The 72,089-nt window shown below is 46.3% G+C and overlaps 1 protein-coding gene and 1 pseudogene across 2 annotated transcripts; one reads left to right on the plus strand and one right to left on the minus strand.

Moving 5' to 3' along the window:
• The first annotated feature begins 14,705 nt into the window (after nucleotides 1-14,705).
• On the plus strand, nucleotides 14,706-60,104 carry LOC126530441 (cytochrome P450 3A12-like). Of its 2 annotated transcripts, none has more exons than XM_055070597.2 (6): nucleotides 14,706-14,948; nucleotides 15,439-15,628; nucleotides 22,828-23,040; nucleotides 37,581-37,869; nucleotides 53,552-53,855; nucleotides 59,414-60,104. In XM_055070597.2, the coding sequence occupies exons 1-6, from the start codon at nucleotides 14,778-14,780 to the stop codon at nucleotides 59,759-59,761; spliced, it is 1,515 nt and encodes a 504-aa protein (XP_054926572.2). In that variant the 5' UTR covers nucleotides 14,706-14,777; the 3' UTR covers nucleotides 59,762-60,104. The 2 variants fall into 2 exon arrangements, with proteins under 2 accessions (XP_054926572.2, XP_054926571.2); XM_055070596.2 differs by having other exon boundaries at nucleotides 22,828-23,036; nucleotides 37,577-37,869.
• LOC129384944 (uncharacterized) lies at nucleotides 25,315-26,901 on the minus strand (annotated as a pseudogene).
• Nucleotides 60,105-72,089: the final 11,985 nt, after the last annotated feature.

The raw sequence follows: 72,089 nt of genomic DNA on the forward strand, positions 1-72,089 counted from the left end.
AGGATGCTTTTACGCTCATTAAACAGTTAGAGTAAAAAAGCGCCCGTGTTGCCTTCTTTCTTGTGTTTGTGGCCTTGGGGCGAAATTCGTTTATTATGTGGCATCATGCTTCATAATAATCTTCCACAATTACCTGCCGTGGTAGTGCAGTCGTTATGGCGTTGTGCGGCCGAATTTGAGGTCGCGGGCTCGATGACCACCGAGGCGCCCGCATTCCGACGGAAAACTGAATGCGAACTGCTCATTTAGTTAGTGACCACCGGGGTCACGCAATAGAAACGCAGGTGCTCAAAATTATTCTGGCGTTAACCCTTACGGCACGCCTCATTACCTTATCGTAGTTGTGGCACGTAAAACAGGAGAGTTCAATTCTAAAGCTCCGCAATACTTTCAGTTCTATGTGCTATAATTACAGGTTACTGTTCTTGGATCCATTGTAAGCACACTACTGTCCAAAATAATTGGCGCTAAATTGTAATCTCATGTCTCCTGGGAAAATTACAAAATCAAACAGTCCGCAGTTTTACGCGGAGTCAAGCAGACCAACGAGTCAACTATGCGTGATTTAACAAGCTACATTATGGGAATCCTCAGTAATCAGTGTTAATAAGTTCAGTTAATTGCAGGTCATACATAAGCAAAAGTTCGTCTATCATAAAATAACCTGTATGTGGCAAGTCACTTCTGCAATATCCCGCAAACTAGAGGAAGTGCCATGAAAGGGAAAAGGTCAAGAACAAGGAAAAGGACGATTTTTGCTTCTACCGCGAAGATTTATTTCTCAGAAGTCGGTATAGGTTTCCTTTGTAGCTTCGTGCTATATTTGGACGGGTGGCAATTTTCCCTTTCATGAAACAACTTCCTCCTATCCTTACTGCGGACTAATTATCGAACGCAATGCCACCTGACGTCAAGACTTAACCATCATTTCGACTCTCGAAACGCAAATTAGGGACTACTCTCCCACCTTCCATTCATATCGTCTAGCCGCCTTCTAACTTCCAGCTGTGTTACTTGCTCTAAAGCTACTTCTTGTGCGAAATTGTTTTGCAGCATATTTTGACTAAATGCATGCACATTTCGTAGTTTTATTTGATGATCAACATAAGAGACGGCGGGGAGGGAGGGAAGGGTAGTATTCCACTGCATAACTACTGGTGTATGGTAATTTCTTGATAATCGTTTCCATAGCTTGATGCTCTTGATCAAGATTATGTAAGTGTACCAAAGAGACTCATCAAAGTGTACTGAATATTTTTAATGCGTATCCACCTATCCTATTCTCTTCAAGTGTTCGTGTCGCGTTACCATAGTCGTTATTGTCTCATTGACTATATAATCGCTGCCCACACTAATATGCCTCCTGTACGTACCGTGCGGATCACCATTATAGTGCTTCCACTATGAAACGTATTCCTGTGTTTATGCTTATGTAGTGCAACAACTGACCATACCTGACCATAAACTTGATCAGCACAGCGCATAACAGTGCATAACGTAGCTCACACTCGAGTGTGCGTTGGTGATGCGGATCACAGTTCCTTCCGCCTCGCCAAATCGAAACCGTCACGTACTGTAGCCGGTCACGCCTCGCGTTTTCTTCAACGGAGTCTTCGACACATCCGTCGCGTCATAGCGCTACCACGTCTAGGTGTGACTGCGCGACGAGTGTCATGCTTGCTTTCACTCTCCGTATTTCTCCTTACTCAATGTGGCCCAACTTTTTCTCTTGCGGTTAATGTTACCGTCCGGTAACATTAAGAGCAAGGTAATACACAACCTACGCTATATTACCGGCGACGTAGCGCTGGATTTGAAAAGGATTTCATTCTATTGTGGATTCCACCTTGCGAAATGTTAATTGATTTACTTATTTATTCATACATGCGGCATCCTAACTGCATTGTAGTATAATATTGAAAATAAAAAGTGGGCGAGTAAACACAGATAACAGTATACAAGGGCTGCTTTATTGCTATATTACCCTAAATACGAGCAATGAACAGAGGAAAATAGATTTCCTAATGCAAGCATGGAAAGAAAGTATGACAAGATGACCCATCTTGTCATACTTTCTTTCCATGCTTGAGAGAGAACCAACAACTGGGCATCTCGAATGGGATCTGCGAACTTAGGCATAGACAATGAACGAATAACACCAGGGATAAAGAGTCCCAATAACAACTTGAGCATGGAGAATATACATTAGAATACTTCAATCCTCCAAGAAACTCTCATGAAAGGTACCCACGCCACAATTGAGAAAATCGTCCAGCAAGCAATAACGAATTTCGCAGCAAGTATAGCCAATAAGGTTACCACGCTAGACGCCAAGGTTGATGGACTTGCAGCGCAATAAAACAACTTCATAGCCCACATCAAGACCTACGTAACAAAACAGCACCTCAACACGTCACTAAAAGACATTCAGCCCGACAGAAAGCGGCCGCGAGCAAACTGCCGAAGTGCCTCTCGTTCAGATTCACCTACCCGCGAGCGCCGGCAGGGAACAGAAACTACCGAAGATGGCGGTCCCTGATCACAGGACTACAAATATGCTCTCGACTCCGCGTATGGCAGGGGAACTGTCGTTCCTATCGACCGCGGCTTGCTACCTTACAAGAATTTGTCAAACAAGACCCACCCGACCTCATAGCACTACAAGAAACAAATGCACAAAACGTCCGGCTACAAGGGTATAACGCCCACATACAAACAAAACGCACGGCAATTCTCACTAAGAAGTATCTCACTGTACAGGAATTGGAACCCGTCAATACACCGATCGAACACACCTTAATGAAAATCATACCGGAGAGGAAATCGCTCAAGAGCGTATTCGTAGTGAGTGCGTACTGCCCTCCCGGAGACCGCCTTTCAGACTTCGACCAGCTTGTCCGAGAAATTAAGAAACGCATCGATGGTTATCAAGTCGTTATAGTAGGGGACTTCAACGCCCCACGCACGGCCTGGGGATACCAGACCACCACGAAGAAAGGAGCCAGAGTGCACGACACTGCACAACACCACAGACTCACCGTGTGGAATGACCCACTCCAAGCAACGAGGATAGGCAATAGTGTCTACAGAGACACCAACCCGGATCTCACCTTCAAGCTAAACGTGCCCTCATTATGCAAAAAAGAGGTGAGGCGTGCAGACAGGACACAAGAGTAGAGAAGGGGGCAACAGGAACGCCAACTGTCAACTGAAGGGAGCACTGAGGCGAAAAAAGAAAGACACAAAACTCATCTGCGCAAGCTCAGGAATGGTATTACCACGTGTCAGTCGGGTACACGTGCCGGTCTACGTGAGAGATAACTGTTAAGGCATTTAATCACTTCCTTATGTAAAGTAATAGAAGGCTAATGGAACATAAAAGGTCGTTAACTGGTGGATCGCCTTCTAACCATTCCCTACATTGCCAAGATTGTAACTGCACGCCAGAGTTAGATGACTGCGCGATATTGTACAGGCATAAGAATGAAGATACGCGTCTCATGGTAGAGGCGTGGCATATCTATAAAGGTGGACGTGCGTGCGTGAGTCAGCCTTCGATTACATTACATAACGAAGAGATTCAAGTGCCTTAACAGTTATGTCTCACGTATAGCGGCACGTGTACCCGACTGACACGTGGTGATACCATTCCTGAGCTTGCGCAGATGAGTTTTGTGTCTTCTTTAATTTTTCGCCTCAGTGCTCCCTTCAGTTGATAGTCGGCGTTCGTGTTGTCCACTTCTCTACTCTTGTGTCCGGTCTGCACGCCTCACCTCTTTTTTGCATAACGAAACGTGCCCTCGGCAGAATGGAGCCCACTCCCAGAAACCCTGGGTAGCGATCACCACATCCTCCATCTAACCGTGGCCCACACTCGCAAGCCCGATAGGCTTGGAACGGCCCGGGTAATGGAGTGGAAGTCATTCAGAGAAGTGCTAAATGTCGAGAGCACCATCGAGAGCATAGATGACTGGCTGAAGAAAGTCCTCGACACGGCAGAACGCCACACCAAAACAATACAGCTGAATGAAGTAGTGCCAGCCGTCGACACACACCTCCTCCACCTCTGGGAAGCCAGAAGAGCTCTCCTCTCTCCTCAAGAGGTGGAAGAGACAGAAGTTAAGCAAGAAATTAAAGAATCGAATTGCTCTCCTCACCGTGCAAGCACAGGCATACGCGGAGAGATTAGGAAGACAGAACTGGCACGCATTTTGGGACAAACTCCAGGGAACTCCAAGCACAAAGACGACGTGTCATCTCCTGCGCGCTCTTCTCGACAACAGCCCTATGAAGACTCAGCAGCGACAGCACCTCTGCAGGCTCGTGCACGACCACGCCGGAGCGGAAGAGAACCTTCTCCGAGAAATGCAGAAGAAGCTGTGCGGCGACCCACCCGTTAGTACGACGGCACATGACAAAGTCTACGGTGGGAAAGCAAACCCCAACCTTGACCGACCCTTTACGCGTGCTGAACTCTCTGCAGCACTATCGACGCCCACCAGAAACACCAGCCCGGGCAAAGATCGGATCACCAACAAGCATCTCCAGAACCTTCCGCAGCAGGCTACCGCAGCCCTGCTCCAGTACTTCAATGCATGCTGGGAGAAAGGAAAGCTACCGGTTGCCTGAAAGCACTCGGAGGTCGCCATGATGCCCAAACCAAATAAACAGCTCGGCATCGAGAACTTGCGTCCAATTTCCCTTACCTCCTGCGTAGGGAAATTTTTAGGGCATATGATACACAACCGGCTAACAACCTCATACCTCGAAGACAACGGATATTTTCCAAAGACTATGTTCGGTTTCAGGCAGAACCTTTCAACGCAAGATGTCTTCCTTCTACTCAAGGAAGACCTCATCGGCCACCTGAGCACCAGAAGCAAATCATCGATTTTAGCCATCGACGTAAAGGGAGCTTTTGACAACGTCAGTCACGAATCTATCCTCTCAACCTCGAATACCTGGGCTGCTGGTCTCGGACATATAACTATGTCAAGAATTGCCTCACGGGCCCCACGGCCACCGTTGGAATATACAACCTGCGCAGCGACAGCTTCCGACTACCGAGCAAAGGCACCCCGCAGGGTTCGGTCATATTGTTGTTGCTTTTCAACGTCACAATGATCAAACTACCCAGCCTCCTCGATGCGATACCACACGTAAGACACGATTGCTATGCAGATGATATCACGTTATGGACAAAGGCCTCAAACACTTGAACACAAGAAACACGCCTGCAGGAAGCAGTAGATACCATCGAGAGCTACTTGCAGAAATGCGGCCGCCGCTGTGCTCTCGAGAAGTCGGAACACCTCGTCCTCAAGTTAAGAACGAGAGGCAGACCACCCGGCTACAATGAACCCGATCCCAACGTCACCTTCAATGGAACGCCCATTCCAAAAGTGGAAACCCTACGAGTTCTAGGGCTATACATACACAAAGACGGGTCTGGGGCGGCCGAACACTATCCAGCTCACGCATCTCGCCAGGAGAGTTGCAAGCCATAGAAACGGGCTTAAAGAACAAGACGCGCTACGCGTGAAGCAAGCACTCCTCACCACTCGAATAACATAGGGAACGGCCTACGTCGCGCTGAAGAATGCAGAGGTAGAAAAAATTAACATTCAAATACGCAAAGCCATCAAAATCGCCCAGAGCCTTACCAACTACGGCTTCGACTACGAGACACGTCAAGATAGGCGTACACAACACCTGGCAAGAACTAGCTGAAGCTCATAAAGCCAGTCAGTTAGAACGACTGAAGCTCACGCCCACCGGAAGATCAGTGCTGCAACGGCTGAGCTACGATGAAACCTTTATAGCCACCACGGACCGGAAAGAAAGAATTCCTTCAAACCTGCGCGAATCCCTGTGCATAGCCCCATTTCCACGCAACATGCACCCCACGTACCACAAGGAAAGAAGACAAGCCCGAGTGGATGCTCTACGGCGAAGACACAGGCAAGATCCGGACGCCAGATACACCGACGCAGCCAAATACACGCAAAGAAACACTTACGCCCTGAGCGTCGTAGATTCTCAGGGCAGGGAGCTAGCGTCTGCCACAGTCCGTGCACAAAACCCCGAGACTGCAGAAGAGACTGCGATCGCCCTAGCAACTACCACGTGCATGGACGCAGCTGTCATCTCCAACTCCGAAGCAGCTGTCAGGAACTACGCTAAGGGTCGCGTGTCGACAGAATCACTGAAGTTATTGAAGCACCGCAGTACTCTGATCCCCTACAGCTGCGTGACATGGGTTCCTGGGCACGAGGGGTTCCTGGGCGCCTCACCCAAAGCTCAACAAAGAAAGCACTACACTCAGAAGACTGCAAAGTAATACATCCACGGAATCCTCATGCATAGGCTATACCCAACGCTACAAGGATACCACTGCCCAATGTGCTGCGTAGCGGACACCTCAGCGCACCTGATCCTCGAATGTCCATGCCATCCAGACTGTCGCAACGCCAGACAAGAAAGCAAATACCTCATAGGAACGTGGGAGGCCAAGCTCGTCTCCGAGGCCCTGGAACAACGACGCCTCGTCGCCAGGGCCAAGGAGGCAGTGAAGGCCAGAGGGTTCGTGGAATGAAGAGACCTCCCAACCTTAGTAGAACCGGGGCTTACCCTGGGATACTGTTTCAAAAATAAAAGTTTATTCCTTCTCCTTCTCAGTTCAATGATAAAGAAGGTAAGATTAAACGTAAAACAAATTCTCTGGCTGTGCGTGCCAAAACCGCGATATGATTATGAGGCACGCCGTGGTGGGGGTCTGCGGAATAATTTTTACTACCTGATGTTTTTTAACGAGCATTCAATGCGCAGTACACGGGCAATTTTGCATTTTTACCCTATCGAGATGCGGCCGTCGCAGTCTGGATTTGATCCCGCGCCCTTGGACATAACAGCGCAAAGCGAAATCGACTACGCCAGCCCGGCGGCTGAAAGTGTAGATGTTCCAAGGCACAACGTTATGGGTTCCGCTTTTCGTGAGCGAGCGTTTAAAGACTGCGTGTGAGATTGGCCAAAAATAGGGTGTAATTAGAGATAAATATAGTTCCACCCATATAAGTAATGATATTGCCGGCTTTGTCTCTTAACGCATCATTACTAATATGGATGAGATAGTTCAAGTTTCTGATGGGTTCTATAGAGATTTATACAGTACCAGTGGCACCCACGACGATAATGAAGAGAGAATAGTCTAGATGAAATCCCACAAGTAGCGCCGGAAGAAGTAAAGAAAGCCTTGGGAGCTATGCAAAGAGGGAAGGCAGCTGGGGAGGATCAGGTAACAGCAGATTGTTGAAAGATGGTGGGCAGATTGTTCTAGAAAAACTGGCCACCCTGTATACGCAATGCTTCATGACTTCGAGCGTACCGGAATCTTGGAAGAACGCTAACATAACCCTAATCCATAAGAAAGCGGATGCCAAAGACTTGAAAAATTATAGACCGATCAGCTTACTGTTCGTTGCCTACAAAGTATATACTAAGGTAATCGCAAATAGAATCAGGAACACAGACTTCTGTGAACCAAAGAACCAGGCAGGATTCCGTAAAGGCTACTCAACAATAGACCATATTCACAATATCAATCAGGTGATACAGAAATGTGCGGAATGTGATCACCCCTTATGTATAGCTTTCATTGATTACGAGATATTGTTTGATTCAGTCGAAACCTCAGCAGTCATGGAGGCATTATGGAATGAGGGTGTAGACGAGCCATATGTAAAAATACTGAAAGATATCTATAGCGGCTCCACAGCCACCGTAGTCCTCCATAAAGAAAGCAACAAAATCCCAATAAAAAAAGGCGTCAGGCAGGGAGATACGATCTCTCCAATGCTTATCACAGCGTGTTTACAGGAGGTATTCAGAGATCTGGATTGGAAGAATTGGTGATAAGAGTTAATGGAGAATACCTTAGTAACTTTCGATTCGCTGATGATATTGCCTTGCTTAGTAACTCAGGGGACCAATTGAAATGCATGCTCACTGACCTGGAGAGGCAAAGCCGAAGGGTGGGTCTAAACATTATTCTGCAGAAAACTAAAGTAATGTATAACAGTCTCGGAAGAGAACAGCAGTTTACGATAGGTAGCGAGGCACTGGAAGTGGCAAGGGAATACATCTACCTAGGACACGTAGTGACCGCCGATCCGGATCATGAGACGGAAATAATCAGAAGAATAAGAATGGGCTGGGGTGCGTTTGGCAGGCATTCTCAGATCATGAACAGCAGGTTGCCATTATCCCTCAAGATTAAAGTGTATAACAGCTGTGTCTTACCAGTACTCGCGTGTCGGGGCAGAAACCTGGTTGCTTACGAAAAGGGTTCTACTTAAACTGAGGACGACGCAACGAGCTATGGAAAGAAGAATGATGAGTGTAACGTTAAGAGATAAGAGCAGATTTGGGTGAGGGAACAAACGGTAGTTAATGACATCTTAGTTGAAATCAAGAAAAAGAAATGGGCATGGACAGAACATGTAAAGAGGAGGGAAGATAACCGATGGTCATTAAGAGTTACGGGCTGGATTCCAAGGGAAGGGAAGCGTAGCAGAGGGGAGCAGAAAGTTAGGTGGGCGGATGAGATTAAGAAGTTCGCAGGGACAACATGTACACAATTAGTACATGACCGGGGTAGTGGAGAAGTATGGGAGAGGCCTTTGCCCTGCAGCGGGCGTAACCAGGCTGCTGCTGCTGCTGCTGCTGCTGATGATAGTTACACCTGGAAAGCAAAATAAACATTTGCGGATACATCGAAGGAAAATTACACATTATATCGTTTTCCTTCAGTATCACTTTCACATATGACAGTGAAGAGCTGCCTATATCGCTCAACTTATTTCATCTTGTCGATGGTTTAGAACTACCTCGTGCTACTTGGCGCCGCAAGAGTGATGGGCGTGGGCTGTGAATACTGCACTTTGTCAAGACGAGAGAGCAAGGGGTCCACTATGCCGTAATTCGATGCGGTTGTGATTTTGACCGCGGTAAATGACGTACTGCACCATAGCACTTGCTATACTTAAAGATGGAGCGGCAACACGCGCTTTCGCGACATATTGTAGTATGTAGCTGAGTAAGTGGATGCATAGTTCTTAGTTTTATTTTATCATCTCTATAAGAGGTGGGGGAGAGGTTTCTGCTGCATAACTAATGTTGTATTGGGATTTATTGATTGTTCTTTGTAATGCTTTGATGCCCTTGTTCTATGGTATCTTTGGTGGACGTGCACCAAACGGACGCATTTATTGCGTGTGCTCGTCTTACAGCGCATGTTTGAGCAGAGCTAAAAAAAGCAAGAAATTAAGCAGACCCAACGCATTTATTGGGATCTATGTGAAGTAAAGCTTTAGTAAAGCGGTTAGTTAAATTCTTTGCAACTAACGAAGAGGCATACCAATGTGTTTACTTTTCTCGCATGTAGCGTGAACTCTCATGCACTGTTCGTGTTTATCCATCACAAAGGTGACAACTTTGTTCTCATCAAATTTTTACGTTTGTGCTATACGTTGCTCTCAAGCTAGTGCGACATTAAAAAAAAGACGGTTCAGGCGGATGCACAGTGCGGGACGTCCACCCAGTGATGTCACTGACATCAAGGCGATGTATGATGCTTTTCAAGCGAAGAATGGTGATGACAGGTGTACGCACAAAAAGAAGAAAAATACGATACGTACCAATAACATTAAGAGATTCTGTAACTCATGTGTCACTGTGGCACACGCCCATTCTGGAGGATTCAGCAAGAGCGGACACACACCCAATGACATGTATTGAATGGCTAAATCAAAGAAGATGATGTAAATGACGCTTGATTTCTTAAAAAGGCTGTGTTTTGCAATATGTATCCTCGTCGCTTGGTTTCGGTGCCCTCTGACATCATAATTTACGATTCCATTAACAGGTCAACGGGCTTTGTAGATGCCTGTGTTCTGATTTTATGCTGGACTTTTTTTTTTCCGTACGCAGAACACAGGTGCGTGTACTTGCACTTGATACTATAAGCCCGTTCGCTAGTGCTTTCATTGAGCGCACATACAACCGTTCTACATGTACCCACAAATATATCCGGCGAGCAACTGAGCGACCCAGCCAGCGTGCACGCTAAACCTGGGACGGGAGGGAAACAAAAAAATATACGCTTTAAAAGAAGAGTAAGAACAATAAATTTAAAGTAGACGAGCCAGCTTTAACACTGTACATTGTTCGTTGTGTTTGGCTGGTGTACATCATGCGCGCGTTAACATTTTAGTCGGCTGCTTGAGCCGCCGCTGTTGCTCAAAGTCTGTGGCGCTCGTCAGCCGAGCAGAGTGTCGCAGGTTCGATTGCCTTACGTGGCAGCCCCACTCCGACAAGGCGGAATGCGAAACCGCTCGTGTGCTTAGCTTTAGGTACATGATAAAAAATAAAAGCATGTGGTTGTCGGAATAATTCTGGAGCCCTTGTTTTAGTGTCTCTCATGACCACTGAGTTGCTTGCACGTTAAAACCTATTTTTCAACATTTGGTTCGTCGGCTAATTGATTGACTAAAAATGCAGAAATAGCTACCCGACGCTTGCCGTTAGCGCACGTGCTGCCATTGCGGAACTGTAGCCAGCGAATGCTTCTTAACGGGCCGATTTACATTAATTAGTACCACTATACCACCAGTTTCGAGGCATCCGCCATCAGTATTTGTTACGAAGGGCGTCCTTCTAAATCGGCCCCACAAGATCTTTGTGCACTCTGTGTGGGCACAGCTCTAGATGAGCGAGATGGAAGGAAGTATCGTGTATTTCTTATTCGGCTGTGAAATAAACGTCTCTCAACCCCAATTCTCCAATTTTCTCACTCAATATGTAGTGTTTGCTACAAGATGGCCGCCTAATGGCACTGTATTATGACTGAGACCCGAGTTGGCATGATTGCAAAATGTGAACAAACAGCGCAGACAAACAGGCACACGTATTAGAAGACCACAAACACTGGCACTGACTCGCGACTAAGTGCTTATCTTTTAAAACAACAAGTATAAGTATACAAGAAGGCTGCGACAACGCAGTACCATACAATGTTAAAGTCCTGCCTTCTTGCATGTACAAATCAGCAAGAGCGAAGATGGTTGTGAACAGGTAAAGAGGTACAATGATGTTTAGTCGCCTGCAAAAGCCAAAGAAATTACGAACATACGTCGCTACCTCTCGTGATAGAGTGATAGACGCTTGGCTTGCACAATACATTTAACTAATCAAAAGAAGGCTTCCATGATTTCCCTCCTATGGTGGGACGTTTCTCCATAACATAATTTCCGTTTTTTTCTTCTAAAATGTGCATACTATGACACACGCGACAATGAACGGAGATATGCGGCACTGTCCCATTTTTAACTTTGAACTCAGGCTCCTGAAGCCTGATATTCATACAACAAGCTGTCCGCCCATTGTAGACCTTTCCATGTGTATAGGGAATTTCGTAAATTACTACAACAGTTAACACGCTCGCTCATATGCGCACCTCTGCACCCGGTACGTCTCACTGATCTTAGGGCCAGTATTCACAAAAAAGTTCTTACGCAACAACTTTTTATAAAAGCAGATGCTAGCCAATCCTGAAGCTCGACATATCATTAACGAATGTGGCCGGCCAATGTGAAGCACTTACGAACAAAAAGCTCTGCGAATTCGACCCCAGATTGTTGAGTTTGTTATAAGTGGCCGGGCAAATCTGCCAGTTTTTCCTGGACGTTGCAAAAGACTTGTACATTATATCTACCCGCCAGACTGTTAATTCCGTGTGATAGGCTGCTGACGTAAAATAGCGCAACTTCATTTTTTTCTCATTGCAGAGCCATTGGCTTTCATTTTTCCCATTTCGACAAAACCTTTGTGGCACCGGGGTGTTAACCGCCCTCAGGAAGCTGTCCACCGAGCACAGTGTTGGTGGTCGTTGCAGTAGTGCTGCGAAGGCGGGAGAAGAAAAAAGGAATTTCTTTCAATTGAACTTTATTTCATAAGTTTGCACAGTGGCATAAATGCCTGAAAATTCTACATCTCGCACGTTCTATTCATTTGCGTCTTCAGTCGTTGACCTGCGTAGTTGTGGCGCTTACCCACAGTTGGGGATATGCCGTTAATGGGTGGTTAAATTAAGCGTTAAATACAAGGGAACTAACAATTTGAATATTGGAACTTGGAAAGTAAAATTTTTGTAACAGAAAAAAAGGAATCGTAAGAAAAGCATGAGTTAAAATAAAGAACATTAATAAATGAATGAATGAATGAATGAATGAATGAATGAATGAATGAATGAATGAATGAATGAATGAATGAATGAATGCAAGCGGCACTTATGCACTTTGGCAACAGCCTCCTCCTCGTCGTCACTTGAGTCGTCGTCCGATCGGTTCCTCGATGCATTTTCTCCAGAAGCTTGTCCGCGCATTGCTTGTTCGCATCGCCAAGTTTGTTTGTTTGCTTGTTTTCATAAAATGAGGAACAAGGCAACAAGACGAACTCTACCGAGATATCCAAACATTTCACTAGCTAGCCGAACTGAACCATTCTCTTCGAATGCGCCGCTTCGCGTAGAGCGCTCCAAACGCGCGTACCATGACACTTTATGCTTCGTAGACGTTCGTGACATATAAAAATTCTGACACTGAAAAACAGCCGGTTATGTGCGGGTGTGTGTTAATCTGACTTTGAGATACCCGCGTAATTCTTGGAAATATCAGCTGACAACTTTTAGGGCCGTACACAATGGCGAAAATGCATAAAGATAAAGAATGTAGCGTATCTGGCGATGCCGAACCTTGTGCTGCCATGTCGTATATGTGCCACATTAGTTTTAACATAATTCGCTATATGGCGCAGTAAACTTTACAGTTGCAAGCAGAATAGTAGTAGAACAAAATAATAGTGATTTTTTTTTTACTGGTACATTGAAATTGGCCGCTTCTATAACATGAATAGAGCAAAAATTCCGAGTTGGCAATGTATGCAATTGTATACATAGCGTCTGAAAAGGTAATACCCTTTACCCGTCCTTACAATGTACACTCCTGCGATTTATGTGCGTAAACATGAAAAATGCCGGGCTATCGGTAGACACAACGCAGTCTAGTCATAGCGTACGTGGGTGGCGCAAAAGCGAGCTTATAGTCGTTTGACATGCGTATATACGCTCCCTGCACACTTGCAGCCTGCTTGGCTTGTGGCCTGTAGCATGGTTCTCATCCATAACCCCGTTAAATCGCGACGGTAAGCTCATAACGTTTTCGCGAACAGACGCTGAAGCTGGGCTGCGACTGATGACCCGTGAATGTACTTTCCCTCTGTTGGACGTGAATGTACATTCCCTCTGTGTCGTTTGCGTTCGTTGTCTCTAGACATATGGATGCACCTACCGCCTGGATTACCACGGCGTGAACAGACCATGTTGTACCGTCAGTGGCTAGGCGTTGCATTTACGAACTCATATGCTTTCCTTATTGGAATGGCCGACAGCTCCACGGGCGCCACATGCAACATCGATGAGACGCTCGCACATATTATCTATGTCTGCCCGCGATATAGTGCCCAGAGAGAAGTGCTGTGCAGAGTACTGGACCGGTTGGACAATCGTCCACTATCAGAATGCTAAGCTTTAGGTCAGTACTCCCACAGAACATCCGCGCTGAAAGCCTTACTCGCGTCATTAAGGTTCCTGCGTTCTGCGGGGCTTCACGATAGACTTTAAGAACGCCGCCCCCTACCGCTCTATAGTGTAGGCGGTTTGTTCGTGTTCGTCTGTATTTCTCTCTATCTCGCCCTTCCGCTCTCCTTCTATTTTTATCCCCCTTCTCCTTTCCGCCCGTGCAGGGTAGCCAACCGGAACTGCCTCTGGTTAACCTCCCTGCCTTCTTATGCATCCTTTTCTCTCTCTCTCTCTCTTTCATAACGCGTTTTCAGTGTTAAAAATAAAATACTTTTAGGATGTGCTGCTTATGCAGCAGTCGCTATGTCTTCTTATGTTTCATTTTTTTGCCTACTGTTTCCTTCTACTTGCGTTCACTCGATTTATTTTAGAGCGCAGCTCGTAAGCGCCCGTTCCTTCGGCGAGCGTCAACGTGCCTCGGCGTCGTAGCTCGGCGTAACCGAGTGAACGAGCACAGTGAAAGAAGAGAGCGAATGCGGAGCGCAGGGGTGGATGAAATACGCGAGGAGGAAAGCGGTAGAGGGTATGGCGACAGCGTGAGAAGAAAAGCGTAGTGCGGCGACCATGGCTACGAGATGGCGCCACAATAGCGCGCGTCGTCTGAGAGGTCTGTCGGCGGCGGCGCCTATGAACCGCCGCCCATACGTCCCACACTTCGCTTCATTTGCAACGGCCCGCACGAAACAGATTGTCCGCGCCAGCCAGTATATCGCGAAATGATGCCACCTGCGAGCTGCGCTCGAATTTCGCAGTAGGGAGTATCGTAATCGTCGGTGAATATGTTTATTCCTCGTTTCCACTCATTTTATTCATAGCGTATTAGTGCTTCAATCCAAGGTATATCGCGTTTTGCATCCGCTCATCAGTGCGATTTTCGCGCTCATTCATAAATGAAGTAGCAGTAAGTAAGCCTTTCCAACCACTTCATCGTAATCATCTAACTGCCACCTACACGAACCGCAAATGTACTCGTGGTCTCGTTTGCCGGCGCTGAATTCAATCCAGCGATCCCTTCGTACTGGTGCAGGAAAAAAAAAAATAAACGTGGGAGAGAGACAGAAGCGGCTCCGCAGCGCTTGACAGCATGTGGGCCGAAGTGTTGCTGTCGCTGCTGCTGGTGGCAGCGTCCGCGTCGCTGTCGTGGTTCCTGCGGAGAAAGCGGAAGCTAGGCCTCTTCCGGCGTCATGGCATCCCGGGACCCGACCCGGACTTCTTCTGGGGAAACTTCTTGCAACTCAAGGAGGACCGCGTGCAAGTGAGTGCGCACAAGTAGATTTTAGCGATGGCGGGGAAGTATAGCAGAAACCAGTAGCGTATAGGCCAGGGCAAAAGAAGTCGCGTAAGGCATGCAATTATTGCCACCGTGGTTTCTCAGAAGCCCTACTCTGCTTTTATGAAAGGCTCCCATAGGACGATTTCCCGCTTACTGCAGCAGCGTGTAGGCCACTCAGTTTGAGTTGACGGGTGCTGCAGACTTGCAAGCGCTAGCCTGTTGACGTGATCCTCATCTCATCGTTTAATACGATGGGTCGTTAAGCTGGCGCACTGGTGCGCGTACTCTAGATGCGTATAAATAATGCTGCGTCAGCGCTTGCTTCTTGGCCGCGGGAGCTTACTTAGGGCAGCACAGGTAAAAGAAGCTTTAGGGACATTATAGAGGCACGAAAGGATTTATTTAAGATCATATCAGACGGCGGCTGCGTGAATGCGCGGCCTTCCCAATTTTCCCCTTCTTTCTGGCGCAGGTCATGGAACGGTGGATAGCTGAGTACGGCAAGGTGTTCGGATACTATAGCGGCGAGATGCCGTACATTGTGGTCTCGGACCTGGATGTAGTCAAGGAGTGCCTCGTCAAGGAGTTCCCCACCTTCCACGACCGGGCGCCGTTCGTGCTCAGCGTGGAACCTTTCGCCAGCTGCATGCTACAGCTGAAAGGCAGGCACTATTCCACAGGCTGTCGTGCCATATACTAGCAGGTAGAGGTGAAGGGTGCTCTGTTACGCAGCAGAGGTAGTGCAACACTAAAGTCGTGCAAGCATCGTTATCACTGCTGGTCGGTACGGTAATTCCTATCTGGTTCTCTCAGGTAATGCCCAAGGCTTGGAAGTTTGGACGTTCGTGATATCGCGTCTATTGTACCAGTTAGTCATATCTTTCTAAAAAGACGTGGAAGTGGCCACATGTCGTGAAGCCAAAGCTGTTGGTAGGAGTAGGTGTTTCAGTTTAGTTTATTATTCTTTAAATACAATGCATTGGAAAGATACAATCTACAGACGAGGGTCCCAAAGTCCAAGACTGCAACGGGACCCTCGGTAAATAGTAACAATGCAGAGATGTATTAAAGAACAAACTTACTAAAACAAACGAACACAATCGCGAAAATACAACAAATAATATAAATGAAAACAAATTGTATTTATATAAGCCTGTAGTGCACAAAAAAAAAAAACTGTCAGTACATACAAATGACAAATATAGTGTAACGAATGACGTAAACTTAGTTACTCATATAAAACAGCTTAAGAGCATGACTAAATCTATGAAAGGATCAAGATTTCATGCTAACGGGTAAACCATTCCACAGTTTTATAGCAGCGATTGATGATGTCATTTTTCCATAGTTAGAATGAACCATAGGTAGTAGAAAATTAGAGTTACGTGCAAACCTGGTATTATTGTTATTGATGAGGTGTCTAGAATCAATGAATTGGTATGAGAGCTGTTTAGTAAGTAATTTATAAAACATAATTATTAGATGATATTTGAACAAGTTCGTTACAACAAGAATGCTATGTTCACGAAGTAGAGGAGTAGCACTCGTGAGAAACCCACTGTTAGTGATAATGCGTATTGCTTGGTTTTGTAAGTGCTGAATAGATGAGATATGACAGTTATATGTGTTTCCCAAGGAAACAATGTCCTAATTAATGTGGGGGTGAACGACGGCAAAGTATAATGCTAATAATGCGTCTTTAGAGAAGTATGGTATTGATTTGATTAATGCTTTAATACCGAAAGTACACTTTTGCTTAATTAAGGCAATGTGTTGAGAAAACTTAAGGTTAGAATCTAATTTGATGCCCAAAAATGATACACAATCGGAGACGGGAATGTGATGACCATCTAGAGTTATCTCAGGTAAACCGGTTAGTATTCTTTGGCTAGATCGAAAAATCATGAATTGAATTTTTGAAAGATTGATAAGTAATTGATTGGACGAACACCAAGCAGCAATATGGTCAAGCTCATTGTTTAATTTAAGGATTAAGGTTGTTAAAGAACTGTTACGTAACGAGATAGTTGTATCGTCTGCGTATAGCACACAGTGTGCCGACTTAAGACAAGTGGGTAAATCACTAATATAAATAGAGAATAATAAGGGACCTAGTATGGAGCCTTGTGGTGTACCTTGGTTAATAACTTTAGTATCAGAATAAGCCCCTCCCCAAAAAAAAAACTGTTTGTTCTCTATCCAATACGTAACTTTTTAGGAGTTTTAGTACTGGACCGGTAATTCCCAGGGCTTCTAGCTTAGTAAAAAGAATGTTATGATTAATTGTATCAAAAGCTTTAATGAAGTCTAAAAATACCGAACCAACAATGTTGCCCGTATCAATCGAGTGACGAATGTAGTCGGTTAGGGATATTAAAGCCAAGTTAGTCGAACTGCCAGCGCGAAAACCAAATTGAGAAGATTGCAACAAATTAAATTTGTTGAAGTAATTATTTAGGCGCTTGCAAAATAACTTCTCAACAACTTTACTAATCGATGATAGAATAGAAATAGGACAATAGTTAAACACCTCCGTTTTATCACCTTTCTTGTGTATAGGAATAATCTTATCCCTTTTAAGCGAAGTGGGAAAAATACCACAGTTAAAAATATTATTAATTATAATACAAAGTGTATCACAAATAAGCGGTGCAACAAGTTTTAGATCAAATGCAGAAATATTATCTAAGCCAGGGCTAGAATTCATTAGAGCTAATACCATGGAACATACCTCATCCGCAGTTACGGGAAAGAGAAAAAAAAAAAAAGAATGATTGCGGCGAATAATGGGATAAGTAGTAGCCATAGAACGACTGCTGTATATATTGTAGAAGTAGTCACTGAAACTATTTGCTATGCTAGAAGAATCAGTATGAGTTTTATTGTTGTAGTTTATTTTATCAGCATTATTACCGGACTTAGGTAAGTTCATGAACGCAATAAGAAGTTGTCATTGTTTTTTGGGATTGCTCTTGTGTTTCGGAAATTCATTTTCGTAATACTGTCGTTTAGACTTCTTTGGCAAGTTATTCAGAATGTTCAATAATTTTTATAGCGTGCCGCTAAGCGTACATTAAAAGGTTTCTTCTTAGTCTTTTTGTATAGGTTTTCTTTTTTTCTCATACTAGTCAGTAGACCTCTCATTACCCAAGGGTTACCGGGAAACTTAAAATGTTTCTTGCATCGGACGGTAGCGGTGTTTGCGCAAAAGGCCTGTAGAAAGATAGAACAAAAATTTTCAAGAGCCCGATCGGGATCGTGCAGGGAGTTAATTGCAGACCAATCAGTATTTTTATAGTGTTAGCAAAACTGTCTCGGTCAAACTTGGAGGAAAAGTAGCAAGGCTCGGACTGAGGTATTTTGGCCTCAAAAGAGACGGATATTGGGAAATGGTCTGTGATCTGCGTATCTATGACCCTGCTGTCGGTTGAATTACGCACTTTAATCTGGCAATTTTCAGTCCATAAGAACGGCCGACTGTTCTTTCTTCAGTGCAAGGGCCTTGCTGAATAACGTATGTTGTCGATTGTGAGGTGTTCGTTAATGTAAATGGGATTATCATTACTACCAGAAAAGCCAATCTGGGAGCATATAGCAGACGAGTTTTTCGACCCTTGCGAAGAAATTCATTCTTTTTGTTACGTGAACAAAAACGAACAATGATTTTGCTGTCCGACATCTTGCTGGACACGCGATGAACTATACCAACGTCTCCAGAAGAAATTGGGCACTCAATTGCATCGGCAACCTTCTTCAAGATCGCAGAGCATTCCTCTCCTTGTGATCATGGAATGCCTTTAATTTCAATGTTATTCATTCTGCTATACTGTTCCATGTCTGCGATTATCTTGGTTAATGCTTGATTCTGAGAAGTTAATGCTTTGTTAGTAGTTACCACTTCACTGAACGTCGCTTTGAATGTGTCATACTGTTCGCTCATGAAGCGCACGCTTTCAGCTAGAGAAGCAAGGTTGCCAATTCCCTTCACGCCTCTTCCGAATCTTGGCAGCCAGACTGTCAAGTGCATCAAGCTTATCATTAAGCAGCGATTCGAGATGCTCAATTTTTTTCAGCGAGTTAAGTTTTGGTTGGCATCGCAGAAAATAGACCAAAAACAAGAGACACGCTTTTGAGCAGCAGCCGCAAGAGCTGCATAGGACGCAGTGAAAAGTAGAAAAAAAGCTAACCTGCAGTACACATATGGGAAGGTTAGGCTGCGTCCTGTTTTGTTGCAGCCGCTGCTCAACAGTGAAGCTGGTGCCAGGATGGTCCCCTATATATGGCTCTCCAGCCGATCAAGCGCAGGCGCCGTAGTTCCAAGTCCACGGAAGCCTCAGTGTCAGCCTGCTGAGTGTGCGCAGTATGCTCTGCTAGGCAGCTGGTAGGATCAGGCCGTCTGCTGCGTCAGAGGGGAGGCACGGTGATATGGACTGTAGACAGCGGGGAACACGAGCTGCAGTAAAAATATGGGAAGGTTAGGCTGCGTCCTGTTTTGTTGCAGCCGCTGCTCAACAGTCCACAAGAAAACCGATAACGAAACTAGATTCCTTCATCTGACAAATGACAACGCGACATCGGTCTTCTTGTGTGAAGCATGCAAGTGGCCACTTTAATAGATTCCCTTTCCCCTTCCCTCACACTTCCGCCTTTTAATTTTAAGAATTTTCGTGGTGGGCGGTGGTTAATTACCGCTTGAATCAAGCTTTATTTGACGCTTGGTGTCCATGAAATTCATATGGGATGACGGAGTTAACTGTAGTAGTGCCATTGAATATTCAAGGAAAATCAAGCAATGTGGTCTGATATTTCGAAGATTTTATCATTTGTATGCTGTTTTTAATCGACTTCAATAAATAGGAAATTCAGAACAACAGTGCCAATGAAAAAATTCTACACCATATTGAAAAATAGCCGATTGAGCTTTCTGTTGCTCAATACGCGTTACATAAAACAGTTTCCGAAGCCCGAAAGAAGCCCGCGAAAGCATGAAACAGCCCGTGAACAATTATTTATCTAAGGAATCTCGAGCTCATGTTGTACGACTACCTACACTTGTTCTTGAACGAATGAGATACGCAGACTAGTTTGGCAAAGCAAGTTCAGTGAAGAAGGTCCGACTCGACGAAAGCGCTGACGCTGCTAATGAGAAAGCTTCTACTTATTCACTAAGTGATGCTGAAGGTATTGTGTGTAATGGAGATCACACGACGTATAGGCACGTGACCTATAAGGAAAAGAAAGTTGAAAGAACCCGTGCAGCCTTTTGGGTCAACTAATATGAGTGCCAAAATCTGGAAAGTGAATACGAACATTGTCGCTGTTCAGGTAGTTGCGACATTCGACATTCGCCTGGATAAGTCCAGTTGTTATCGCAATAATAATACATGTCTCATACCAATTTCAAAATGATGCACGCTACAGTTTAGTCGAGGGTCCGCCCGAATGTCTAGAGACGCGTGGTTTGCAAATGGTTGTCGAAACTCCATTCTATGTTGCATAAATCTAAAGAGTGCAGTTAATTATTCCAGTATCGGTAAGCGATTGTATTAAGACATTATTACATGGGGGCGAAATGCGAAAACACCCGCGTACATAGATTCAGGTGCACGTTAAAGAACCCCAGGTGGTTCAAATTTCCAGAGTACCACACTACGGCGTGCCTCATAATAAGAAAGTGGTTTTGGCACGTAAAGCCACATAATTTAATTTTAGGACATATTATGCAGGCAGCATTATGTACTGCGTACACGAAGTGCTTTTATGCATTGGATGGACTCAACCTAAAGTGCTGTATGATCTTGCTCAGAAACTGATGACGTTGAATATTCATTGTTGTATTAGACTAATCATGCTCTGCACAGAAAGACCAAATTAAGTGATCAAATGCGTCCACTGGAGAGAATGCCATCTCACTAAAAAAAAATCGTGTCACATATAAAAAGTTAACATCGAAAGTGCGCCCTGAGCCCCTTAAAGGAAATCCTGGAAGCTCCAAGAATTTCAGGAAACTACAAGAGCGATGTAATATTTTCGTCACGAAATATATTTTACAGAAATACTCCTTTGCTCTAGTTTCTAGAATTGCCTGTCGCTCCGATCCACTCGGCAACATTGCGGTGGCATGTTCCCAGCACTAAATCTGCATGAGTAGCCTGTAATGAAACATTTTGTTCTCGTAAATACTTTTCTCATTGCTTTACTTCTTGCACTTGCATCAGTTTATAGCTGCTTCCCTTAGACTTATTGCACAGAGCCCTGCATCGAATTGCGCACGTTTGGATAGGTCACATGGAAGGGTACGTTTATAGTACATCCCTATTATATCCCGTCATTCTCTAGCATAGCGTTTCAAAAGACGTGGCACATAAGTAGTGAGGCTATCCGTACCAAACTTTATGACTACCAACTGGCGTTTATTACAAAAAGTCTTGAATAATCACGACCAGATATAGTTGTACAAGTTGAAATGCGCACCACAAACCAAGAGCACGCCAAGGCCTAAGGCGGCTCCCCGCGTGCAGATCCCAAGTAAGCAAATTCTTTATCTGTCAACGCTATGGAAGGCTTACTAACGCGATTGCCTCGTGCAATAGCCGCTGCCTCAATGACAAGTCTTGCGTTTTCGTGCGCATTTCTTGCCATTTCTTTCTCTTCTGCATTTCTGTTTTGTCAAAAAAGTGAACGACATTTGCATAGAGAGAAATGCATTCCGAGGGAACCCTCTCCCACTTTTTGCACTTTCTAATTATGCTCCTGCAACCTCACATTTAGGCACCTTCTCGTCTGTCCCACATAACGCAGCCCGCAGGAAAGAGGTATGCTATACACTACTTCTCTTGAACAGTCAACGATACCCTTTCTGTGTGCAATGTTGCATGAGATTGAGATACGGATAGCACACAGGCAGGTCTGTCCCAACACTCACCCATGAAACTGCTATACTGGCGTCTTTCGCAAATAGCGTCGAGCCATAAACTGAAGCGAGGTGTGAGACCGGGCTAGTTGGTATGCCATGATGACGTAATCAGCGCGAGGGTGGGCACAGAACACAGGAAAAATACGAAGCTCGGGAATTATTATCTCGGAACTGTTGTCACCCTGAGAAGTCGTTCCAAGTGGATTCACCTTGCAAGATCAGTGGCTATAATTTGTAAATTGCAATATAGGCCATAAAGGTAATTATTTAAAAAGCTAATTGCGAATTTTTGTTAATTAGTCACTTGTGTATTTCAATTTTTTGTGCAAGTAATATCCGCCTGTTCGAGTAGACGAGTTCATGAACTAGAATTGTGAAATCTGCCACAGGCAACCTTTAAAAAAAATTTGAAAGTGTACGCTGAAACACCCGGTATATGTGCATATACTACAAGCGTCTATGCCGTGTGTGTTCGAACGCTGCCGCGGATCAGGCTACGCTTCACGACTATGCATGTGTTGCTGTCCAGAACGGCGTCTCATTTTCATCGTAGCCCAAGCGGCTGCCGTCAGCAGGTTTTGCAGAGCGCCGAAACGTTCAGCTGCCACACCACCTGGCCAGTGCTCGGTGCCTATAAAATTGGCGCTGACATTTACATTGGCTTTACTGGCGAACAAATTTTGTTCTTGAAGGATTGTACAGCAGTTCTACAAATAGGCACTAGTATACAGCGAAACCAATCGGGAAGAGCGAGGACTGCGAGAACGAGCCGCCTCTCGGGACTGTGGCGCGGGAGTACAAAGGCACACGCGGCAGCTTCTGCAACGCTTGTGCCCGGCGACTCAGGCGCATTTTGCACAGCCCAGAAGGCGCCATGGTGACGTCCATGGAGTTCTCGTTGAAAATGTCCACACAATCCGACGGCGCCGCGCGATCGTTTTGCAGGCGCCGAGTGGAAGCGCGTGCGCAGCGTGCTCAACCCGACGTTCAGCTCGGTCAAGATGAAGCAGATGGCGCCGATCGTTCGCAGCTGCGTCGACTCGATGATGGAAGTGCTCGAGGAGCGTTGCCGCGCCCAGCAGACGGTCGACATGTTCAAAGTGGCCCAGGGGTTCTCTCTCGACGTCATCACCAAGTGTGCCTTCGCCTGGCAGGTCGGTACATATACTTTTTCGCTTGCAGTTCGTTTCAACGAGCTGGCTCTAGAGCTTCAGTAAAGAATACGAGAGGGAAGGATGACGCTATCTTCGGTGCGCGTCGCCAGTGTACAGTTCAGCTGATATGGGAATGACTTGGAAGTCAACGGGCTTGTTCAAACTCCGTTTTTCGGACTGTTTAACTTTGTTGCATCTCACTGACCATCACCGATTCGTAGTGCGGCAATGATTGCTCTGACTAAGCGTCTGGTTCCTTCCGTTCGACATTCTTCCATTCGACATTATACAAAACGGAAATATTGTTTTGAATATAGGGTGCGTTCATATAAAGATGGACTAAGGGAGTCCCGACTACTATTCTTTTTCAGCCAAATTTTTACGTGAGGTGTACAAAGGCCTCCGTAGCAAGGAATCAACATTTGTGGGCTGTTTTTGTCTGTGCCATGCTACGACCAAGTAAACTCAATTTACCATGATCCCGTGACAGAAGTCGCATAGATGTAGAGTACAATGTCTATTGCTTAGAAAACTTTATTCTCTAAACGACGCGCTTATGAAGTTGCGACATTTTGCAACTCGATAACAAGATTTTTGCACGTTGTCTCAGTTAAGGCTTTTTTGTGTGAAACAAAGACGTATGTTGGAAAAGTAGACTCGGTTTCATTGTGTGCAAGGGTTCTTGTGCCTAACATAAAATTTTTGTAAACATAAAACATATTCAGAAACCCTCTTGCGACTTATCTCAGGAACCCTTTACTGCATGAATCCTTTACTGCATGGAGTCATCCCGCTTTCCCACTGTAGGCTGGTGCATCGCTCATATACACCGGAAGCATTTGATACAGCAGGTGTAATTAGAGAGTAGTGTCAGAAGTAGTTTCCCCAGAGCAGCTTAAACACCTCGCTGTGCGCGCTCTCGCGTGCTTACTACCTCAACGTACCGTAGGGAAAATACGGCTACAGGAGCCTTGAAATCCCAAGCTCAACTCATTTCATGTCTCAGCAGAAGCAATATATATATATATATATATATATATATATATATATATATATATATATATGGGCATGTTCAGATAAGAACGGTAATCGAGGTCCCATGCCCATTTTTCGTTTTCAATGAAATTTGTATATCTGATGGGCAAATGTGTCCACACAAAGGAAGGAACCTTAGTTTTGCAAGAAACTTCGTAGTTTTCTCGTAAAAAAATCGTATGTCACAAGAGGTGGAGAACGTCGTTTTTGCCACTTCGCAAAGTTGCAAGTTTGGAGCCTCACTACATGCACAATAAATTTCTTCCGCACATAAGTATTTTTTAGTTACCTCTTCGCAACATGTACTATACGAACAAATAAAAAAACAATTTTTCGTTTTGTCAGTCTTCTAAATAAAAAATCGCAAACTTCGCTTCCAGAGCTATTCGGTGCAAAAAAGGCACTTCTCAGGGCAGCCTCAGGGCAAGATGCGTAAATATCTCCACACTTAATCTTTTTCTCAGTATTTTCCAGTTACATTTACTCACTTTAGGCAAGTTTTGTAGTTTTAAACTTCACAGATATTTTTAAATATGGCCTCAAATTTGGCCGAAGATCAAAAACGTCAAAAAAGTGACAACTCTGACTTCGATTAAAAAAAATACATCATCGTCGAATTTCATTAAAATTTGCCTGAATAATCCTCAATAATCGTTAGTTCTAAGGTACCTAAAAGGTGTTGCATTATATTGTTTTAAAGTATGAAAATGAATACAAAACTGAGTTCATGTTTTTGTTATCTAGAATTGCTTTTTGCTGCCTCTTAGAAATAGTAACTCTCAGAAATTTGTTTTAGCACTCACTGAACTTGGTTACATTTTATTTACCACAATATCCGAACGATCCTCAATGTTTGTAGAGCTTCTACTCGCTTGTTGGCGGCGTTTTTGATACGTCAAAATGGGAATAAATTCGCTATTTCACCTGTCTCAAGAACTGGTTGGCGGCAGTCAAACGTTTTTTGTATTGCCTAATTTATCATACTAAGTTACATTGGTATGTAATAGTTTCTTTAAAAATATTGGATCATTTATCGGTGCTTAGAAAAGTTTTTATATATAAAAATGAATATTAATGTGTTTCTGAAGCCGACGTATCCGCACCTGCATCTGTTTACCTCTGTGTTCAATGGTTCTACAGGGCACTGTCAGGAGACAAAACGTCGTCTTCTGAGGGGGACAATTTATCTGCAAGGTTTTTAATCAGCAGGAGTTTTAATCGGGATACAATTTACAAATGGTATGCCGCTTTATCTGCAGATTGCAATTCAGAAAATCGTAACAAGAAATAAACGGCAGCAGTTGACTTCGGTATGCGCACAGTATATTGTCCAGCCCGAAGCACAAACCAAATCACAGTCACTTCCATTCCGAAGCAGCGGTGGAGGCCACATGGATGCACTGCCTTCATTTGATTGAACGTACTTCCACATGTGGAGCGTCCGAACTCCGGGCACTTTCTTTGCCGTTTTCCATTCTTCCTTCTTCATTTCGCGAAAGCTTGCAAGCTCCCTCTGTGGGAGCTCCAAAATGGTGATGTTCTTTAGCGTTCCTTGAATTGCGTCCACGAAGCCGCTGGCTGTTTGTATGGCCTCACTTGCAGGCTTCCGCAAGTTGTGGTGTGATGCTAGATGTTTCACAAGCCCACCAACGCCGTCGCAAGCATTTTTGCCGTGTCCAGTGGCCGAAAACATCCATTTCGTCTCTTGACATTCACTGCGTTGTAGCTAATGAAACTGATATTTATTCTTGAAGTGAGCGGGAGCCCCGTCGCTCACATGTGTTACCTTAGTGTAGATTGGCGCGTTGTCTTCGAGGTGTGCTTTGATTTTCGACAGAGCCAAACATGCATGAGCTGAATCATGAGACATATTGTCGGAAATAACGGCGTAGTTCCGAGTCGATTTTCTTGACGTGACAACGCAGGTAAACACGGTGACCTGCTTCGTCTGCCAATGGTACGCTTGTACTGCGTCTGGAAGCACAACTGTGCAGTTTTCGGTGAAATCAAAATGCAAAACAATTGCACCTCTCTCGCAGCTCTGTTTTTGTTCATCTATTGCTTTTGCTTGCACAGATCTGATATAGTTGTGGGGAATCCATTTCATGGTCATTCTTAGAAATTCTCTCATAAATGATGAAGCCGTAAGAGTTTTTTGAACTAGCTCACCGTATTCCCATGAAGCAATCAACACCTCGTCCTCGCTGCTCATATCAAAATTTTCCAAAGTGAAAATGCCATCTTGTGGACAGCGCTCACAATTCCTGAGGAAACATGACGCAGTAGGTTCCTGGCATACGCAGAGACTCTGCATATCATTGGGAGAAAGCGACCTTCCGGAGGCGTTCTGCAGTCCCACGAGGCACAACTGAAAGTTTGCACAGCACACGCAAACACACACTTGCCACTGTGGCGAGCATTTCACCCACTTAGGACGCAAGGATATGAATTTTGTGAGGCCAACCTGGGAGGCAGGGTGAGCTTGCTTGTAGAGGCGGAATGCTTCTCGCAAGGACCGCGTCATGAACCGTTCAGGTACCCATTCCTTTTCTTCCTTCTTTTCGATTCTCACAACATCCTTTTTGTTCGGTGTCTGTCTAGAGCAATCGAGTTCATCCATGGTGTAATATTCTAAAACGGTGGTAATGTCTTCGTGTTGTAGCTTACATCTTGTATATCGCTCCTGTGTTGACCATACGCCTTCTTCATCCACCATCTTCTTCGATTTTTGAATAACGTACCTCGTTGCCTCTGGAATAACTTCCTGCACATATTTCACGGTTAGGTTGCGTGGTAGCAGTGTCAGCAGCTGGCAACGCTCTTGAAAGGACGTACACATATTGTAGGCGGCATGTAGGTTGTCTTCCCAGCTGCTGCATTGCGCACACTTTTCTTGTGACGCACGCGAAGTCTCTGGGATATTATATGCTGCCTGTATCCCTGATCGTATTTTCGTCACCATAGCTCTTGCCATCTCTTCCTGCTTTCGCTTTGCATAGGAAAGTCTGAGGTGTTTTTTTAGAGCGCTCGGTGGCTTTAGGGGCAAGATTTCGGAGGAAAGGCTGACACTGGAGTTTAAATTTTCTACGATTTCTTCTCCAGGGCGGAATTCTTCGAATGTTTCGGTTGACTCTGTCTGCATATTATCTATGTCTTCCTTGAACCGACGGTAATAATTCTGACAGATGAAGTCACTTTCTCGTACTCGGAGAGCTTCTTCGGGAAGTAGGACTTTTTTTGACAGCAGCGACATTGAGGGTCTTTACACTGCGAAAATTACGTCCTTTTTCAATTCTCTGTTTGTGCCTTTTTGAGTAATCGGCACAAAACGTTCGCCGCGGAAATCTGTTCATGAATGCAAAAGCTCACCGCTTCCGAAGATTATCGTAGGACAGAAGAGCAGGTGACGGATGCAGGGCCCAGGGCTGCTTTTCCAAAAAAAGGAGATGGACAGATTGATGGATTTTTAACACAGGCTGCCCGCCGTCGACACTGACGCTGGTTCGGTCAGGCGTACGAGCTGAGACTGAGATACCAAGTATGCTTGTCGTGGGAGCCTTCGCGCGCAGAGAAGCCACGTGAGTACAGAAAACGACCCCACCGTCTACCAGGCCTGCAAAACGACAGGCGAAACTCGAGATCCGTACAACATCCGCTCATCGGGCCTGTCTCGGTCGAAGGTCCAAGGCTGAGGTATAACTGCCAGGCGTTCGGTGCGTTGCAATGGAAAGATGATAGCGGCGGCTAAAGCCTCGGTGCGGTGGCGGCACACATGGTGCTATGAAATTCGGGGTCGCGCCGGGCGTTATATAGCTATAGGAGCGGCTGCCAAGCGCGGTTCATCCATGGAGCGGCGGCAGCTCGTTAAAGGCATCTTGAGAGTAGCGACGGGTGCAATAAATGTTTGCATAAACGACCACTAACCACACGTCACTCCAAGATAACGTTCTCAAATATGCTTACAGTAATTTAAGTCCCACTGTTAGAAGAGTACGAAAGCGAATAGGAGCTTTAGACCTTTGATTGTAAGAGAAAAACACACTTAAAAATTACACTTATGAACTCAGCAACTGTAGCGTTTAAAATTTACCCACAAAAAAGACAATACTAAATCCAGCTTCTCACGATAGCGCATCCTAAGAGAAAATACTGAGCAATCGTAGGGATTGAAATCATGAACTCAGTTTTGTATTAATTTTCATACTTTAAAACAATATAATGCAACACTTTTTTGGTACCCTAATATTATCGAGTATTGTGGATTATTCAGGCAAATTTTAATGAAATTCGATGATGATGATTTTTTTTAAATCCAAGGCAGAATTGTCACTTTTTTGACGTTTTTGAACTTCGGCCTAATTTGAGGCCATATTGAAAAATATCTATCAAGTGTAGAACTACAAAACTTTCCTAAAGTGAGTACAAGTAACTGGAAAATACTGACAAAAAGATTCAGTGTGGAGATCTTTATGCATCTTGCCCTGAGGCTGCCCTGAAAAGTGCCTTTCTGCACCGCATAGCTCCGGAAACGAAGTTTGCGATTTTTTATTTAGAAGATTGACACAGGAAGAAAAAGTTTTTTTATTCGTTCGTATAGTACACGTTGCAAAGAGGTAACGAAAAAGTACTTATGTGCGGAAAAACATTATTGTGCATGCAGTGAGGCTCCAAACTTGCAACTTTGCGAAGTGGCAAGAACGACATTCTCCACTGCTTGTGACATTCGATTTTTTTCCGATAAAACTAGGAAGTTCCTTGCAAAACTGAGGTTCATTCCTTTGTGTGGACACATTTTCCCATCATATATAAAAATTTCATTGAAAACAAAAAATGGTCATGGGACCTCGATTACCGTTCTTATCTGAACATGCCCATATATATATATATATATATATATATATAGGCACTTGGTTTACTATCACAAGACCGATGAGCTCGGAATGCTTTATGAAGGTGATTTCTGTATTATATTTATACATGACCATAGAGGGGTCTAGCAATAGCAATATTGGGGGCGAGGACTTACAGAGTCGCAGTCTGTCGGAAGCACCTCCCTTGCGTAGTATGAGGGATCACGCGGCGCGCTCCTCATAGGTTTGGCTTACGGCGCTCAGTAAAAACACAGCGCGGCAGCCCTCCTGGACATTTCTGTAAGTACTCTCAAAACGGGGGAAGTTTCTTACTGTTGAAATAATAATCTTGGGCAAACTGAAAGAACAGAATCGTTTACTGTTTACCGAATACGTACAGTGAACGCCACTGCGCGTGATCGCCGCGATAGTCTCCCGAACCGGTTGCTTGCGTGAAAGGTAGGCAAACGCTGAGAGCAAACTATGTGAAATATGTTCTTATAGTGGGTTGTCTGTATGTCCGCGCACAATGTTTCGCTTTCGCTGCGAGCGCGTTGTCGCACAGTGCCGTGAGCTTTAGGTCGCAGAATATGAGCATTTGACAGTACACAAGCGACAATTGTTGAGTGGACGCTACTAGAGCTGTTGAAAAATAATGTCGTTATAGAGACTACGACGCCTACAGCGACTGTTATGTGCCGCCACGACGATTCAATCTTAATTTTGTTTTTCTAAATTCTTGCACGTTTCAATATTATTTCTGAAGTTGCGTCGCACTCAATGTTCACCGCTATTCTGCAGTGTGCAATTTGCCGCTGCCTCTGTATCGTAATCCAATGCGTTAATTCATAACGCAAACATGACCATATGCCATGCTTCTTTTAGTGTGCTTCTTACCGCACCTTTCCATTCCACTGAACTTCCCAGTATCTAGCATCAACAAGTTCATAGACCAGAGCTTCGCGACATTAGCCGGGCAGCGAGCGCGGGCGAGCGTCTCAGTGCGCGTTTTCTGCTACTCACCGAAAATCGCAGTCCCGGCGCCGTAGCAGAAATCTTCCTCGCGTCTGTGCTTGCTGCATACCCGAGTTGTAGCCGATGGCTGTTTACCGGTTCTAAGTTTCGCGAGCCGAGCTTCACGCAGCTTCTTGTCCTGCGGCTACGTGTGAATAAGGCTGACACTGGGCTCGGTTGCGTACGTCCGGCACAGCGGCACCGAAAAGTAGCCTGCCATGCTGCACGCTTCCAAATGCAGCCACTACGTATTATAGTGACTTGAAGTGTTGTCAAGCAGACACCAGGCGGGAAAGCCTCACCATTTAATCAGAACCGCAGCGCAGGTGGGACATTAAACTGTCGTTTTCAGCTCGCTTCGGCGCTTCCGAAGCAGCCGGCGCGGCCGCTGTGTCCACGCGATCCCTCATGCCACGTCACGCCGACGGTGGCGCCAGCTTTTCTAGTGGTTGAGTTTGACCCCAATAGGTTAACATTTTCTGTTTAAATTAAAGTGTTGCAACAAACGATACATTTTCGTAACAGTTGCAGTTTCTACGCTTTCGGTATTTTATTACGAAATAATTATGTAGTACAGCTGCGTATTTTTCCTTGAATTTGCGAGAAATTCTTTGCCGATTAGTCAGAAAAGATTTTCAGCTTCGTTGCTTCACGATGTCACTAATTTATGTGTCAGTGAGAAGTGCTTGTCCAAAAAGCACATTTTTCTAGTTAAAGAACTACTGTGGGCGCCATAAACTTACATTTGCTTAGACCAGTAGTCGTAATTATGTATAATTGAAAAAAAATATTGCCCGAGCACAATGCTTTGGTTTTTGAGGAATCATTTATAAAATTCGTAAAACTTGCAAGTTGCGAGAATGATCGTCTCCCTTTTTATTGGTATACAACTTTCTAAAGAAAATGCACGCTGCATCTCGTAAACCCAGGGTTTACGAGGCGCAGCGAGCATTTTTTTCTACAGGCATTTCGTTTTTTCTACAGGCGTCCTTTCTACGCAGGCCGCCCAATATAAAAAAATTTGATGTAGTGGAGACATAGTGGGGACCCCGAAGTCTGCCCTTATCTGAGCACATCCACGACGGAATAACGTAAAGCTTTTCCAGACTATTTTGATTTCATTTCTGGAATCAGCCCTCCACGATCGCTTGAACATTTATGGTACCACACCCATATCACCTGCCTGTCACACGGCGTCAGAAAAACCGCAAAATCTCCTCATCTGATACGACGTGTAGGTACTGATTATAGAAGGTTAAACAAAAAAAAATAGAAAATAAAAATAATGCTTTCTGATTCTTCACTTTTTTCGCCGTTAGCCCTCCGCTATTGCTCAAAAGATATCGGGCTGCGCCCTATTCGCCTGTCCGTCACGCGACGTCACAAAACTACGACAACTCGCCATGTGAAAGGGACGTGCATGCATTAAAGATGCATTAATGTGCCGAACAAAAGTAAAGCTGTATTTTAAATACCCGGGACTTCCTCGTTCCGAAAGCAATAGATGTCTGCCTACCGATCACTTGGACACTGGCTACTCGGACCTGCCGGGGGGCATGCATTTGCATGTAATAATTTTTTTTTTTTTTTTTGCGTGGCGGTGTAACGTTGTCGAGCCCTTTCGGCACGTTTACAACAACGTTACAACGTTGCCAACGCTTCTTCGCTGACGATCTGTTTGAGCGGCAGTTTTAGCCTTCCGTTGCACGCTGCCCCGATTATCGACCAGCCATCGCAAGCTAAGCAAGGGGAAAGGAATGAATTGCCATCGACGCGTAGCCTTCACAAGTAGTATGTCTAGCATCCGGATCAGCTGGACTTTGCTCTTGCGAAGGATCATAACGTAAGAGCTTTCTGTGAATACGGGCCAAGGCATCTTACTGGCTTCCGGGTGTATTTCATGCCAGATGACCGGACTCTGTGGCTCAGTGTGGGTTCTGCCGCTGAACACCGCGTCACTGGTTCGATTACCGGCCACGGCGATCAAATTTCAATGGTGCTGAATGTAAAAAAGGACACTCGAATTTGGACACTTAGGGCGAGAGTTAGAGAAAAAGGGACACAGTTACTTAGGTGGGCAGTAAGGAATCCCAAGTGGTCAGTATGAATCCGCAGCCCTCCACCTTGTGGTGACTTTCGAAACCCGTGTCCTGCTTCGCGGCTTAAATCTGATCAATCCATGAATCGATTCATCATACCATGACATGGCAACATGACCTTACCCTTCAAGCGCCTCCTGTAGCCTGGCATCACTAGCCGAAAGTTCCTACAGGTGTACGCACGCTGGCACTTGGACGCGAGAATGAACGCCTATGAAATCGGTCCTGTTGCTGTCTACCTTACTGACATCGACCAAAACTGTCCGTCGGAAATAACACGCTGGTGAACAGCGTCGTTCGGGTGGCCGCATGCTCATGCTTTCTTCCGTGTTCAAACGCGACCGTGCTTGATTGTCACCTCATAACTGTCTGTGATTGATCAAGTCTGAGCTACTTCGAACCAATCAATTTGTTGCTCTTTGAGCCGAGTTAGCTCTACAGGGGTTGTGTGGATTCCTTTTTTGTGTGACTTAGAAGTTCATATCGTCGTTTTTTTTTTATCTGAAGATGGTAAGCTCGAATTCGCCCCCTGTGCGCTACACCCCCAGACTTGGAGTGGTGCCTGACACCTGCAATAAGTCCCGCGACCCATTGTGGTTACACTAATAAAGATACAACCAAATTAGGACGGCCCACTAAGCTTCAACAAGACACTCTCTCACCAGAGCAGGAATTTGCCTCCCTAGTGCAGTATTCGCCCAATACCTCCCTGATGTCACCAGCAGCTGCGGCGAACCTTACCAAGGCGGTGGCCAGACCCGTAACGCAGCAGAGGAGGCTAAAAATACCTGGACCCGAATAGGCAGCCACTGGAAGCTAACCCTGGCTACAATCAACACTCGAACGCTCTCGAATGAAACTAGCTTAGCAGGGATCCTTCAGGAACTATCCGGCATTGTTTGGTATATAATTAGCCTTGTTAACGTTGCAAGAACTGGTGAGACTTATACAGTGCTGACTAACGGCCACGTCCTCTGCTTTAGAGGACTCGCAAATAAGTAGCAGTACGGAGTAGGATTCCTAATCCATAAGAACATAGCGGACAACATTGACGAATTCTACAGCATTAATGAGAAGCTAGCAGTAGTCGTAATCAAAACTTAATAAGAAGTTAGATTAAAGGTAGTACAAGCCTACGTACCAACATAAAGTCATCGATCAGTTTGCCAGTCAGTAGATCACTTTAATGAAGATGTTGAATGAGCGATGAGAAAAGTGCAAAATCGGTATGTTGTAGTCATGGGCGGCTTCAGTGAAAAGTGGAAGACGAAGACGAAGTGACTACGAGCCAGGACGCTATTCTACCTGAGCTATTCTCGCCTGATTTTTTTTTTGTATATCATGGGTAGCCGCCATGGGTTGTGGCGCGGATGCAACTTGACGTCCCCGCGCCTCTGCCGGGAATGGCAACTTCAGTGGTGGCAGAAGTTCAGTGGTGAGTGGTGAAATTCAGTGGTTCAGTGGTGGCTGAACCGGAGCCACAACCGGAGCCACAGCCGATGCCACCGCCGACGTCACAGCCGGAGCCACGACCGATGCCACGACCGATGCCACGACTGATGCCACAGCCGATGCCACCGCCGACGCCACAGCCGGTGCCGCAGCCGATGCCACAGGCGGAGCCACAGACACATCAAAGGATGCAGCGCACCGCGGTAGAATCCACAGCGCCGACTCCCGATAGATTGTCCGAAGAAGATCAGCAAGTCGTTGCGGTGTTTCGGTCGCTAATAAATACCCTTCGTGCACGTTTCAGCAAGTTGCATACTCCGTCAGCGCAAAGTGCAGTGCAAGTACTGGATGCTCTTAATCCATTGCTTGCAACTTTCGAATATGCCCCATAGCTTACCCGCAGCCTCCTATTCGCGCAACGACCACTGGCCCTTTGGTGGTCCCAGATGTGATCAACGCAGATCACCACCTATGGAACTCCACTTCGGTGTTACGGTGCTTCACTGCACACAACCATCACTTCCTTTCTCTTTTATTCTTTCTATTCCCCCTTTTCCTCATCCCCAGTGTACGGTAGAAAACCGGACGCTAGTCTGGTTGACTTCCCTGCCTTTCCTCTCTTTGCTATCTCTCTCTATCTCTCAGTGAAAAAGTGGGGAAAAAGCAGTCTGGTGAACACGCAATTCACAATTACGGCATCGATTCTAGGAACACTAGAGGAGAGATGTGCAGGATGTAGAACGGTGAGGCAGGATAAAGTGCAGTGATCATAAGTTAGTGGGGTCTAGAATTCACATCAATTTGAAGAGAGAAAGAATAAGATTGGTCAAGAAGAAACAGGTCCACGTAGACGCAGTAATGGAAAAAGACCAATTAAGGCTGCTCCTTGCCAACAAATATGCAGCCTTAGAATAGAGAGGTGAAAAGGATATAGATGTAATGAATGAAAGCGTAACTGGGCAGTCTCCAGAGGCAGCAGTTGAAGTGGGAGGTAAGGCATCAAGGGAACCAATAGGCAAGCTTTCCCAAGTAACAAAGGACCTGATAAAGAAACGACAAAGAATGAAACTGTCCAACTCGAGAGTTAGAATTCGCGAAACTGTCAAAACTGATCAACAAGGAGAAAATAGTGGATATTAGAAATTATAATGTGAGAAAGGTGAGGAAGCTCTAAAAAATGGACGAAGCATGAAATCAGTGAGAAGAAAGGTTCGCATAGGACAAACCAAGAGGTATGCACTGAAAGATAAGCAGGGTAATGCCATCAGCAGTCTCGAAAGTATAGTAAGAGCAACGGAAGAATTCTGTGCTGACTTGTACAGTACCGAGAGGAGCCACGATACATCCATTCGAAGCACTAATGAACAGGTGAGAGACTCCTTTTATAACCAGCGATGAGGTTAGAAGGGCCTTGCAAGACATGAAATGGGGAAAAGCGGCAGGTGAAGATGGAATAACAGTCGATTTAACAAAGGTGGAGGAGACATGATGCTTGAAAAACTGGCGACTCTCTATACGAACTGTCTATCGTATTCAAGAGTCCCAGAGAGCTGGAAGAATGCCAAAATTATACTTATCCATAAGAAGGGAGTCATTAATGAATTGAAAACTTATAGGTCCATTAGCTTACTTCCAGTATTATATAAAATATTCAAGATAATTTTCCATATAATAAGGGCAACAATTTATTCAGTCAACCAAGAGAACAGGCTGTCTCCAGGAAGGGTTATTCTACAATAGATCACATCCATGTCATCAATCAGGTAATCGAGAAATTTGTAGCGTACAAACAACCTCTATATATGGTTTCCATAGATTATGAAAAGGCATTTGGATCAGTGGAGATACCAGCAGTCATGGAGGCATTACGTAAATATCTTGGAAAACGTCTACAGAGATTCCAGAGCTACCTTAATTCTCCACAAGTAGGTAGATACCTATAAAGAAAAGGTTCACTCAAGGAGACACAATCTATCCAATGCTATTCACAGCGTGGTTGGAAGAAGTTTTCAAGCTATTAAACTGGAAAGGCTTAGGAGTAACGATCAACAGCCAATATCTCAGCAACCTTCAGTTTGTAGATGACATTGTCCTGTCCAGCAACACTGGAGACGAGTTACAACAAATGATTGAGGGAAAACACGGGGAAGGCGGGAGATGGAAATTCAAGACGATGAGCAAAACGTGAACAAGGTGAATGCAGAAGCCAACATTTCGACAAGTGGAGTTGTCTTCTTCAAGGCGATAAACGCTTTCCTCGCCACAGTATATACTGTGGCGACAAACGCTTTACCCCACCAAGAAGACAGGTCCACTTGTCGAAACGTTGGCTCCTGCATTCACCTTGTTCACTTTTTGCTCATCGTAACAAATGATTGAGGACTTTAACAGAGATAGTGTATGAGTGGGGCTGAATATTATTATGCAGAAAACAATGATGAATAGCAGGGCAGGAGAACAAGAGTTCAGGATCGCCAGTCAGCCTCTAGAATCTCTGAAAGAGTACGTTTCCCTAAGCCAATTACTCGCTAAGGACCGTGATCATGAGAAGGAAATTTACAGAAGAACAAAAATGGGTTGGGGAGTACATACGGCAGACATTGTCAGATCCTGACTGGAAGCTCACCACTATCATTGATGAGAAAGGTGTACAATCAGTGTATTCTACAGGCGATAACATATGGGGCAGAAACTTAGAAATTGAGAATAACGTTCGAGAACAAATTAAGGACCGCACCAAGAGCTACGGAATGAAGAATGTTAGGCGTAACGTTAAGAGACAGGAAGAGAGAGGTGTGGGTCAGAGATCAAACGGGGATAGCCGATATTCTAATCTATATTAAGAGAAAGGAAAAGGAGCTGTGTAGGCGATGTGATGCGAAGCTTAGGAAACGGCGGACGATTAGGGTTAGAGAATGGGCGCCAAGAGGATGGACGCGCAGTTGAGGACAGCAGAAGACTAGGTGTGGTGACGAAATTAGGAAATTCGCAGACGCAAGTTGTAATCGGTTGGTGCATGATAGGGGTAATTGGAGATCGCATGGAAGAGGCCTTTGTGCTGCAGTGAACATAAAATTTGCTGCTGCTGATGATATCATTAGAGGAGATAGGAGAGAAAATATCGTCTCGCCATGCTGCCAGAGGCGAGCTTCACAGCCAACACCAACATTCTCTGTTTGCCTTGACTAGCATCCACAAGGTCAATTCCCTTCCTGGGTTGTCCCATATAAGAGAGGCGAGTGAAAACATCACATTTATGTCACGAGCCACGTCTCCTTTATTCTTTCCTCCCTTTCTCTTCCTTGTTTAGCAGCGCGCGCACGGCCCACTCTCAATGGTGGGTTTGCGTATCAAGTATCAAGGTTTCGTATGTCTGTCTACACTGTCTGTGAGAGCATCGTGTATACCATAAATCTCATTCCTGAGAGAACGTACTGCCACCGATCCGCCAGACCATCTCACGGAGGCTTGGCATTGAGGTTGCCCGTGTAGCTGCGTAGGATAACCGACTGATCTAATATCCTACTGTAGCACGAATCTTGCAGCTCTCGTTGACGCTTGCGCCATAGTTCCCTCTACAGATTTTTCTAGAAAGCTCTGTAGTTGGAACTGGTTAGAATCTTTGCGGCACTTGGTTAATACGACCAGTCGAGCAATGGCTTGCTTGAGGTATGACACCATATGGCTTCTGTAAGGAAGCTGAAATGTGTACTGTACGGTTGAACACGAAGATGATCGCTGCTAAAGGGCAATTGACGTGACGGGACGGGATGGATCGCCTAGTCAACACTCATACGCGTGGGCGTGACTGAGCTGCAACGAGGCGTCCTGCAAGCAGCTCGTCAGCGGCTGCGACGTCATTCGTTGGCATTCAGCCACGTCATGCTCGTCCGCAGACTAAACCAGCGCTCCCTTCTGCGGTTATAATGCAGCTCAAGCTGTCGCGTTTCAGGACCACGTATCTTACGAGGTGGAACAAACAATGTGAACGGGGGGGGGGGGGGTGTATACAAATATAAAAACAAATTGAGAGGCAAAATTAAGGTTTGATGTGGAGCTGTATATGGCGCTGACGCGACTCGCTATGCAGGTAGACTGCCAGAAGAACCCCAATGACCCACTCCTATTGGGAGTTCGAAAGATCTTCGAGGAGGCCGAGAGTGCCGCGGTGTGCAACGCCATCCGGTTTCCGGTATTGCGGGTCGTGATCACCGCACTCTACCGGCTGAGCGATTACTACAAAGTTATGCGCCGCATGACCGACAACCTGCGCCATGTCATCGAGCAGCGACGACGAGAGCGGAATGTGACCTCCACCGACATGCTCCAGCTGATGCTCGAGGCGCAGGATGGGGCCGAGGGCTCTAGCAGCGATACTGGCAGGTGAGAAGACGATAATTCTTTACGGAGATGCTATTTTCGTTCGTCGTGAATCTCTGAGCGTCGCCGCAGGCCGCGTCGCTTTAGCGGAGTAGAAAACACGGGAACCCCGGCCCTGCTTCCTACGTAGAGAGAAAGAGACAAATTTCTTCGCTGTGACCTGATACTCTGCACTGGGGAAAGGGGACAAGAACGAAAAGTAGGGATGATGAAAAGAAGGAAGTCCGCATACTCAAGTCCACCTCGTTGCAGCATCTAAAAAAGAATCACCGACGATTGCAATACTCCCTAATGCGAAATTTGAGCGCGGCTCTATACGTGTTTTCATTTTGCGATAGATTGGCTGGTACGTTGGCTGGCACGTTGCAAATAGAGCGAAGTGTGGTGCGACTGCCTCGTTAATCGGGAGATCGCGAGAAGCGCGTTCACACGTGTGCGCGATTTACAGCAGCCGCTGTCGGTAGACCTCCCAAGCTACGCGTGTAACTCTGGCGCCATCTCTTAGCCATCGTCGCCAAAAAGCCCATGTCTGGCGCGGCATTACGCCTTTCTTCTCCTGCTTTCGCCATACCCTCGTCCTCCGCTTTCCAACTCATCGTTCCGCTGCACACTGCTCCTCCGCTTTCCTCCTCGCACTCTCTTCACTATCGCAATCTTCCATCCGCCAGTACGCTCCGCGTTCGATTTTTCATCCTTCGCTGTGCTCGTTCACTCTGTTACCCCGACGCCAATGCTCGCCGCAGGTACGGGCGCCTAAAGCCTGTTTCACATGATGCGATTTTCGTCACACCGGAAGTGCGATTTACATCGTTTGCGACGAAAATCGCAGTCCCACTGCCAACCCCCCGATTTTCGGCTGCGACCAACCGGTTGATCGCACAGCCGCAGTGTCGCAGCGATCGCTGTGACTTTCCGTCGAAATTGCGCGGAGAGCTATTTCGCTGGTTTGTTTTGGGAAATGGCGTCTCCCTCAACAAGTGCAATGCGCATAGACGTGGATTATCGAATTCGGTACGTACGCGAAGGGAGAATAAAAAACATGTACCGCAGATTCCATTCTCCCATTTCTACGCGTGCGGTGACAGGCTACGCAGCAAATGAAGGGCATTTTCACGCTTGCTTCTTACACCTTTGCGAGTTGCCACGAGACGACATGGCCTTTTGGGGTCTTCACAATTTTCTTTTGTTGAATAGCATACAAAAATCGCGCGCACGGGGCAGCTCAAATAATTTCAACCTCGGCAAGGGCAAATGACAAGACGGCAAAGTACCCGAGGTTTCAACGTTGCGCTGAACGCGGTACCGTTGCATTTTCTTGTCGGTTTTCAAGCGTGAATTTCCCAATGCATCTTGAAAGATTATCTTACCTCACTTATTAAGTTTGTCAGAGCAAAAGTGTAGGCTATCATAATGAATTTTCTAAGATAGCATTAAATCCGTGGCATCGATAAACAGCGTCGTTAATTTGTTTTCAAATATTACATGCCTGTGAAGTTGCACCTATTGTCTGGATAACTTTTTTTCTTGCACAGGAACCAATAAACATAGAATATATTGCGGACTTTGTATCCTTAACTGCACCTGTATGAACATTTGCTTTGAAAGGTAATTAACTCTACAGGTAGTAAATTAAGTAAATTATTCGCTTGCTATAGTGGCACGGTGGTACCCTCCTGCACCGTCATGTAAAAATTGTGCAACAATGCGAAAAGCAGGCTGTGATGTTGTTAGGACCGTCACGTTGCAAAGCGTGTGACACGAGGAAGATGGAGGAGACGGTGCATGATGAGCAAACACACAACAATTATATTGGACGGCACGTAAACACGAAGAATATCTTAAACTAGCCCCACACATACACGGTTGTTCGTAAACAGGAAAAAAAATAGTCTCACGAGGTTGCGGTTGAAGTCCGGAATGTGGTGAGACGTATAGTCCTTGAGGTGGGACACTCGCTGGTAGAGTGATGACCGGCGTGGAAGAGCAAACGCAGCAGCACGGGGCAGGAAAAGGTGGACGGCCCACAGCTCCGTAGACGAGAACAGGCCACTCGATCGCCCGGTCACCCGAACCTCGCGCGTGGAAGCGGGTTCCAAGATGCCGGCAGGCCGACCTGAGGCCTCGTGCAAGGCCACGACCCGAGGCGCTCCTCGTCTCGACGACGGACGCTCGCTCTCCCGAACCTCGCGCGTAGATGCGGGTTCGAGGCTGCAGCAGGCTGTTCCGAGGTCTCGTGCCATGCAACGACCCGAGGCGTTCCCTGTCCCGATGACGGACGCTCGGTCAGGTGAACCTCACCGGTAGATGTGGGTTCCGTAGGCCCGGCGGCCCGAGTCGCGCCGGCGTTCCAACCATCTCCGTTGCGCGAGCCCCTTTTCATGCGCTGCACGAGCCTCCCTCGTCTTTCTTTTCCTCTTGTTGAGGCCGGCCGCAATGTCGTCTGCTCTTGCGCTCGGTACTTTGTGAATACTTCTTCACACAGGCACACAGCCTGTCCTTGTGGGGATAAAGCAGTAGAAAACGACACGTTAAGGAAAAGTAAATTAAAACTGTGCAGTGAAGCCAGCCAGTTACATCCCTTCCTGTGAAACTTTGAATCTTTTAAGTACAAGCAGTTCTTGCACGTTCACAGTAATCAAGTTTGCAGAAACATGCATGCCTTACATGTTTCTAATAAGTTTCTAATAAGTTTGTGATCACATATATTAGTGTGTAAACCCACGTAACGATATCTGATGTGATTACTATCTTTATAAGGAAAAACCATGCTACTTGCAAGAACATATCACCTGGGGATTTTAGAACAAATTCCTGCATTCCTACTATACACAATATATGAGTTATTCAATAAAGGACCACAAACTGCTTTTTTGCAATGAAAAAATTATTGCAAATTTCACTTACGTACAGGCAAGAAAAAGATCTGTAGACAAAAATAGTGTTCTTCAGTTTATTCACCTGCCACTGTGGCTATAGCATTCTGCTGCTCACACAAGCCGAGGGGTTGAAGTGCCTGCCATGGCAGTCGCATTTCAATGGGCGTCATAGGTAAAAAAAGCTCTTGCACTTAGATTTAGTTCACCTTTTATTGAACCCTTAAACTTCCAAATACTATTGCATAGGGGGCATGCTTATGCAACATCTAACACCAATCGAGAGCGAAGGGCACAATTGTAAAACAACCATCTTTCGGGATAATTCGAGTGTGTAAATATTCATTGCATCAATATGTATTGTTCAACAGCACTGCATAAGTAATAATAATCAGGTATAGCAAGTACTCTGTCAGGAAGCTGGTTCTACAGATGTATAAATGTCAAGACATGAATGCTCATACTACGTCGCACACACAGCACAAAGAAAACCTTTTTCAAGAGTTGTCCCTTCTGGCAGTTATGAGTGGGCCATAAGCAGCAGAAACTTTATTGCAGGGCATTGTGTAATACCGCTTATGAAAGAATGAAGAGAGTGAAGAGGCTTTTAACAGCAGTGCGTCAGGCTACTCTAATAAGAGGAACGATGAGCAAAAAAATTTCTGGTAGTGCACTTAAGTTAAACAGTAACTTTCTGAAAGACAGAAAATTCCAGGTGAGAGTTGGAGGTACATTTGACCCACCCACACCAACAACGCAGGCATACTACAAGAAGTACTACAGCCTATGGTGTACTGCAGTCTAGGGGAAAGCTATCTTATACAGAAATCAAGAATGATGCAACAAGCTCTCGACAACACTGCAGACTTTCTTGGCCAGTCTGGTCTCTCGCTTTCTGATATGTCAGCTTACATCGACGTCGGAAAAAAGATCAGAATCAAGAACTACCCCAGATTGCATGTTGTGCTCCACATAGCTGGAGAAACATACCCGCAAGTCAACATCCACAAATCCACAGCTAGTATAAGACCATGACGACAGAGCCAGCGCGCAGGTGAAACAATTATGCCATGCCTAGACGCAAATTCTACTCCTGGTGAAAAGAATAATCTTAAAATCATGAGGGGTGGACGAGTGGATACTACGGAAAATCGCAGATGCTGTGCTTATGCCCAAGATATTGTATGGTGTGAATTACCAGCAGCGCACAAAAAAGACAGCGCATCGAATACAGACATCGGGTAATAACAGGTCTTTCCGACTTTACCACGCTAGAAGACCGCTATGAGAAAGAGCAAACGAACAAGCACCTAGACAGAGTAGGGTTGCAGCCTGCAGCACAAATTCTTTGCTTCAAGAGCTCAGAAACTGGTCCCCAGGTACTATGCCAGCTAGCATATGAGATGCAAAGATGACTACCCCTCCCTTCAGAAACAACCTCGGGAGCACCTGAGCTTGAAAGACAACAGGCCCATGCCGTGCAATATGGGGGCACACAATTAGGCCAGGAGACTATATGCAACAGCCAAACACACAGAGGAGGTTGCTAATCATGAAGATGCAAGCAAACATCAGGCACATATAGCACACTGGTGTGGCAATAGCAGTGTAACAGTAGTATGACACTACATAAAATTAAACCCCATTTAATTGAGTGCCATTCCAGGTCATCCTACACCTAGAAAAGCTGAACTGAATGCAGTCATAGCATCACTTGCAGTGCTAATTACACCTTGCACAACACCCTGCACACCTGCATGGATTCACCAGAAACTGTCTGGGCCTGCACATCACATGAAATTGTCAGGAAAATCAGGAGATTGGCACGCGACTTGCAAGCACATGGCCATGAATTAAATTACAGGATACATAGCCTTGCAGATATTCCAGGACACAAGAGGGCTTATAAGCCCGACATAAGAACTCAAAACTGGACGAGTTGGTGTGTATTCATTACTATTTAATGCGCAACAGATAGACAACGGACAAGGACGAAGCGCTTTGTGTGTTCACTTCGTTCTTGTCCATCGTATTTCTGTTGCACTATAGTTAATGAATTCATGAGGCTGCACAAAAGAAGAATGATACCTCCGCCCAAGGTCCTGATTTCACATCCAAATCCATGCGTGCATGCGTGCGTACGTGCGCGTGCACGCACACACACACACACACACACACACACACGCACGCACGCACGCACGCACGCACGCACGCACACACACACACACACACACACACACACACACACACACACACACACACACACACACACACACACACGCGCGCACGCGCACACGCACACGCACACGCACACACGCACACGCACGCACGCACACACACGCACGCACAGACACACACACACACGCACGCACAGACACACACACACACACACACACACACACACACACACACACACACACACACACACACACACACACACACACGCGCGCACGCACATATTGCAAGGGTGCACATCATGATGCAGTATCAACAGGATGACACTAGAGATGGATGAGGACTAACTTTCAACTAAGGTTTATTGTAAAAATATGGCGAGTTATACAAATTACCAGAAAAAAGAAAGACATCTTTGAAGGATAGATAAAATTTTGTGCTTGATGCAGCCAAACATAAATAGAAATGCTACAGAAAGAGAATACAAAAAATTCCACGTGCCATTACAATTACAAAGACCATTACCATTGCCAATCCTGCATGCCAGCACCTTTCAAGAAACACTGTTCTTATTCCAATAGACAGACTGACAGCTTGCTTATGCAAGCACACTCTTTCAGTTCTATGCCAATGAAAAAAAAAAAAAAAAACAAGTTTCTTGGAAGGTAGCCACATGCACACATCGTGATCACAATGTTTTTTGCCCTGGATTTGTATATCTTTATATATTTTCTCCCTTTCCCCTTTTTGTTTGTCTTCATCAAGCACTTGTTTTGATCAGGTTTTATTGCTGTACTACTTTCTGGTAACCTTTATAAATCGCTGCATTTTCAGAATAAACTTTAACTTAGAAGTTAGCGTACCCGGTTCTTACGGCTTTACACTATACATTCTTGCTACATAGGTCAAATAAAAGATTATGTAAGGTACACAGAAGCATCATAAGGGCCATTAAAGTGACTTGTCGCAGTCTAAAAAAATAAAGAATAGCCTGGCTGCAAACGGCACCCGAGAACAAATAGGACGAACAAGAATGCCGAGATGATCTAACAACAAAAATTTAATGTACGCACCGAGTAAATGCTGGCTGACAAGCAATAAACCGAACATACACAAAAAGGAGAAGCAAACGTTAATGTGTGTTTCCTGACAGGAAATGCATCCATTTCTAACGGAGGCCATGCTGACAAGATTCTCCCAGCATTTTTCGATCTACAGCTTCCATAATTTCTCTAGGCAGCCGATCTGCACAGAATGCTAGCTTCTTCCTCTACAATGCTTGCTCAGATGTCGAGAGCGCATTGTAGAGGAAGGAGCTAGCATTCTGTGGAGATCGGCTGCCTAGAGAAATTGTGGAAGCTGTAGATGCAAAGACACTGGGAGAATCTTGTGTCAGCATGGCCTCTGTTACACTTTCAGAGATGTATGCGTTTCCTGTTGGGATCTGTATGGACACACATTGGTTCTTGCTTCTGCTTTTTGTGTAACTTCGATTTATTGCTTGTCAACCAGCATTTACTCGGCATCTTCAATAAACGTTCATTTGTTTGTACGCCTCATGATCGTCTTAGTCTCTAGCAGAAACGTGTTCATTCTTTTTACAGTGACGCTGTATATACCTAGGCGAAACACTCCTGGTTCGATCACAAAAACCACAGCGTAGGGGTATGAGTCATTGTTTAGGAGGCTGTGACGCATTATTCGTCTTACATGATAGACGGAAAATCTCTTGTTGGGTAGACATAAACATGCTTATGGATTTAAAACATATACATTCATCTACGCATTATTGCAAGGAAAGGACACAAAGTGGGACGGGGTTAAGACAAGATCATGATGCCATAATTATCTCGCAGCAAAGGTGTGGTGAGCCATTGGCTTCACCGATTGTGACGTCGTTTCTCTCTCGCAACAGAGCGCACGTGCAGCGGTCTCTCTCCGACTTCCCAATAGGTTCAAGAATGTGTCCCTGTATTTAATTAAATGAAATGTGCAGCCCCGGTGTGTCACTTGGTAACTACAGTGCATAACCGAGTCATAAATGCTATGATTAACGCATTACAAAGCACAAACTCGTAACATAATTCAGAAAGACTTTGATGGACCCGCTGGATTAACACAATGAACCACTCATTGGACTTTCTATGACGGTGATCTTGTGAAGCGCGATGTGTGGCATTCCAAATAAACAATGCGATAAACCCAAGCCAAACATGTGCGCAACCTCATTAAGAAACAGACATAACCAATAATATAGAAAGAATTGAATAAACCGTCGGAATTAACCCAGTGATAAACACCGGGGCCGCACATTTCAGCTTCGCTGGTTTGCCATCTGTACAGGGTGCATGGGCAGTAATTTTTTCTGTTATTGTTTGATAAGTATTGTCTAATGTTGTGCCAGTAAAACATCTTGGGCTAGTTGGTGCATTGTATTGGTGCTGCTTTCTTCGTTGTTTTTTTCTTCTTAATGTTGTGCCCTTCTTCCTTTTGTAAGTACTTTCTTATTCCCCCTCACCTAATACTTCAACCTTGCAGTCTGCGAGGTATATAAATAAGTACATAAGCACATGACATTCATTCATCTGCATACACCCCGCACCATTCCTTGCTCAACCAGCGTCACCGTGCTGATGTCTCGCAGTGTGCATCTACATTAACTGACGTTTCCCTTTCGGTATAGTTTGTGAACAGTGTAGTCCATAAACATTACATGACATTAAGGTTGTGACATATGCGGTGCATAAGCAAACCTTGCAAACGATGACATGTTGAATTGTTGAAAATAAGACAAATTGTATATATGGCACTTACTTTAACAGCATTTAATTGACCACTTGACAAAAACTTCACTTTGCACAGTTTCCAAAACGTACACTGAATCTGCATTTTTTTTGCTTATTAGTGTGGTCGTTACTGCATGGCGACATTGTAGATTTGAAAACAGTTCAATAAATTCGTTTGTTGCAATATAAAAGTATGCGTAGATCACTGCGACTGTAACACCAGGATTTGATACAAACATGCACACTATAGGATGCAGAGAAATGCTTAGGACAAACTTCAGAATGTTTGCATCCTGATACTTATGAAAGTGAACAGTTTCATTACATGGCTGTCAATGAGAGGGAGAATGAAAACGAAACTTAATTTTGTTCGTGGAACAAAAATGCATTAATAAGGTTAGAGATATAGTCATTGCTTAACACTTTCGAAATGAATAATTATAGCTTGCTATGGACGTTGAAGCAGCTTTTCGACAGCAAGAAAAGGAATCAGTTTTTCCAGCTCTGAACCTTGAATTGCAGGAAATGCAAGCAGGCATCTGCCAATATAATCTGTTTAGGAATACCAAATTGGAATAAACATTCAGTCTTTCATTTGAGCAATTTGAGGGTGAGCAATCTAGTTTGAAATGACTCGCATAAGCATGTCGTAACAATGTTCATCTAATACAGGTTAAATGCATGACTAACTTAATAAATCTGGATGATTGCTATAAATTACAGTGGAGAAACTATGATATCTAATAACATTACTAATATAATAATAATATTTATTTCCACAAGATAGGCTAACCGTGAGCGGCGTGTGAGGCTGAGCAGAAAGCTGGGAAACCCTACGGCAAGTGTGCCTGCCTTGGGCCTACGATCCTGCATTATGGATAGCGCGTATTGATACGGTCTTGTTAGAAGTTCAGAGCATACTACTAGCGCGAGACACAGGACAACAAAGTGGACGAGAAGCGTATCTTTTAGAATGCTATGTTACAACGTACAGGTTTCTACAAAAGTGACGGTAGCTGCTCAAAACATTTGATGCGTCGGCTTTTGCGCCTTTAGAAATATTCAGAGAGGACTTCCATATATATATTCACAGCACACGCAGGGCGATGGACGAACCAGGCTGGCGCCAAGGTTGAATTTCACAACACAATTTTCATTCCACGTTCAGTAATCACACAGATCATTTTCGGCTTCCTTCAGGGGCACACGCGGGCTTTCGGGTTGTTGCTTGTTGTTGCGTTTGGCGCAAGAATGTGGCTAGGAGCAGGAACCACATATGCACAATTATGAGCAATATACACGCATCATTTCTCCAGAAGCTGACGCCGAGCACGTGTAGCGCGAGGATCTTGTTGGGCTGACACGACGACTTCGTGGTAGCCGAATTCCGAATGCTGCATATGCGGTGAGGGTAGCTATGTGAATTTGTCGATACGTCATCTTATAGATTGTTATAGTGCAGGCAGAACGAAATGGTCATAGAAGGCAGATGAGACAACACACAGCGCTGAAACACTCGCGAAAAGCTGTTTACGTGCGCCATGTCGCACTGAACTTCAGAAACCGCTGTTGCGCACTCCAAAACAAACCTTAACTAACACGTTTTCAAATTACTAAACGTGCATATTATTTGCACATAATCAAGAAAAGTCAATAATATTATAATGTAAACGTTTTAGTCATTAAAATAAAAGAATTATGCAGCGTGTGCCACGAAACCTGGAATTAAGCAACCCTGGGCGTCGCACCAGTCGCATTGTTGAAATCGCACTCTAAAAATCGCACTGCGACGCGTGCGACTGCATCGATTTTCGTCGTTCTACTCGCAGCATGTGAAACAGCCTTAAGAGAGAGAGAGAGAAAACAAGGATAGGAAAGGCAGGGAGGTCAACCAGAACAGCATCCGGTTTGCTACGCTACAATGGGGGTGGGGGAAAGGGTAATAGAAAGAGCCTTAAGAGCTTCGCTCTAAAAGCCGTGTGTTTAGTCCACTAATTTTAGAAAGGCTAGAGCCGCCCTTGTAATCACGGCTGCGCTGTTGGCGTCAGGCTAAGGACCGAAAAGAAAGTCGTCAGACACTGGTCCGATATTGACGTGCGCAATTATTACTTCTGCCGTTCTCACGCGTACGCAAGGCAAACGCAAAGCACACGAGAAACTTTTTTGTGGCACCTAACAGGGTTCACAATTTGTACCGGTGTCTCTGCAACCTATGCTGTGCGCATTTATAGGGCCTGGCAAATGCGACGTCAAATTGAATTCTGTGCATCATACTGGTTTGATTGCGTTTTATCTTGCGAGCGATATACGGAACTTTACTTCTGGTTCCCCCTTATGCACACGCCCGCAGCGCCAATCTGGTCACTGCCTATGTTCTTTCAACCATGGCGTCGCTCAGGAATTCGCTAAATATACGAGGCCAGAACGAGATGCGAATGGACGCACTAAAATACGAGCATAGTGAGTCGGAATAAACAGTAGCGGGTAAAAAAACGAGTCCTAACGCTTAAGGACTGTCGTTTAAGCGTCAATGCTGTGCACTCGCCGCGTCCTCTTTTTTTTGCGCTACAGTTTATTCCTGCTAAGTTATGGACCAACTCGCCCCATAAGTGGTTTTACGAGTATGCTAGTAGTTGCTCGGATTTTAGACGTAGAGGCGTAGCCGTACGGTTAAAAAACTCGTCGTTTATCGGCATCTTTGTCTTCTGTATAGTTAGATTCCCTCTACTTCTCTTATTGCTTCCTGCTTGACGGTTTATAGTACATCGCGTCACAAAAAATACTGAGTCTCCAAGGCGAAGTTTGTTTTTATTTGGAAATATGCATACTTCTCCGTGGGTACGCGCTTCTTTTTTGTCAAAAGTTTTTGATGAAAAGAAAGCGAGGGCACAGTGGTGAGCAAACCAGCCATTGCAAGATGATTAACTAAGGACTAGTGGCGTGAAACAATCTTCATAGTCTTCGAAGTCTTCTTATTTTACGAGTATTTGGGGATTAAGTTTTAGTGCCACCGTTACGGAACATCTCTTTTTTTTTTTTCGGCGGTCTTTCACCGAAGCGTTCCAAACATCTCAGAATCCTCACTGCCAAGGCAATGATACGCCGGCCTTACTGCCATTACAGTATTTCTGTAAAGTACCATTAAATGTTTTAGGCTGACTACCCGTGTGTTTGAACATGGAATTTTGGGTTCATCAGTAGTGTGTACACTTTTCAGTACAGATCTATAGTTGATTATTTATTTATTTTCGCACTCTCAGTTGTCCCAGAGCTTTACATAGAACAAGGCTAGAACAAATATATACATTTCTTGCTGACGTGAAACTTCTGGGACATGTGATAGAAGAGACGGGGCAGGAAGCTGGTTCCAGTCGTTGGACGTTCTTGGTATGAAAAAATGCTTATATAACGTTGTACGGCAGGAGGGAATTCCAACCTTCAGAGTTAACCTTATGTAAGATCGTACCACGGCCGTGGGTTATTAGCGCTGATATTCTATACAATTTCTTTGTGTGCATCATGTTCTGGAAGCAGTGAAACGGCAAATATTCGCCGCTAAACGCTCACGCCAGCAGTCACTATACCTAAATCTTCGACTGCAAATTAGCTTCCAAAACTCTATATAACGAGTCAGAAGATCAGTTGAAGCTGGAAGAATAACCTTTACAAAAATAATGCGCTACCAATCTCTCGCTGGAGCAGCCGGTAGACAAGGACGTAGCGGCGAAGCGACATCCCAAAGCGGAGACCTCTAAGGTACCTAACGCGTTTCGACAGCTACTATAACAAGCATTTGCGGCCCGAAACCGTTTCGGCGGGCGCTGCCCTCGTACACTCTCAATCAAGTCCCGCTTATAACAGTGCTGTCTATTCAGGAGAAGAGTCCGAAATTACTACGCTTACTATGCGGCCTGAGTATATGCGGCTCACTGTTTAACGGGACCCTCTTTATGCGGCTCGCAAATATGCACCTTGTTTTGTTTCTACTTTTTATTTAGTACAAGCTTTTAAAAAAATAACGCATACGAAGCGGCCCACCGTGCAAATGGGACGTTTTTATGTGGTACAAAGGTTCAGAATAACGACGCTTAGTATGTGGCCCGTAATGTTAGCGGCTCTTTTTTGTAAAAATTCTGTGCGTCAACGGTCTCTTAATATTATTTTTTTACCATAGTAAAGCCACGCCATGGCTAGTACATAAGTCTTCGTACACCTGGACACCGTGGTATTTCACAGAACATACGCACGACGCACAGAAAGATTTGAAGCCATGACTAATGCGTGGCAGACGAGCACTCTAGCGACTGCTGCACAAATTTGCGTTCTTGTTCTTACAGCGAAGCTGTATATTGCTAGCCGATTCATCTGCCCGTCCGTCCGTCTGCCAGTCATCTGTACGCCGAAGGCTCCTCCGGCGAAACCCCGTGCGCATGCGCGAAAAAAAAAAAGGAGAAAGAGAGGCACGCGATTAGCCAACACCACCTATAGCTAACGCAAGAGCTGTTTACTCCTATGCGTGACGTCACGCTACCTGGCCCGAAATTTCCATTGAGAAGGCTGGCGTGATGAAAGAGGTGACGTCAAAATCACTGTTGCCTACTCAGAAACATCCCCATTAGATTTTGTGGCAGTCAGGCCAGGTAACATGACGTCATGGATCGAAGTGAAAGGGCCTCGTGCTTCTAGGTGGTGTTGTGTTACCTGTGCGAGTAGTCATGTCGTTGCTCTCCGTCACCGACGAGCGGGCGCGCAGCAGTTTTTCTCCGGCTCCGAAATGGGTAGGCCAGGTGTCATACGTACTCCTGAGGAGCAAGCAGGTTTTGATCAGCAAGCCTCGAACAGAACTGGGAACGAGCTCGTCAAATGCTGCAGGTTGATTATTGCAACGCTTGTGCGTGTTCCACATACTTTGTAGGGCTGCTTTTGAATCCGTGAAAATCACCCATGTCTTTGGCGGCTGCTGTCGAAGTACATACACAAGGGCCTCCTTAATGCCTCCTTAAGTGCCAATAATTTCTCAGTCAATGTACTCATCGCCAGGCGGAGAGCGGTCTTGAAAGCCATCTGCAAGCGTGTGTCGGCCTGTTTCGTCGCGGATTGTGTAAGATTGTATTAGGGCAGGCTCTATGTGATTCTGCTCATCACCAGGCTTCTGACCACTCGGAGGCTGCCCCCTTCCTTAGACTTGTGTTCTTTGATGTTACGCGGGTTATCTATCATGCGTGATATCGCCTTGACATTGGTGTTGAGGAGCGTCAGGGTGTGGGTTGCCTGCTGGTTAGACTGATGCCACGCCCACCACCCAGGCAATGACTTCTCTTATATGAGGCCCCCTTAGATGTGCACCTCGAGCTTTTGTGTTTAGTCTGTGGGGACCGTGTGGTTACCCTGGCCTCTCCAGGCTTGCATGAGCTCATATTTCTCGGTGGAGCATTGTAGTCCCCGTTGGCTGACGTATTCTTTGATGAGGTAAGCTGCAGTTTGTAGTCGTCTTTCTTTTTTTCAATGAGAGACCCTGTTGTGGTCGAGAGTGTTATGTCGCCTGCATAGATGGCACAGGCGAATACCTTGTACGTCTTGCAGTTTTTCTTGCGAGGCCGATCATGGCGGCGTTGAAGAGCGTGGGTGAGATGACAGCTCCTAGTGGTATGCCCTTGCTGGGAGTATGGTACAGTGGAGTCTGGATCTCTCTTATCTTCATCACCACGGTGTGGTGGCTCAGGAAGCTCTCAACGTACTTCTACGTTCGCTTGTCGCGGTTGATGTTGGCGAGCGCTTCTAGGATTCCTTGGTGGCTGACGTTATCCAATTGAAGCTCCCCTCGATGTCGATTGCTACGAGGACGTATTCGTCGCTGCGGGGAACGTTGCTGAGAACCTTTTCATTGATTGGGAATAATACATGTTTTCTGGACAGGTCCGCGCGGAAACCGAACATGGTGTCCGGCAGGTGTATGTCTTCTAAGTGTCTCTGTAGTCTCGTGTTTATAATTTTCTCGTACACAGATTTTCTCGCTCTCGGGCGTGAGCGAGATCCATCTGAAGTTTTCAATCGCCAATTTCTTGCCCGGTTTGGGGATCATTATTATTCGCGCGTCTTTCGACATCGACGGCACCGTACTTTGTTCTCAGTGTTGGTTTGAAGAGGCCGTGAGCGCGGAGATGGTCTTGTCGCTGAGTTTTCTGATCATGGTGTTCGTGATGCGGTCCGTGCACGTCACTGTGTTACGAGTGGTGGCGGCGATGGCCGCTCTCATTTCGTTTGCGGTGATAGGTTAGTCCAATAGTGGGTTGGATTGACCTGTGTAAGGTGTTGCACATGATTGTGTGGGAGCGGGATCTCCTTATCACTTCATCTTGATGACGTTGATAAGGTCTTGCTGGCTCTCTCGGTAGGTGTGTAGTAACCTCTCCAGAGCCTTGTGTCCCTGCCCTTTGATTTTGGTGGGGCCCAGGATGGCTTTGAGTGTGTGCCACGCCTTGGACATAGCCAGGGCGTCACCGAAGGAAGCGCAGAATCTGTACTAGTTTGCCGAGGAGCGTTGCATGGCATATTCTTCTGCTTCCGCTGTTGTTTCTGCGATGCGTGTCTTGAGTTACCCGTTGTTGTTCTGTGTTTTCCAGCGGAGAATGTCGTTGCGTTTGCATCCTACAGTTGCAGTAATTGGAGATCCACCTGTGGGGTCTCTTTCGCTCTGGTGATTTCCATTGTGTGGCGTTCTGTCGAAGGAGGTTGTCGCACCAGTCTTCCAGGTTCGGGATTAAGTCTGCGTCCTTTTCTTGGCCTTCTCTGATTTTCGCCACTCAGTGAGATTGGCTGTGCCAATCTGCCTGCGTAGGCGTCCGGTCTGTAGTGTTATTTTCAATATGTACGGATCGTTGACTAAGTTTTCGAGTGCGTTGAGCCATTCGGCTCGCGAAGTTTGTGTCATGAAAGCGAGGTCGGGAGTGGAGTCGCGTATTACGCTGTTACTTTCCCTCGTCGGTATGTTCGGGTCTGTGATGCGTGTGAGGTGACATTGTTCAATTAGTGTTTCTAGCTGGAGGTCCTTCCAGTGCCTCTGGTACCCTCATAGCGTGTTCTGAGCGTTGAAGTCGCCTATGATTACCAGGCGAAGGGGTGACCCTAAAGAATTTGCCAATGTTTGCCCTCCTTCAGATCAAGTGAAGTATGGGCTTGAAGATAAGGCGCATTGCTGAATACGAAGATCAGATGAGGGTCAACCAATAAAAAAGGGGCGTGAGAAAGGGGTCGCAGTGACCTGTCCGCGCTTGAGTTGAGAAAGATAATGAAATGGCGAGGAGGTTTCGGCTTTCTGGCTACCCGATACATATGCCCAAGGGTGGAAGAAAGAGAAGGCAGAAGTTTAGGCACAATACGATTGAGTTGGTGGATCGGGAGTTCTGCGTGAAACAATCTTGTATATTTTTTAAATACAGATGCATCATCAGCAAGAGTATCTTTCAATTCGCCATATCCACCATTATTTCTTTGATTACTACAAACAAGGACACGTTTCACTAAATGTGTCTAAACTCGGGCAATCGAGGCCGAATGTTACGCGTCACGAAAGTGTAAAGAGTGCCGCGGAGTTGCAGAAGCTAACATGGAAGTCCATGGTATATACAGAGAAGAACTAGGTGGCTTTCAACATTTTCTGCTACCAGTTGTATTGTTTTGAAAATTTCTTTACAGCCTATATTTCTGCCTATAATGACACTGCACTTCCAGGAAGCTGGAAGAAGTAATCGGTGAACACTCCGGGTTATGTGGAGAGGTGAACGATAGCGCACCCCTTAGTTTTATCAATTAGGAACGCTATAAGTGCAATAGAATTTTGTGGTCGCCCAGGCGAGTCATGCGGCTGATCGAGGACCGGCACGTGGTGGGCAACGCGTTCATCTTCCTGGCTGCCGGCTTCGAGACGACGGCCACCTCGCTGGGCTTCCTTATGTACCTGATGGCCACGCACCCCGATGAGCAGGAGAGGCTGCGCGCCGAGCTCGAGTCGGTGTTCGGCACCGACCAGGAGATCAGCTATGAGGGCCTGCAGCAACTCAAGCGCCTCGACATGGTCGTGCAGGAGGCGCTGCGCATCTACCCGCCCGTGGTGCTCTTCATCAGCAGACACTGCGACAAGGACACCACCATCATGGTGACTAGAACCTTATTTCATACACGATTGGCTGGTGTCGCTGCGCATGTACCGGCAAATATTCTCTTGGTTCTTTGTCAGTGCACAAAAATTTGAGATATATTCCGCTTTCACCAGCAGTGGATATGCGAGTCACATCGTCGGCTTTTATAAGCTCTGTAGCCGGGTTTTTCCTTTGCGACCAGCAGAGGTGCTTCCGTGTTCCCGGTGATGTTAATTTTGTAGCTTTCCCTGGTCATGTGTACCGGATTTTCACAGCCTAATTGGTGTAAGACGGCGCAACATCTCATAAAATTAAACATATTGAATTCATTACTACCTACCTTTGAAATGTGCAACTTCGTTGTTGTGAAATTTACCGGGATAGTGTCGCTATTTTTTTAGTTTCCTCAAATAAATGATTGATAAAACTGCTTCATGGACGATGAAGAACATAAATTGTATGAACGTTTCTGGCAAACAAACTTAATCGACCTGTCAATACTCTATATTTATGGCCCACTGAAGTAGGTTTCAATTCTACAGAGTTTGCTCCCTGTGAATTCCATTTGTGCGATTTTTTCACGCAGTTTACAATACATGATAACTAAATACGCTCAAGATGAGCAACGGGCATTTAAATTTTCTGCTTATTGACCGCGAAGGAGCATTCAATAATATGATCATTAGTAGTCAGTCAAGTTGCCTTTAAAAAGCCCAGTGTACAAAACCTTTACTCGATGGGCAAAACGCTTCCACATGCGCATTTCGTTTGCATGAAGTTGCACTTGAACGATTTTTTGGGGGGTCTCTTGAAGTTCGTTCAGGAAAATTGTAACGTTACTGTATTTTCTCATAGGCTTCTGCTCCTAAAGGAAAATGAAAGCAAACCATGGAGTTATATTGATAGAATATGGACTTCAACGCTATGGAAAACCAACAGAGTGGCAGGAAAAGAGCAGGCAATTATGAGACAAGACGGGTGCTGTACTCACAAGTGAGATTTTTTTTTGCACTAATTAGATATGCCGGGTGTTTCAGCGAACTCTTTCAAAATATTTTAATGATTTCCCGTGGCAGATCGCATAATTCTAGTGTGCCAGCTGGTCTACTCGAAGAGGTGGAGGTAACTGCCACAAGAAATTGAAATGCATGATCGCGCGATTAACAAAAAGTCGCTAATTCCGTTTTAACTAATTACCTTGTGGCACATATTGCAACTTAAGAATTCTAGCCGTGGATTTCGCAAAGCGGATTCACTTGGAACGAATTCCCAGGTTGACACCAGTCTCCAAACAATAATTCGCGAACTTTGCGGAGAAGTGCATGGGCGTTCTAGGTATTTTCGTGCTTCTCTGCATGAAATGACGTTTTGTTAAGAAAGTAAGTGGAACGACAGCGCATTCTTACCACAAGTTTGATGGCGCATATCTCGTAAAGGCGTCCATACAATTATTCTCTAGTCGATATGCCTTGAAGTCTCACCCGCTAGAATTGGTAAGTTGGCATATGTACCATAAGGTAACAAGTTAAAAACATAATTAGTGAACATTTGCTAATTTGTCAATTATTCATTTTAATTTTTTGTTGAAGCCCGCCTCTTCCAGTAGGACAGCTCATGGACTGTAATTGTACAATGTGCCACAGGGAAATAAAAAAGAAACTTTTTTGAAAGTGTTCGCTGAAACACCCTGTATATGCTTACAAAGGTATGCGTGCAAGCTGGAACTTGTGTGTATGTCGTAGGGATTCAAAAATCGTTAAAATTCTTCTTCGATCGTGTTAGCTAGACGTTCGTCGCCTTACGCTACGAGTAATTGCAACATATGAACGACAGGATTCCCCTTGCATGTATTACATGCATTACGGGTCTTTGTACAAGCGCACATACACATACATATCGTTGGAACGGCGCGGTCCCTCCGTCCACGCCAGCAGGACCCAGTCCTGGCCGGCCGCGCACAAGATCGCCCAGCCGAGCCTCGAACCGCCGCTCGGGTTCACGAGTCACTTCGTCCTCCACTTCTTCGACTGCTGGCTCCAATGCCTGAGTTCCCGTTATGTATAAGCCTATATAATTATATCGTCAATATTATAAAACCTTTAGTTCTGAGAACAGTGTCTCTTTTTCGGACTCTTGCCCTTGGTTTGTTTCTTCCTTCGTTTATATGTTCGTTTCTGTTTGTTTGCTACACGAAGTCATAAGAGAAAAAGGCTGCGGCAGCTCTGGCGCCAGCTCTGGCGTTTCATAGACTGAGGCAGCTTCCTTGCTTTTCTCTTTTCTCCCTTTCGGAATGGATAGATCAATGGTTATGAATAAAAATAATGTAGTTGCACTAGCAAACCAGTATAGAAACCACTCAGCATGCTGTATTTATATATTATATAATATAATATATTATATATATATTATCTATATAGCAGGGGTGAACGGGGAATCGCGATTTGGGTGTCCAAGCGATCATTACTTTTTTGTGGCTGGTGATATGCCAGGTGCCGGGCGAACGAGAGGTCTGGGGCGAGGTGCAAGGAATGGGAAACGGGTTTATTTACACGTTTACATGGTGTTACGACCGGCTAGCCGAAGTAGTGACCTTCTAGCCTCTCCTGCCCCACTGCGACGAATCGCTTCATGAAGCTAACAATGCGTCCCCCTCCGACAGACCTGCGGTGCCAGCAAGGCGAGAGACGTTTGACGGATCGGGTGTTACTTGTTATTTCACTGTCGCATTCACCGGCCAATATCAGCAAGAGACTCCTAGAAAAGTGTGTTCTACAGTGTTTCCTAACGGACTCGGGTAACCGCCACGGTCGTTTGAGAGACGCTCCAGCTAACTGGGTCATCCCAGGAACCAAGACGCACCAGTTTGAACCAAGCATGACAACCCCTGTTTACGAAGCTCCCCTCCTTTTGTGTGTTCACTGCACAAAGGTGCGGGAGTGAATGTGTGAACCCTCGCCCTCAACACGGCCTTTCGACAACTTTGGACGCTCCGACTGGATGAAGGTGTGATGGCCGATTTCCCTGGCCTAGGGATCCAGGGAGGACAGAGGGGGTTTTATCAGACTTTTATAGCTACTCAGGGTGCTTCAATTCAGTCATGCTGGACTGATGAGACGTAACTAATATTGTAAATAAACCCCGTGTACTCCTCGTTCTCAATGAGAACATGGTCCACCCTTCCACAGCGCCCTTACGTAGATTAGCTGGACAATGACATGAGCCAGCCAAGCCTTTTGACAAGCCCGGCACCAACTCTTACAATGGTGAGAGTTTACATGTACTAGCACGAGTACTAGAACGAACAAGAGTAATAGCACGCGTACGAGTCGGAGCCACGTGCGAATTGAAGCACGGTTCGATAGCACTCAAGATCCACTTTTTATGCACTTCTTTTTCCCCTTTCTCTCGTCGTGGAAATTCATTGTCCTTCTTGTCGATCAACCAACAATCGTTGAACCGTTCGAAAACTCCAGCCCATGACGTCGCATCGTCCTACCGGGCTCCGCCTTCAACCTTGCACGTACACCCCCACATACGAGGCAACGACATGGCAAGTTGAGAACACGGTGCGAAGTCGTTCCCACAGAAATTCTCGACGTTGGCCCCTTTGATTAATTAGTGGTCAATTCGTTACGGCCTGTTTGCCAGGGTCAGGCTCCGGTAGAGTGCCAGCGATTCTTCGATGAAGGATGGCGATTGTGTTGCCTCGACGAGAGCGCTGTTGCAGGCGTGTCACCGTCTATGTCGGGCCCACTTTCGTCCAGGCGGGCGCTAGTCTCGCCCGTTAGCTTTGGTCACGCTAATTTAGCATGGTGCTTAAAAGTCAATCGTAACAGGGGTCGTAGATACCTTGCCAGAACTTTGCGTTCTAAATATTATAAGGAAATAATGAATGAATCTGTGGCGGAGACTTGCAGAAGGCCATTGGATATGGGTGGCATATAAAGCAATATGTAAGTACCATTAGTTTTGTGTCATAGTTGGCTAGGTTGTGACGGGGACGCCGCCTCACTGAGGTACGTGAAGCGCCTTGTGCATGCCCTTAGAGGTGTATGGGCACTAGGACACAGAATCGAGGTAACCAGATACACAAGCGGCCATTTATTGACCCATTACCCTTTACTTATGATACAGCCAGTGAAGAGTCCTACGGTGTTGCAATCGTTCTCGCTGCTTATTTGCAGTAGGCGCGCCGTCGTCAAAGGTGGCGGGTACAAATTGGCGTCGCTCTGTCCTGCTGCCTGAACCTCGTCACGCTATTTCTAGACCCTACGTTTCGAACCAGGAGGCGCCAAGTATAGCCGTGCAATGGCGAAACTTGTGCAACAAATTGCGAACTTGTAAGCCTTATAGCTTCTGATGAGCAAGGGTCTGAGTTTGGTGGATTATATATACCGTGGCTTAGTGAACTCTCAGAAACGCGACCCCGTTTGAATGTAGAAACGTACTGCCAAGCTGTACCTCTCTGAAGGATGAGCGAGAGGTTAAATTTATCTCCGATTGTGTCATGCATGGCCCGACAACAGCATCTGGGCAAGCGACAGTGGCACGGTAGAGTAATGGCTTGTTTCCTCTACACAATGATAGCAAGCTAAGGAGCGCGAGTAGTGCAGTAGGCAAAGTTGCAAGCGGTAACAGTATTACATGTTTTCGGTACATTCCGTTTTAGCAAGCGACCCCCTGCTGACCGAGTTGAAAGACGTTTTACGTCAGAAAAACGAGAATTAAACCAACCCACTGGCTGATTTTATGCCTATTCTGCATTACAAGAACCGAAGTGTGCGAAAACACATTGGAATCGATGGCGTTGCACAATCGCGTCATCGTCTTTCGGCGCTAAATTCAGAAATGGCGGTTTGCCAAGGCCTGTAGTACGTAACGATTCTTTCCATTTTTCATTATTTTTGTCTGTTATTGGTTCGTACGATAACGCGCCCCCGCTATGGCCTAGGTGGGATGATAAGGAATTAACAAATTCGGACGAAAGTAATCTTGCATAATATGGAGTTTGGTCAACATTTTCTCCGCTGGTAAACAATGTATATTTTGCAGAGAAAACACCGATTTGACGCAAGAGTAATGCGTCAATGTATAGTGTGTACGTTTTTTGCTGTAATGTGCATATAAATTTATTTACAAGCGGATCATTTTTTCAGCTGTAATAAGATGACATACGGTCACTCATTGACGTATTATTTGAACTATTTTCTTTCGGAGCGAGTATTCAGTAATTTTATTACGTGCTCCGCTGGTGCATTAAGAGCGATTTCGAGTGTGCTGCAATTACAGTGCACAGCTAGCGGTAAGTGAACTCAACGTGGAATTCCACCGTGTCCCCTAGCGCAACACGCGTATTTGTGTGTATAGTTCTAAATCTCTAATAATAGGTGGTCACTTAAATGTTCTTTCTCGCGTAACAAGATAAATCAGTTCACGCACCGAATGCGCGGGACAACAAAAGGCAACGACTATTCGGTGTCGCCCAGTGTATACCAGCATGCATTCTCCAAGTACACTTTACTGGTATTCCGCTGCCGCTTTCCTAAAAACATGTCTGCCGCATTTGCTGACGCAGGGCCACTTCTTCCCAGCGGGAGTTAACATCATGATTCCCACGTGGCACATTCATCACGACCCGGCCCTGTGGCCAGAACCGTTCGAGTTCCGCCCCGAGCGCTTCGACCCGGATGGGAGCGGAGGCCTTCCGCAGCAACCGGCCGCCTTCCTGCCCTTCGGCTTGGGACCACGGGTCTGCATCGGGAAGCGGTTCGCTCTTCTAGAACTCAAGATGGCCGTCTGTCGAGTCCTGAGAGAATACCGCATCCTCCGCTGCGAGGAAACACAGGAACCGCTCAAGATTATCGTGCCCAGCGTCATTATCAATCCGGAGCGAGGTGTCGTCGTCAGGCTGGAGCGACTATGACGCGAAGCTAGCGCGGACTCCTCCAATTGTGATGCGAGCAGTCCAGGCCACGGTCGCTGCGCTCTTCCGCGAGAGACGCTTCCGCGAGGAAGGTGAAGACCACTCCGCCTGTGTGGCTTTACTGCGTGGGCACTTATTTAGTTTTATGAAATGCTGGCCTACTGACCACTCTCTAATCGAAGTACGGGTACATTGAACGGGTTTATCCTGTACCTTTCACTCGGTGGTACTTCCGCACTTGTGCCTTTAGACCACAGGTTTCTCTTGACAAGTTGAGCGTATGCCGAAATTTCGTGACTACGTTCGTGACTGCGTGCATAAAGGCAGGTGTCATTGCACGTGATTTAAGGAGGATTTTCATGACTGTACAAGTGGCCGATTGGTTCGGCCGCCCGAGTGTGATTGGCCGCCTGGTATCATATCGCGGCACCGTGAGCGGAATGTTGCCACGATATGCTGTGGACTTACTAACGCCGCGATTACACCTAAAGAAAAATAGTGAGACATCGCGTTAACTATCAGACACGTCGAACTGACGTGGTTAGGCTATTTAAGCAAGGGCAATGAGACACCATCTTGCCGCGTGCCGCGCGCACACGTGTTCAGCGTGTGTAAAGCCTATCAATACAAGCGGCCAGCCGGCACGGATATGATTCGCTTAGGAGTCATCAATCACCAACAAAAAAGCGCTCTTCGACACATAAAAACGCCGTTGAGTGGCAATTATCGCCTGTACAATAGCACTAAGCTGTACCGGTTCTGTCTGAAAGGTGACGTCCAGGTCATGTATGATTCGCTTATGAGTCATCAATCACCAGCAAAAAGCGCTCTTCGACACAAAAACACCGTTGAGTGGAGATTATCGCCTGCACAAAAACACTAAGCTGTACCGCTTCTGTCTAAAAGGTGACGTCCAGGTCATGTAACGGACTCGCGGCTGAAATGTTTTGTTTGATTGTTTGTTTGTGTTTGTGGGAGTGCGTGCGTATGTGTGTGCTTGTGTGTGTGTGGGTCCAAGCCATTGCTTCAACTCCATTAAATAACAAGAGGCTTCTGCAATGTACGCGCTTCGAACTCTTCGAGTTTGTGGGTTGCATTTACATCGTAGCTACTGTGTATATCGTAATGTCGAAACGTTAACAAAGCCGCTACGTATGCCGTTTGAGTAATCCTGTGGCAACCGTTCACATCTCAGAAAAGCGTGTATTGCGAAATGAACGGGGTATTTCAGCGGTATGTTGCAGTTGCCAACGACATGCCACATATAGATGAAAGCGATTCTATGCATTGTCACATTTACTAGGCATTATGTAACTAATATACCATTTCACCATAAGAGCATGTAGTTAAAAATAAGAACAGTTCAGTTTCTAATATTCAGATCTGTAGTGATTGCAACGCCAATAACGTGTAGAAGCAGAGTGACATTGATAAGCCACCTTAAAAAGCGGGAATAACTGTGCTCTGATGTCTCAGGCCACTGCTTTGCTGGCTATAGTCCCCTTTCGTATTTGTATGTTTCAGCTTACACATTCACTCCAATACAGCAGCCACCTTTTAATGGGAACTTATTGGTTCATTAGATTCAATTGAGTGTTGTGGCCCTATAATGTAACTATTGCATTCTGATTTTCTTCAAAACTCCTGACGTGAAATTCACGTAACCGGCGACGCAAGCATCGGGTAGGGACCGGTAGCGTTGTTTGAACAGCCGAATAAAGCGCTCTCCTCGTTTATAGGAGGTCACATTTGCTTGCTTCCAAGCCGAATAGCATGCTGGTTATTTCCTCTTATTTCCCTTCTTCCTATCTTCCTCTTCTTCTTCTATCGCCTCCTTCCTAAAGGGTGGGCAGGCATTGTGCCTCTCGGTGGCAGTGTCCAGCTTGCTCCCTCACTAATAATGCGGAACATTAAATAGACCAGCATTTCCAGCGCCCATTAGCGGCGAGAATTTGGAGTGGCGCCCTCTCGCGAGTGACGTCGCGGCCAGGACGCCGCACGAGCTCGTTCCCTTCGTGTATGCTTGGGGTATGGCTGTCTCGAGGCGTACTTGTTGAAGGGTATGTCGGCTTCTTTCTGCTGCCATGCCTGAGCCAGAGTTCCTTATTAAAAAGCGCGTCAGGCGAGAAAACTTGCGGCTTGGATATCGCAAGCTATGGAGCGTTGAAGGGGTCCGCTGGTTTTGCAATGGATACATGCGCTGTGTCTGTCCATAAATTTTGCGTAAAAAGAATGTCTGCAAATTCAACACGCGAAGTTTTGTATGACGCTTCGCTAAACAGTTAACATTCCCTTAGTACTTAGTTATGAGAGACACTGCATTTTACACGAAAACGAAATCTTGGTATTTGATGTCAACATGTTATCCGTGTTAGAAAGAGAGTGCCCAGCGAAGCTGTCATCATTATTCCTATTACTCTGGTGAGTTGTTCTATTCAAATATGGCCACTTTATTATTGCGTAAAAGAAATAGGCGGGCATTTCGTATGAAAAAGTCCGCTGCTACTTTCACCGCTTTGTGAAGCAGGCACCAATAAAAAACGAATTGCTCATGGCTGCTAACACGACGGCGCGTCATATATAGAATATTTACATGTAGAGCTAATTCACAAATACCATAGTAGCAATCACCTGAAAGAAAAGTTTCGCGGTTAAGATCGAGAGCCAATCAATTGCAGGCGATGAAATGTTTCATAGTGGCTCTCAGTAGGCTTTATAGAAGATATGGCAATCTCTCACGCAACCAACAGTAGCGCCAGACTGTCGTTATGGCGACGCACGAATTGTTCGCGAAAGCCATCAGTTAACTGCAACTACGAATTGAAACCATGAATCAGTTTTTTACAGCGCCAAATGCAATGCCTAAAGTATACTTGAGGTACTACAGAGCAGCTAAGGGTGCCTAGAAAAGCGAAATTCAAGCACCTTCTTCCTCATCATGTCTCGATCCACTGTCGTTTAATTATAAACGGAGAACTGTTCACTTCATCAGTACATAAAGGAGAACCTCGCTAACCTTCATTACGAAGACACCACAATCCTTACATATTTCACTTGATTTTTGACCCTCAAGCAGCGAATTATGATATGTTTAACATGTCCCATACAACTAATGAATGACGCTTCGGCTTCTTTCTGGCTGCGGCCAAACGACCCATAAGGCATATTTCACTAAAAAATTTAGGCTGATCAGCTTGTTTAGGGGCGAAGGTACGTGAACTTTTGCCCCTAAACAAGCTGATCAGCCAGGAGACCAACCAGGAGAGGGAACTCGGTGTGCCGAGATACGACTCCGGATCTTACCTTTGTCAAGAACCTGGAAAACGTCAAGTGGACCAACACAGCCATGGACCTCGGTAGCGATCATTGCATCATCGAAGCGGTGATCAAGACTGCCCGTAACCAAACGAGGACCTTTAGGTTCACTGACTGGGACTTGTTCCCGAGCCAATCGCTCCGAGCGCGTCCTTAACAAGGATATGGACCTAAACTCTTGGTACGACGAGATAAAGAAGGATGCAGCTAGAGCCACCAAGGAAGTGACAACCGATCTGGAGGTGGACAGGATGGACAGTAGGCTAGCGCAATCTATTGGAAGCCAAGCAGGCACTGCTCGCGAGATAGAAGACTCGGCGCCATAACAGAAGACTACGCAAGAAAATTTCCGATATAAACAAGATGATAGAGGCTCATTGCAAGGTGCTATGCAAGCAGCAATGGGACGAGCCGTGCGACTCGGTGGAGGGTCAGCTCAAGAACGGTAAAAGCTGGAGTCTCCTTAGGCGCCTACTGCACGATGGTAACACCAAGTCCAATCAGAAGAGAGCTTTGGCGAAAGCTGTCCATTTGGCCACCGACTCGACTCCAGATGAGGCGGTCACGGAGAAGCTCATAGAAAAGTACCTGGCGGCCACGGAGGATCCGGTGCCACCCAGTTTCCCGAGTACGAAGGGTGTGACGTACCATCTATGGCCGAGGATTTTACCGCGGCTGAGGTCAAGCGGGTTCTCGCATCCCTCAACGGCAGATCTGCGCCTGGGCCCGACGGGATCACCAACATAATGCTCAAGCATCTCGACGACGACTCAATCGAGTTTCTTACACACAAGATGAATGATAACTGGTGCAGCGGCCTCATTCCCAAGAGCTGGAAAGCAGCCTACACAGTACTCATACCGACGGCAGGTAAGGCGCCGAACATCGACAATCTAAGGCCCATCTCCCTGACGTCGTGTGTTGGGAAGATGGCCGAGCACGCCATGCTTAACGGCCTCACTGACCATCTCGAGTCTAACGAATGCTATACACACAACATTATTGGCTTTCGGTCGGGGCTTTCGACTCAGGACACCATGAAGCTGATCAAGCACCAGATCATTGACTCTACCTCCACCGTCATTAAGGCAATTCTCGGCTTGGATCTGGAAAAGGCTTTTGACAACGTATCGCACGCCTTTATTCTCAAGAGCCTGACAGAGTGTAACGTCGGCAAACGGGCGTACAATTTCGTGCGCTCCTTCCTTTTCTCGAGGTCCACTAGACTCAAGATTGACGAGTTTTTGACCCACGAAATTCAGCTTGGGCCAAAGGGAACACCTGAGGGGCCGGTGATCTCCCCGACGTTGTTCAACATCTCCCTGATCAACCTGTCGAGGGCCTTGAACAAAACCCCGAACATTAACCACACGATCTACGCGGATGACATCACCATCTGGTGCTCCAGCGGATGTGAGGGATCCGGTCGAGGGTGCTTTGAAAGAGGCCATCGATGTGACGGAGCGGTATCTTATCCCCACTGGGCTAAGGTGCTCGCCCGCTTAATCCGAGCTCTTGATCTACAAGAAGAGGCCCAGGGGCGGTTCACACTAGTCCTGGAAGCCAGCAACAGAGAGCCACATTACGTTATTCACCGGTAAGGGCTCCCCAGTACCGCGGGTAGACACTATCAGGGTCCTAGAAATGTTTATGGAGTCGGAAGCGGCCAATAGAGCCGCACTCAAACGCATTTGTTCCAAGACCGAAAGCGCCCTCGGCCTGATCCGAAGAATCGCCAACAGGTACCGCGGAATCAGGGAAGACAATCTGATCCGGATTATCCACGCCTTCGTGCTATGCCACCTCGCTTATTCAGGGGCTATGCACAACTGGCTCGTATTGGAGCGCAACAAGATCAATGCCCTAATCAGAAGAGTCTTCAAAGCTTGCCCTCGGCCTTCCCATCCGAACGCACACAAAAGACCTCCTCAATTTGGGAATTCACAACATGTTCGAAGAAATCGTTGAAGCCCAAGAATTTTCCCAATTTGTCAGACTCTCCGGTACCCCAGCGGGCCGACCCATACTTGGCAAGCTGGGACGTATACTCACGGTCGTCAGTCTCGACGCTGTAAAACTGCCCAGCGACGTAAGATCCAAGATTTACATACACCGGATGCCACGCAATATGCATCCCACCTACAACGAAGGACGAAGACGAGCCAGGGGTAAAGCTCTGCTTGTCAGTGCCCGCTTGAACAAGGACCGAACATGCTTCGTAGACGCTGCTTCGTACGTTAAAGAAGAGGTCTTCTCCTCAGTGGTCATCGACTGTGATATTAAAATGCGTAGATGCGCTACCATCCGCACTTCTAATTCCAGCGTTGCAGAGCAGGTTGGTATTGCACTTGCATTGATGGACAGTGTACATGACACGATTTATTCAGATTCCAAGGCCACTGTCAGGGCCTTTCAGATGGGAATGGTGGCTTCCCAGGCCCCACGTATCATCCAAGGTGCTAAAGACATGAAACATCACTGTTTGGCCTGGTTCCCTGCGCACCTTGGAACCGTTGAGGATGCCTCGATCAGCCCCAACGAGGAGGTGCACTCGGCTGCACGAGGTTTGACTGACCGTGCGCTGGATAACGCGTCCTCTCCTGGGCGACCAGAGCCTCTCTGCTCGTACAACGAAATCTGCAAACATAATTATCTGACAAGAAGACTCCTACCTTTGCCGCATTCCTCGCTGTGCAGGGCTCAGGCAGTCACTTTCAGACTTCTGCAAACAAGCACTTACCCGAGCCCTGCGGCGCTGCACACATTGTACCCCGAACGGTTCCCAAGCCCGGACTGACCTCTGTGTGGTGATTATGTGGACTTCGAACGTGTCCTGTGGGGCTGCGCCTCTGCCTGGTCCCCCTTTCACCCAAGAGGAAATGATGAAGCTAATTAGGGCCCAGGATCAGACCTCTGAAATCCTACCAGTCCAGAGGGCTCGCGAGAGGGCCGTCAGGTTTCACCTGATGGTCCCCGAGTGGGCCTAGCCAGGTGACGTGGAGTTTACTCACGTCTATAGTGGACCAAATAAAGTTGTTTGACTCACTCACTGGTGAGCATGTGTCAGTTCGCCAAACAGATTTGTCATGTGTATTCATGAAGCAAAAAAGACCAGTAAATTGCTCACGTTAGTTGAACGTGTAGCACGGAAAAGGGAATATATATTGGTACACTCCTTTTCGCATTCTGCAAACAGCTGTAAGTCTCAATCAGCTTTACTTCAAATTACCGCCACATAAACATGTGAAGAACCGCTTAATTTCTAGAAACAGTTAAAGAAGCAAGTGGTGCTGGTAAAATCTAAACTGCAGTGTTAAGTGCTCGTGTTACTGCAGAGTGTTTCTGTGAATAAATGCAAAAATTCGATATTATAGCATTATCTACTCGTCGTAAACAAACCTCTTTTAGCTGAATAAAATCAAGGTAACTGTTGTAGAAGTCGTATATAGTCAGCGCTTGTCACATACTTGTCGCACCGCGGCAGGTATGGTATCATAAATGGACTCTTATATAGTATGTTCTTGCGGTTGTCTATCCGCTCATGAAAAACCCGCAATGGGCTGGTTTGCGCTCTGGCTGCTACATAGCGCCATACGGAGCGTGCGAGACCGGGCCAGTTGAAGCGGCGGCGCACACGGTCGTAAGTGCGAGCAAAGCCAAGGTTTCCGGCAGTTGGGGCGTCATGGAGCTCCTGAAGCACAGTTGAGAGGAGGTGTTGAGGAAAGACAAGGCGAAGGGGAGGACCGTCAGGATGAAAACTGCGTCGGTGCAAGATCCCGTCGTTGACAACGAACCACTGTAACGATGGAACAGTAGGAGTAGATTCCATTCGGTCAATGAGGGTCCCCAAAGTAGCGTCATGCTTTAAACAAACTGGCGCATGGGCATGGTCAGCGCGTGCAATCTCACCAACAGCCTTCCACGCCATTGCACTGCTTTGGACACCTCTCGCGCGGCAGACGTTCTATGGCACTGGAGGCCGGTTCGCCGTTACGGCATGTTCGCCGCTAGCGTGGACGAGCCTTCAAGAAACCCGCGCATGGGCACGGCCAGCTCTTGCAATCTCGCCAACAATCGTCCAAGCCATTGTACCGCGCCAGCAACATCCAAGGAGACGCACGAGGAAGACTTGCGGACGACGCAAGGCATCAACGTTTCGCGCACCATCGAAGGGCGACACCTGAAACGCTACTGACACGCTCATCACGCCAGTCTCCTGATGCGCCTTCAGTGCAGCGCTAAACCATGCTATAGCTTTCAGGTACAACTGGCATTTTTTTTTTCATGTGCCAGCCAGATGTGACCGCCACAACCGTTTAACACCCTCCTATTGTCCTTCTCTACTGCCTCCGCTGGCTAGCGTTCGCGCCTGCTCTACGGTCGTGTGGGGGGAACTGAACTTGTGTCCTGTTGGCGGCGCCTCACGACGGAAGTCGGAGGAAGACTCACAGACGCGTGATAACCTGACAGAAGCAGGGGCGGGGCGTCTACCCGTCTACCGCTTCTCCACTTGAATAGTGGCTTCAGTCGTACTATGGTCGTACCAACTGGGTAGCGTCGTATCGCGGAACTAATGGAACTAAGGCGCACCAGAGAACGGAGGAAGGTAAAAAATAGGAGAGAGCATACCGCAACGCGATCGCACGTCAAACTGCGTGGTTGGTTTTAGTGTTGTTGTGCCATACCACGTGCCTATCATCGAGGCGACGGGAGCTGCCATACTACGTGCACCACATGCGTATCATCGAGGCGACGGGAGCTCCCACTTCTCCGCGACGAATCAAGAATTCGACGAGGGGGACTTCAAGAAGCACCCAGCCATTTTCGCGACCAATCAAGAAACGATAAGAGTGACGTCAGCACCTGCCAGGCTGGTTCCTGCCGACGAGAAGTCGACAAAAAGGACTTAAGGGAGAACCGGCCCATTGAGAAAAGAGAGTCGCCTCCAGCCGTCCAGTCAGTCTGATGCGTTCTTACAGCTACATGTACACTATCATCCACTATCTGTAAATATTGCATAAAGTTTTTCGTTTCTTATTCGTCTGCGGAAAGAATCCGTCTCTCGTCCTACACTCCGTAGTCACAACAGTGGATGGCAGGCTGTGGGATTCGAAGCCAGATAACGCCCGCTACCCCGCTCAACGGCAGCCACGAGGTCGACTGGCGTCAGCTACTTTGGAGGGGTGAGTGCCCGACACTTGCCTTTCGCATCGCCAGACCTCAGTCGCACACGTAAATGCTAGGAACAATTGCTCAAATATTCTGAAAGGGTTGTAGTGGTTTTGTCTAAGTTCGCTCCAGCCCTTGCATAGATTTCCGGCTTAGGGAGCAAAGCTAATTTAGAGGCAAAACCGGAGACGAGCCGCCAGATCGCGATGGAGAAGCTCAGGATACAGGACCTTCTTGATGTTCTTCAGGAGATGGGCATTTATTTGGTTGCCGCGGCAAGGCGAAAGAAAGCCAATCTGGACGTTATGAGGGCACAAGAGGTAACTGAGGAGGAAGTCGAGGAGCTTTAGGGAGAAATTGTTGATAGGAGAATCGAGAAAAAAAATGCGCGAAGAGGAGCATAAAAGGCGCGAGGAGGCAGAGGAGAGAAAAAGGCGCGAAGAGCGAGATCAGGCTTTTAAAGTGATAGAACTGGAAATAGAGCAAAGTCGAATCAGCTCGGCGCGTTCAAGTCCCCTTTCCGGTGGAAACGATAGACCTAAACTGAGAATACAGGACCTGATGCTACCGTACAGGAGAGGCGGTGATATCGCACTTTTTCTCGTGAATTTCGAACGCACGTGTCAAAAGATAGGGCAGGACGAAAGCCTTTGGTCACAAAAATTTCTTTCGGTTGTCGCAGGATAGGCCGCGGAAGTTCTCGCACGCTTGTCTAAAGAAGATTACAAGAACTATGGAATGCTAAAAGCTGCGCTTCTTCGCAAATACCACCTCTCTGCCGAGGCATTTCGACAGTGGTTAGACAGGCAAAACGGGGCAGCGAGTCGCACACTGAGTTCGCGTACGAGTTAGTCTAACTTAAAAGAGTAACTCGAAAGTGCAGAAGTGTATAGCAACCCCCGACAAGGTGCTTGAATGCATAGCACTGGAGCAGTCTTACCGAGGTCTTCCAGAGAAAGTTAGACTTAGGCTGCAGGACAGGCTCCCAAAGGTAGACCTAGAGAAGGCAGCGCAGCTCCCAGAGGAATATTACACGCGCCGAAACTTCCAAGGAAAACCGATTCAGGAACTTAGCCTATAAACAAAGGACTATTCTGTAAAGCGGTTTTCCCCTCGCAACTCAGTTTTCCCAAATAAGAAATCATCCATGAGCGACGAGTTCATCAAGGGAGTATCGACTAAGGCTGAGCTGGCGAGGGAAGGGCTAGCAGAGACAGCCCAGTAAGCTGGGACCGCTAAATCTAACGCAGACGTAGAGCGCGCGTTCTAGGCCAGGAGACCAATTATCTGCTTCCATTGCAACAAGGACGGCCATATTTCCTCAAATTTCAAGGAGCAAATCGCATTCGCCAGCATTATCCAGTCAGACGAAAATCTGAGGCTGCTGGAGCCATATATGCAGGATGTTGTGGTAAACGGAAAAAAGGTGCAGGGCACTTCGCGATTCAGCCGCCACCATGGATGTTACTCATCCGTAGAGTGTTTCTCCCGGGGACTATAGAGGGGAATGCGCTTGGATCAGACAAGTCCCAGAAAAGCCGAGCGCGTGCTTTCCATTTGTCAGGGTAACTGTCGAGGGTGCGTTTGGAAGGTTGCAAATGGAGGCGGGCCGTGAGTTCAAGTTTAACCGAACACTTTTCATATCTTTCTTCAAACAAATCGGGGCAGCTTTTAGAAAAGGAGGGGTGGTCGTTCTCTGCCAGTGTCGCTTGCATGGATCGCGGTCACGCGCCCTCTCAATGAAACGTGAAAGCTCGTCTTCAAGTGAGGAAATTACTGACAATGTAACGTCCTCACAGCGGGAGCCTTGGCAGGGAGATACGGCTGATGAAAAGCAGAGGACTCATACTTGTAATGGATCAATTACCGGATCAGTGACAGTGGGTGAGGAGCCTTTCGAGACTCGGGAAAATGGGGCGCCTAGGCCTGAAGCGGAAGGTTCACTGCTTAGTCCCGCATCCTGTTGCTGGGAGCAGCTTAGTAGAGTATACCGAGAGGCACTTATCGCGGCACAGAAAAGTGACCCTTCGGTAACTGTGCTGCAGGCTAGTGTGAATGAAGGAGTGGCCCGAAAGAACATTTCGTTCTACGCTAGGTCAGGTCTCAAGCACCGGAAATATCAGGATTCCGAGGGTCGGACATACAACCAACTACTCGTGCCAGAAAAGTACCGACCACAGCTTTTAGAGTTAGCGCATCGGAATGCCTGGGCGGCTCACTTCGGTATCAAGAAGACAAAGGCTAGGCTAGCGCAAGATTTCTATTGGCCAGGATGCTGGAAAGAGGTTGAAATACTTGTTCGGTCATGTGACACATCTCAGCAAGTTGTTAAATCCGACGACAAGTGACATAATTTCGCTCGGAGCGAGACAGGGCAAAATATAAACTTTCTTTGATCGCCTTAACTGTGTCTTGCCTGCCCGATTGATTGTTAGGAATTCAATCTATTCTTTAGCTGTTTATTCTATTTGAATTTGTCTTCTTTGAGAGCACTATTTGTAGGGGTCTGTATCCCGGGCTCTTTATCAGGTGCGTGTTTCGTGTTGAGTACAACAACCGTAATGGTGCTGTTGAGAGCACAGAAGGAGTTAGAGCGTTTGTTTTCATGGAGTTTGGTCTGGCGTTGTGGAGAGCATTGGAAGGGTGCTCACTTTCACCGTAGTGGTTGGCGTTGAAATTCAGTCACTCCATGAGCCTTCTCAGATCCAAGCAAAGGACAGACCAGCGGATGAAAGGGCGGCAAAGCCATTTCCTTAACCCCATCAGGGACGTCACTCAATCAGCACATCGCATACGTCGAGCCGCGTCGAACAGCTCTACTTCTGGATGTATTATCTGGCGGCGGGGGTGCTGTTAATTGTGCCATACCACGTGCCTATAATCGAGGCGGCGGGAGCTGCCATACTGTGTGCACCACGAGCATATCATCGAGCCGACGAGAGCTCCCACCTCTCCGCGACGAATCAAGAATTCGACGAGGGGGACTTCAAGAAGCGCCCAGCCATCTCCGCGACGAATCAAGAATCGACGTGAGTGACGTCAGCACCTGCCCCGACTGGTTCCTGCCGAAGAGGAGTCGCCAAACGGGACTTAAAGGGAGCTAGAAACGACTTTGACGATTTTGTGCAAACGTACTGAGTCGTTAGAGTAGGTCATTTTGATCATTAATTGACGCATCTAAGTGATCCGCGTAAAGAGTGTAATTTATTGCAGGTTTTAGAAATGTACATCGCTGGCGATCGCAGCACACTGCTCGGCGGAATTTTCAGCCGCCCCTACCCAATGATGTACGTCACCCAATTCACGTCAGTAGGGCGAGCTATCCGATTCGCTGTCCAGGGCGCGTCAACGATAATTTTTCCACTTTTATAGTGAACAAATGGTGTTCGCAATAGTTGGAATTTTAGTTAATTTGTTTCTATAAAAAGAAAGTAACATAAAGAGAATGCACAAGAACAATTTCTCACTACACTTAAGCGCTTTCGGCACACAGCAAGCGTCGTCTGCTTGTGTTACAACGTGCGCCATTTTGATGAGAGCTCCGCGGTCAAAGTCAGTCGCAGTCTTTTCGCGAGCACCATGATTCGACTTTGTTGTATTGTGGGCTGCCAACGTAGCGACTGGCAGTATGTCAAGCTGCGACATCGTGTCCCTCTGCAAGGCAGCAGACGAGCGGACTGGCTGAAGCGCACCGGACTGCCGCTATCCGATTGGCGCCAGGATTTGCGCGTTTGCGGCCATCACTTTACACCGGAGGATTGCTACCGTAATAGCGTTTCGTGAGTCCAGTAGTCGGCTAAACGCAAGCGCAAGGGGACAGGGCCTGGCCGTGTGACCGTGTCGT

This window comes from Dermacentor andersoni, chromosome 4 (assembly GCF_023375885.2).
Source record: "Dermacentor andersoni chromosome 4, qqDerAnde1_hic_scaffold, whole genome shotgun sequence".
Lineage (NCBI taxonomy): Eukaryota > Metazoa > Arthropoda > Arachnida > Ixodida > Ixodidae > Dermacentor > Dermacentor andersoni.

What these genes read in the sequence shown, in the direction of transcription:
- LOC126530441 (XM_055070597.2), top strand. Translation starts at nt 14,778, where the DNA reads ATGTGGGCCGAAGTGTTGCTGTCGCTGCTGCTGGTGGCAGCGTCCGCG. An exon ending in CTGCATGCTACAGCTGAAAG is followed by an intron (nt 15,629 to 22,827) that starts GCAGGCACTATT and finishes ATCGTTTTGCAG; the next exon opens with GCGCCGAGTGGAAGCGCGTG. An exon ending in TGCCTTCGCCTGGCAGGTCG is followed by an intron (nt 23,041 to 37,580) that starts GTACATATACTT and finishes CTATGCAGGTAG; the next exon opens with ACTGCCAGAAGAACCCCAAT.